Raw genomic sequence first — 72,089 nt, forward strand, 5'->3', positions numbered from 1 at the left:
AGGCTTAATTCCTAAGTACTCCAGCCATCTTTACAAGGTCATGCTTATAATATAATTGCACTGTGAATGAAAACTATACAGATTGCGTTTATATAGATCAATATAAGACGGCCTAGACACAGTTCATCTAGCTAGTTTACGTTCAAGAAAGGATTATGGACACATGCATGGGAGTTATGAAATAAACAGAACTCAAATGTCTGTCACTGTTATGAAGTTTCACGCATATGCTGTAATATTGCAGCATGCGCAAGGTATATATGATAGTTTGGGTAAATTATTACATGAGAATTTTAAAGCAATGAAAATGACATGATTAGTTTTTACCATAACTTCGTATGATTTGTTCTCATTCACCGTACGCAGCCAATGAAGTATAAAATATTCTAGTGTTGATATGTTCATAAAATAAGAGTATGTTAGTCTTCCTTACACATTTTCCTCAGTAATTGACTTAACAAGCAGGAATCCAGATGCAGGTTATAAATGTCCATGCAGTATAGGCTGCTGGAACTAGACACTGAGAAAGAAAGACTAGGGATGAACACAGTTGCAGAGAGAGAGAGAGAGAGAGAGATCTGAAACACCTCTCCCTCGATCGAAGTACAAAAGCGTTTTTCCATTTGCAAGTGTGAATAAGGGAATGTCTCATTTGCCATCTTTTCTTGTCTCATTTGCCAATTGGGTTTAGGGTGGAAGAAATAGAAAACTACAGCAGCACCTATTATAGGATCCAGGATTACTCTTGAACCAAAAAAACATTCTTCAGATTTCTTCAAAGGAATGCAAGAGATGTAGAATCGAAAGTCTTCAACAGCAATCTCGAGACATTTGTAATCAATGCACATGATCTTCTTATTACGGGATTTTCTTGTAGAAGATGTTTTAAGGCAATTTGAATTTCGGATTGTTCCAACAACTAACCTCACAACGGCCAACCATAGTGAGGTATTCTTAGGTATTTTGTAAATAGTAGTGCAAAAATAATGATAAATATTGAATATAAATGAAAAGTATGAAAAATAATAATAAAATAATAAATAATAATGAAATATTCCAAGAATACCCGAGTACCCAAACTAAAATTCACAAAACCAACCATTTTAACTGGAAAAATGAATTTTACTCTTCATAAAATTTGCATGTAAAAACCTCTACAAGGAATATTTTTTTAAAAAAATTACAGGACATTTGAACATTTTCAAATCATATTCATGTGTGCATGTTATATAATATGCATTCTATGCCCGAACTCAAGACAACCAAAGTAAATTGAAATGATTCATATTTAGCACGAAGTGTATGCATATGCAATCTGATTGGATCTACTCAAAATTAATTTTGAAACTGAAATTTCATAAGAGAAATAATTCATGATATTTTAGAGATTTGTGCTTTACAAATCTAGAATTAAAACTAAGTATAATCTTGGATCTTGCACACTTACTTTAAGAACAAGTAAAGCTTTCTATACTACCAAATATAATCTTTTGATAAGGGATTGGAGGCTGTTCAAAATTGTTAAATATACTATCCTACAGTTGGGAAAAAACTTGTCTAAGATTAGCAATTTTATAGAAGGCACAACTAAGGGCCAAAAATTTTTGGATGAGGGAAAAGAAAACTATTCTATATAGCAACTTTATTGCATGGGATACAAGACAAGACCTTCTTCTCCTTCATCCGCTCAAAAAGGATGAAAAGGGGAGATTTCCTCTAGGGAGTACAACACCACCAAGAAAAGGGGCCCCTTTTTCCCAAGAATAAATTAATGATATGCCAGTAAAATTAGTCTCCGAAACCAAATGGTGATTTTCTCCTACTTCCACCTTCTCCATACTGTTCATTCCATTTCCTCAGCTCATTCATGCTTGCAGCATCATACGCAACCGATGGCCCGACCTATATAGCAGAATGAGACAATCACTTTATTGTTTATGCAATGTAACTGCCCTTTACAGCAAACAAGCTGGGGATGAAATGAATTGTACAAATACATATAAAGAATGAGGAAATTGATTGTTCGAATATTTCGTAAGATGGCTTAGTTGGTCATTTTCAGAATATTTTTTTTATATAAGTATCATTTTCAGAATATTCATGGACAAAGAGTAATTAAGAAAACATTTGATCCAAACAACAGCAAATACTTGTTAGTAAAGCTCCCCCACCTTGGCTTTTGACTGAATAAAATCATCCAAGCTAAGTGGTCTTAAGACCGGATCTGCAACATTTCTGCACTCCTGTAAAACAAAATAATGATATAATGAGCAAAGATTTGAAACATGTTGGAAGTAATGCAGAAAATAAGTAGCATAAGGTAACCAACACTGTTTCTACGTGTGAATTGTTTGATTGTGGCTTCTCAATTGCCTAAATGGTAGTTTAGGCTTTACATTCAGGAGTTAAAAGAACCTTTTGTCAGAACAAGACCAAAACACGTGTGATAAGGAACAGCAAAGAACCATCTCACTCCAATTCAATGGAGGCACAAATAGTGACCACAAGTGAGGCTTATCAGAAACAGATAATTAAATGATAAGCGCATTATGGTGAAAATCGAAGTGTCTTAATTGCTTGTGAAGACAGAAAACAAGCTACATAAATTTGAGTAACAATACATAAAGTATACATTCATGACTGACGCATTTCTAATTGCAAGGCTCATACCTGCATACGCTGTTGAGGTGTGCCTTGTGCCACACACTGGTGGAAATGGGATCTTAGATTGAATCTAAAAAACTTACTCAAGATAATGTCTAAAGGCACCTTACCTCTTTTTCTTCCTCTAAAAGTTCTTGGACAGGTCTATATGCTGCAGCAATACAAAGATTCTGCACCAAAAAACAGACAAACAAACAAATAAAAAGCACGTATGAGAGATTCCATATTCCCAAATTCCTTGAAGAAATTTTAACGTCACTCTTACCTTCAAATCACTACCAGAGTATCCATCAGTTGCATAAGCAAGTTTGTCAAACTGAAATTCAGATTCTAGATGCTCTTGCGAAAGAAATATTTTCAAAATCTTCATACGATTTTCAGCATCTGGTAGGTCTACATATATCCTAAATTGCACCAAACATAACTCCATTAGCTACAGTGTTAATTCTGTTTTGCTGCTTATTACTGTAAACTATAACCAAGCAAATAAAGCATGTATGGCTCAAATGCAGAATGTGGGAAGATTTTGACCAATAAATGACAAAACAACCAGCAAAATATAGCCTTCAATCCCAAGAGGATTTCTTACAAATCAAATTTACCTTCTTGGTAAGCGACGTATAACAGCATCATCAAGGTCAAAAGGTCGATTTGTGGCGCCCAGAATGAGGATTCTTTGGCTGTCTTTGGACCTCAATCCATCCCAAGCCGCCATGAACTCATTTCTCATTCTTCTAGTTGCCTCGTGCTCAGAGGCACCACCACGAGCACCAAGCAGACTGTCAACCTATAAAAGAAAACCCAATGTCTAAACAACCAGAGACAAACTATAAAATATTACACAAGGAGTCAATTTGTGAGACTAAGTCAGCGATGCATCACAACAAAACAAAAAAAGTCCATTTATATTTTGTGACCGCACCCTTTTAGCCCAAAACGGACCCCAAATCATAAATAAAAATATTAATGGATTATTGATGAGTAATTATCCCTAAAACTCATCACAGAACCTAAAAAGAATACTAAAACAGATTCAAGAATTTCTCATGTAATTCTTTCACCACTTGTCGTCACAGTTTAGCGAAATCAAAACTAAAAATAAATTGGAAAAACTTCCAGAAAGCATTTTATAGGGTACGTCCACCACAAGTAGTTAGAGAGGGTGGTTCAACATTCTTTTCTTCACTTGTTTCATGGAATATTCCTCCTTCAACACCACGTTGTTTATTAATGATAATAACTAATATCCTAACTTTCTCAAATATATAATAACTAATTTTACTTACAGAAATGTAGAATTAACAAATTTTGAAACTTCCATATCTTCTTAAACTTTTCCCGGCATTTTAGCTAATTAACTTGTCGCAAAATTACCAATACCTCTTTTAAACAAGTGTATGTATAGCTAATTAGCTGCTTAATCAAAACATCTGTAATTTGAAATGTGCAGTGTGACATGAAGATAACACAGAGAATATAAAATGACACATTAAAGACACCAAACAGTGTTTCTACAGAAAAATATAGTCAAAAAGTTAAGTTGCTTGGAAGCCAGTCAGACCCTGCCACCATAGTTTTTGTTGAGGAATAACAAACTTGAAAATCCAAAGCGATATGGAAGTTTACCAGCCCATCTAAACATAGTTTTAATTGTGAGAGCTAGCGTATAATTGGCCACAGGTGCATTCACATAAAATCTCTCTAAAATTATTCTTAGATATGTAACAAAATAAACACTTTTTTTTTTCTGCATCTTTTCACCACAGAAACCAACCTCATCATTTACTGCATGTTTTTCATAACGGAAACTCACCTCATCAACAAATATAATGACAGGAGCAAGCTTGCTGGCAAAGGAGAAGAGAGCCTTGGTAAGCTTTTCAGCATCTCCGAACCACTGTATTGGTAAAGAGAATAATGTTAGAATATTTTTTGCACCTAATAGAAAAATCAAACCCTTGAAAGAAACCCCATTTTGTTACTGGATTCGTATCAAACACCTGTGGGGTTAGAATCTGCAGCCTCTCACCCACCACCCCATACTTGCTAGAGTGCAGGTGCCATATGGGCTACAGCCCATTGGCAAAACCCGTTTGACTCAGTCATAAAACTAAATACTTCTGAAATATGAATAATACTACAAACTACCTATCAAAAAAATGCATAATACTACAAACTAATCGATTCAAGAATAAACATCGGCTTCGAAGAGCAAGTGCACAGGTCTGAGTTTTGAGAGCAGCCACTTTCTTCAAAAATAGCTGATAGGTACCATTTCCAATCACTGTTCCCATGGCCCCACTTTAATTGGGACAAACATTCGTTAATGACAAGTAGGGGTGTAATTGGTTCGATTCGATCCGTTTTGGACATATTTTGAAACCAAACCGGTCTAAGTTGTATTGGAATTCTGAGAACCGATACAGATTGATTCATCCAGGAAACTGGAACTTTTGGTGTTTACGATTTCGGTCTGTTCCAATTCGATTTTACAAGTGTGATTCGGTTTTGAGCTTTTTTGTTGGGCTAGTTGGTTTTTCTGACCCAAATGAAAAACATTTTACCCCAAATATGATACAAGTCCCAAACATTATTCTAAAAAACACCATATATATAACCACAAATATTATTTTTAAAAACACCATGGTGTGGATCTCAGAGAAGGTAAAAGGCTTTTACAGCTTTGTGGGCCTCTCTAGTAAGGGTTTTGAAAAACTAAGGGCGTTTACTTCCATCAATGCTTGCCATCACCATCAATCATTCATGATCACAAGGGAGGTAATTCTATCAGAGGCAAAGGCAGGGGGCCATCAATGCTTGCCATCACCATCAATCATGATCACAAGGGAGGTAATTCTATCAGAGGCAAAGGCAGGGGGAGGGCAGCAATACTTTGTCAATGAAGCCAAAAATTCGTCTTCAAATGTGAGAAGGTTAAACAAGAGTAAATGATTGCAGGTCAAGAATCTAATCAGGAATGGAAGGCAGTTATGTTTTGATTGCAAGAGACTAGTTGGTTGTTCTGTATAGGGCTCTCGTGTGCAGTTTGTGGGGCAGCCAACATGTGGATTGGTTCTATCTTGGCTTAAATGGGGTTTCCGGTTGGATTTTGCTCATGTGGAGTAGGAGGGTGGTAGAAAAAACTGATGAATGTGTGGCAGATTCTCCATCATGCATGTTCAAAAGTATCGATGACAATTTTGAGTGGACCTTTGCAGAAGTTTGTGGATCTAATGATGATGATACTAAGCGTCTTCTTTGGGATGAATTGGCGGGTTTAAGTAGTTGGTTGAATATTCCATGGTGTATCGGGGGAGACTAATGTCATTTGCTATCCAAGTGAGAGATGAGGCAAGATCACTATTCCCAGGCGATGGTCGAGCTCTACAGAATTCATTATTGAACAAGGCCCAATAGATATCTCTCTCGTGGAAAGGAAGTTTACTTGCTTAGTAACTGCAATTTGCAACCATGTTCTTGAATTGACTGGTTTCTTCTTTCTCCAAAATGGGAAGCTAAAATCCCCTACAGTTTCTCACAGAAGGCTCCCCAGATTTATCAGACCATTTTCCTTTGATGCTAGTTTATGATGATAAGGTGCAGAATAGAGAGTATTCAAGTTTGAGAATATGTGGCTGAAAACAAGTGATTTGTGGACAAGATGAAATTGTTGCAGAGGTCTTACTATTTGCAAGGTTCTCCTAGTTATGTTCTCCAAATCATACCGAAATATGCATGCAAAACTGCATTTCAAATTACTCAGGAGTTAAAGAAATAAATCATTGTCTACGATTCTTGTATGGATCTCTAATCTGAATTTATAGCTAGCATGAGGTCAAGGACTGCGTGCATTTATACATTCCACTGACCCCGAAATAGCCAAAACAGCTAAGACAAAAGGAATAGAGGATTAAGTTCTTGACTCAAAATGCCTTAGTGAGTTAGACAAGTTCTTGACTCGGTTCTTATTGCTAATGGGAGCCTGGATATTAGACTTAGATCTAGAGTGCCTGGGGTGCTATACAAAGTAGATCTCGAGAAAGCATATGATCATATAAATTGGGATTTCCCATTATATTTTATTGTTTTTTATAAGTAAGAATCTTTATTGAATGGAATGAAGGATTTCCCATTATATCTATTACGGAGATGTGGATTTGGGGAAAAATGGCAAGCTTATATAGCACAAGTATTTCTACTGTGCGTTTCTTTGTATTAATAAATGGTACCCCTTTTGGTTTCTTTACCACTTCTCAAGGCCTGCAGCAGGAAGATCCCTTGTCATCATTGCAATTTATCATTTTCATGGAAACTTTGAGCAAAATGTTAAAGGCGTTGGTTTAAGGGAGTTTTATTTCATGTTTCTCTGTGGGGGCTAGAAACACTAATGTAACCAATGTATCCCATCGTTTTATGTAGATGATACTTTTTTTTTTGACAAGTAATCAAAGATATATTAATAAAGATAGGCAAAGCCCAAGTACACAAGATGGTATACAAGAGATAAGACCTATCTAGGTCGAAGTAAGAGAAACTAGAAAGTCATGAAAAGTCAGGCCATTAAAATCTAAAGCAATGGCCCATAGAAATAAAGTACGGAAAAAAAACGTTCTAAGTTCCTCTGAAGACCGCTCTTTGTTTTCGAAAGTTCGATCATTGCGCTCTTGCCATATACACCACATAATACAGATCGGGATCATATTCCACACCGCCTTGATTTGTTGAGCTCCTCTCGGAAGTGTCCAGCTGGCCAATAGATCTACCATCGTTGCAGGCATAACAACGGCTAACTCTATCCGGCTAAATACTTCAACCCACAAGGCTCTAATAGTCTCACAGTGTAGCAAAGGTGATCCATTGTCTCGCCAGCTCTCTTGCACATGCAACACCAGTCTAGAATGACTAAACGGCGCTTCCTCAGATTGTCGGTAGTCAGAATCTTCCTTAACGCTGCTGTCCAAGTAAAGAAGATCGCTTTCGGAGGCACCTTATTTCTCCAGATTCTCCTCCATGGGAACCGGGCATTGGCAATAAAAGGATCGAACTGAAAAAATGCCCTTACCCGTAGGCGTCCACCACAGCCTATCGACTTGCTGTCCATTTGGCTTCATGGAATAAAGTAAGCTGAAAAACGCCTCAAAGGTGTCCACTTCCCAGTTTTGCGCTGCTCTACTAAATGTGACGTTCCACTGAACTTGGTCCCCTGTTAGAAGCATAAGGTCCTCTATTGAAGCTTCCTGGTTGCATGCCAATTGAAAAATAGCTGGAAATGTATCCTATAGGGCCTCATTCCCACACTATATGTCCTTCCAAAACTTAATGCGAGAACCCCTCCCCAACATAAATTTAGAAAGGCTACTAAAATCCCCCCACCCCTTCCTAATGTGTTTCCAAACTCCCACACCTCTAGGCCCGTACACCTCTTCAATACACCATCCCCCCCACATGCTTCCATATTTATAGTCAATCACCAGCTTCCATAAGGCTTCTGTCTCGTTATTATACCTCCATAACCACTTCCCAAGCAGGGCCCGATTGAAAATTCTCAGGTTTTTGATACCCAAACCACCAGACGAGATTGGTGTACACACCTTATCCCAGCTGACTAGGTGAAATTTGAATTCATCCCCTAGCCCAAACAAAGATAAAAAGTATGTAGGTAGGTTAGAAAGGATAATCTTGATAAGAGTCAAACGGCCACCTTTCGACAAGTACAATCTTTTCCACCCTGCCAATTTCCGTCCTATCTTCTCTATGACTGAATCCCATATGGATGAGACCCTTGCTGCAGCCCCCAACGGCAATCCTAGATAGGTAATCGGAAGAGAGGCTACCTTGCACCCAAGAATAATAGCTAGCTGCCTAGTGTTACTCACGTTCCCCACTGGCACTACCTCTGACTTGTCAAAGTTCACCTTCAAGCCTAACGCTGCTTCAAAGCATAGTAACAAAGCCTTCAAAGCCCTCAACTGGTTTTGATCCGCCTCACAGAATATGAGTGTATCATCTGCAAAAAGTAAATGAGACAAAGTAATAATACCCCTACTGGGATCACCAATCGTAAATCCGGTCACAAACCCGTGCATCACCGCCGCCGATGTCATCCTACTCAAGGCCTCCATAATAATAACAAAGAGAAGTGGGGACAAAGGATCTCCTTACCTTAGACCTCGAGAGCTACGAAAGAAACCGGTAGGGCAGCCATTAATCAATACTGAGTATCTGGCTGTGGATATGCACCACCTAATCCAATTACGCCACCTAGGCCCGAAGCCACACCTCCCCAACATATACAAGAGAATGACCTGTAGATGATACTCTATTGTTCAGTGAGAATGACCTGAATCATCTTCAGTATGTGCGAGCTCTAATTTTATGCTTTGAAGTAGTCCCCAGATTGAAGATTAATTCAGTTAAGTTGGAACTAGTTCTAGTGGGTCAGGTTGCCAATGTAGACAGCTTGGAGGGAAAATTTGATTTGCAAGGTGTCACCCTTCTGTGGAAGTCCGTTATATATGCACAAGTTGGGGAGGCTTGGGGTGGATGGTGCTCAAATGAGGTACGCGGTCCATATGGGGTACGTTTGTGGAAATAGAAAAGGTTGGGAGACTTTCTGGAGACATGCACATATTGTAATGGATGACGACACTTGTTTCAGATTTTGGTATAACAAATGGTGTGGTGAATGAAGCCTCCAAGACACTTTCCCTGCCATATTTGAGCTTGCACGAGCAAAGGATGCAACGACAGCGGACCTCTTGGACTTTTCTAGTGGCTCCCCTCAATGGAATGTTGATTTACTAGGGCAGCCCAAGACTGGGAGTTGGAGGCTATCACAAAGTTCTATGCAATATTGTATTCCATAAGCATGACTGACGGTACCATAGATAAGATGATATGGAGCCCTTCCAAGAAAGGTAAATTCACTGTCAGATCATTTCACAAAGTTTTAACGAGCCCAGGCATGCCCATATTCCCATGGAAGAGTATTTGGCAAACAAAAGCTCCTACAAAAGCAGTTCTTTTTTTTTTTTTTTGACAGCAACATTGGACAAAATTCTCACCATAGATAATTTAAGGAAACGTCGGGTAATGGTGTTGGATTGTTGTTGCATGTATAAGAAGAATGGTGAATCAGTAGATCATTTGCTTCTACATTGCGAGGTGGTTAGGACCATGTGGGATGATTTTTTTGCAAGAATTGGATTATCATGGGTCATGCCTCTTAGAATGGTGGATTTTCTAGCAAGCTGGAGAGGCCTCCAAGGTAATTCACAAGTTGCAACAATTTGGAAAATGGTTCCTATATGTATGTGTTGGTGTATTTGGAGGGAGCGAAATGATAGAATCTTCGAAAACCACGAGAGAACAATGGAGGAGCTGAAAGTTTTCTTCTTTAAAACATTGTTCTTATAGGTGGGGGCCATTGTTTGTAACAAACTAAATGTCCATGACTTTTTACTGTCAGTTGTAAACTCTAGTTAGGTACTTCTCCTGTATACTCCCTGTGTACTTGGACTTTGCCTATTTTTATGAATAAAACTTCTTGATTACCGATCGAAAAAAAAAAAGGTGTCATCCTTACCAATGAAGTATATGGTCTTCCATTAGGAGCCACCTTTACGACAAAAGCAGTTTGGGATGAGATTATTGAAAAGATTAAGAGGTGGTTGGCCAGATGAAAAGGGGATGCATTTATCCCAATTCCCAAGGGGGTACGATCACTTTGAATAAGAGCACTCTTTCTAACCTACCCACATATTTCATGTCACTTTTTCTGCTTCATTCTATCCTTGCTTTGCGCACTGAGAAGATACAAAGAGATTTCCTCTGGGGTAATTTAGCAGAAGAGGTGAGATTTCATTTCGTAAGTTGGGACAAGATTTGTCCTCCAATTTCTGAGGGAAGGTTGGGGATCCGTAATCTGCAATTATTCAACGAGGAAACTTTTGGGAAGTGGCTTTGACATTATCAAAATAAAATAGGAGACTCTGTGGAGAGTAGTAGTAGATTCCAATTACGAATGCTTGTAGGGTAGGTGGACTCCGAAAGAATGTTCCTCTGGATCAAGATCTAGATATCCGGAGAAGCCTGGATCCAGGAATATATCCAGATGCAGATATCCAGCTCCAGGTATAAATCCAGATTCGGAAATGTATTTAGATCCGGGCGGATTTGTGGATATCCACCCAGATACCCGGGTTTTTATTTCTGAAAAAATACCGGTTTTTTAAAAATTTGAAAAACAAAAATAGAAATGCAAACATAAACTATAATATCAGAAAAAATTAAATGTAAACAGAATTGTCTCTAGCTCAATCATTATCACTTAGCTTTACTCTCCCAGATCTTCAACCTTTGTCAAAATGTTCACAAATATGCTGCTTGTTTATATTACAGCTTATGAATCTTTCCTAATTTTCTTAATAATCAACTTGCACAGATGAATTCATTCATCCATTCAGTTTACACTTCACTACAGAATTCCCATTTCCGTTTCTCTCTGTTTTTCTCACTTCCCAAACAACAATCAAGAATCTTGATTTCTTCAGTATAATCAGACACAAACCTGAGCATTCACAATGATTATCTTTTCAATTGGTAGTGCAGCTCAGGTACTTGCAAGAAGATCCATTGGCTGCTTAATTATGGCTATGACAGTATTGCTTAGGATGGAAGGATAGAGAACTACAGATAATACAACTACCAGCATGCATTTTCATATAATTCGCCTTTCACTCTTGTAAATGTTAAACCTCAAGGGTCATCTTCAATTAATACAGATTTATTAATTAATTATTTTTAAATTTTGTATTTTCTTAAAAAGACGACAGGTAATATTTTTAAAGAAATGGATAGCGGGTATTACCCGCTATCCGTTGACGGATCCGCTATCAGCCCGGGTGTAGGGCAGAAATCTGGATACACCCGGATGGATACCGGATCCGGTTTTCCGTTTCTAGAAAGCGGGCCGGAGACCTGGCCTGGACATCCAAATTTCCAGGTTTCCGGTCTGCATGCACACCACTAAGGTGGAGTACAAATGAAGTCCATTGACTGGATTGCTGGATTGGGGTAGGCCTATGGAAGAAGAGTTTTTCTACTCATCACCCTACACCACACACCTGCTAAGGGAAAAAATATAAAAAGATAAAAAAATAAAAGTAGGTGTGTGGTGTGTGGTGTATGGTGTATGGATGATGAGTAGAGTTTTTCATGGAAGAATATTAGAAGAGGTTGTGGGAAGTTTCCTAACCATATCAAATGTGAGGTGGGAGATGGATCCAGAATTAGATTCTAGTTTGATCTACGGTGTGGAGATAGGATTCTTAAAGAAATCTTCCTGGTGATGTATGGTGTTGCTAGTGTTAAGAATGCTTTGATGACAGACAACTTGGAGATGCTGAGTAATGTCATTCAGTGGAATAATAGCTTCATCAAAGTGGCACAAAACTGGGAGGTTGATGCCTTAAGTGAGTTCTTTAATATGCTATACTCCAGTAGGCTTAGTGGAGGAGAAGAAGATGATAAGACTTTTTGGGCTCTGTCCAAGAGAGGGCTTTTCAGTGTCTGTTCTTTATATAATGTATAATCGGCCCTAATGTCAACAATCAACTAACATGGAATAGCATTTAGCGGACTAAGGTTCCATTAAGAGCAGCTGTTTTTACTTGGACAGAAACGCATGGGAAGATTCTCACAACAAACATAATAAAGAAAGATATGCGGTTGTAATTGACTAGTGTTGCATGTGTAAGGGTAGTGGTGAGTCCGTTGACCATCTCTTGCTTCATTGCAATGTTGCAAGAGCACTATGAAATGACTTCTTCAGGCAGGTCAGATTGGTTTAAGTCATGCCTAGAAGTATTGATGAGCTTTTCTATTCTTGGATAAGACTAGGTGGCCGCCCAAAAATAGTAGCAATATGAAAGATGGTCCCTATTTGCTTCATTTGGCGTGTTTGGAATGGGAGAAATAATAGGACCTTCGAGGAATATGATCGGCCGATAGAGGAACTCAAGATAGGTGTCTCTTGTATATCTCCTGTGTCCTAGAGTTGCGCCTCTTGTGCTTATCAATAAAGAATTATTACTTAAAAAATAAAATAGGAATAGTGCATCCAAGGATGGAAGAGTGATGAAGTGGAAACTAGAATACTGTAAGATCATAATAAACACAGCTAGTGGTTTGATCCTAAAACAGTGAGTATAATAGAATCAGCAACTCCTTTTCTGTGTACCTTCGAAGTAAGTGTTGAACCAGTTATACTGATGAAGTTGGCCCCTGCTTCTGTGGCAAGAGCCTTGGCGAGAAGGGTTTTCCCAGTTCCAGGAGGCCCAAAAAGCAATATTCCTTTGCAAGGCTGACAAAAGCGTCCACAAATCAGACAATGAGAATGCAAACCACAAACCCAAACTAACCTTGACCAAAATGCATTACAAATGACGAAGTCATAAAAATAATACCCTCAACAGGTTTCCTTGAGAGAAAAGCTCTGGTCTCCTCATTGGAAGAATGACAAGTTCCTTCAGTGCCTTCTTTACATCTTCTAGAGCACCTATATCATCAAATTTGACACCAATTTCACCAGGTGGAACCACTGCAGAAATAAAGTTGCTTTCGTATTCATCCTTCACAATGTTCTGTTATAATTTGAGCGTTAGAGGTGTACATGATATACAAAGGCTTTAATATTTCAACTTCCATATTCAATGTAAATGATAAAACATGCCTTCAAACTTTGCAAGGGCTTTCGAGACAATTCTTCTTGCTCCTTCAACCTCAAAATTGCCATTTCAAGGCTTCACACACAAAAACAGCAATCAACTTCAAGGTTTTGTAAGAACTTATATTATCTTTAGCAATGAAAAGAAAGTCACCTTTCACGTGGAAGATGCAACCTTCCGCCTTTTACTGATGGAAGCTGACAGTGAGACAAGTAATGATTTTTAGCCCAGCCAACAACTTTCTCTGCTTCTGCAAGCAAAATCGATAATGATGATATTCAGATAAAACTACTCCTTGACAGCAATGACCATCCAGTATGTAAAATAAGCAAGCCTACATTCCCTACTTTTTGCTAGATAGAAATACACAAGACATAAAGATCTATTCTTTAAATTCCTTGTTTTATGCTTTTGAGGGCAAAGAGGGAGAGAATTGAAGGCCATCTCAAGTACTAATTTCATAAGATCTTGCATCCCAACTACTATTTCTTTCTTAGCGCATCCTAACAACTTGGAATCAGCTAATAGATCTTTCTCCCCAATTAACTCTACCAATGATGAGGACCACCTTCCTTCATTACACATGAGCAAGCCATTTTTTGACAACTTTTCCTCGCTGTAATTAAGATGGTGCTGCATCTAATTTTCATACTTACATTTATCTCTTAAATTATATTTTACTGTATTAGCACCAATACATCTAATAGTTTTACTTGAAGATTCTCATGAATTTTGAGAAAACTTTACTATTTGGCATCAACAATATGATATTTGCACAGGGAATATAACAATGAAAGTTTTTAACAAAGAAAAATTACAAATCGTTGTCATTCTAGTTTCTTACTTCTTTTTGTCAACATCACGCCATCTATATTTACATTCAATAGATCCATGCATGACAGCTCATGGTCCTCAAGAACCTACATTCACAACTTCAGCAGTCAGTCCCATTGGTCAAATAGGTTCAGTGACATAAAAAACTGTAGGCACTAAAAATTTAAACAACTCAGAATAGAAGATGTCATTGTCATAGTATATGTCCGTATACTTGGGCATTTTTGTCTCTCTTTTGATTAATAAAAATTTGTTTACGAATAAAAAAAAAAAGATGTCATTGTCATAGCAAGTACATATTTATCGGAAATACCAACTTTTGCTCAAAACAACTTTAGCTAGCCCCATACCCCATGCAACTCATTCAAACTGCTCCGTGTTATCACAATCCTCCTGTCTTCTTCAACCTGTTTATTGAATGTTCTAAGATTATCTTCCTCCTACAAAAATCAAGGATGATAATAATTATGAAAATCGCCAAAACTAATTTGTGGCTTGCAAGAACCAATTAGAATAAAAAGTTACAGCAATAAATGAATATATATCAAAGCACAAAAGAACCCAAATGGTGTGCTAAACAAACCCCTGCTCTCCTTCCCGGTAGACACTCAATGGACAAGCAATCCCAAAAGTTTGACTCTACTAAGAGGAAGCTCAACTCCATCAAGTGTCCCCCTACTCCTTACACATCAACAGTAACATAATGCAAAGAAAGACCAAAAAAAGCAAGCTACGAGTAACAAAACATCATTATAATACTTCACAAGCATATTACACTGGCTATTTCATTCTCTGGTATGTTCAAGAATAAGTCAAACATTTACCTTGGGCGGATATATGCAGAAAACATTATTGAAGAGCTTATATATTTCGTTCTCATCAGATCTCTTCGTTGCCTTAAGACCCTCAGTAAGATGCTTTAAAGGGAGAGGCTGGAAAGTAAAGGTAAGTCAAATTCAATATTACAACAATAATATGACAGGTACACATAACAACCACAAGAGTAATCAATAGTACCAATGATATAAGTGGTTCACAGAACATAATCAGAATTTCTAACATGTATTTTAAGAAGAAAGTGGTGTAAATAAGCCATCTATATAAAAGAAACATGGGTGTCAGTACACTGGAAAGTTACAAGTCAAACAGTTATAAGCTTTTTGTTACGTCAACATAATCTGCAGCCAACCAAGTACTCCACTTAATTCAGAACATACAGGCCAAGAGAATACGAGATCCTAAACCTGTCTCTCAGAATAAATGTCTATATGTAGTAGTGTACTCTTTGTTTTCCAAAACATTATCTTTTTCCCCTCCTCAACTAACACCCCATTTGCTATGTGTGCCACGAACTACCAATTTTAAGATTCTCAAACTGCCAAAAAATCACAACATACCAAAACTTTGCAACGTATGCCCTCTTTGAAATTTGATCAAGATAGTGGAAAAATAGGTGAAATGGAAACAATCTTGAAGGACGGATCTTATCAGGAGGGTGCCACTATTGGTAGTGTGGGATGACCCTTACCAAAAAAATATATATTTATAGGTTAGGAGTACAGTGTGTAATTTCACCTTTTTCAAACAACTGCCTATGCCTAACAAATAGTAACATATTTGGTCACATTTGGAGACAGGCTTTATCTTGGCAACCACCTACATTGCAAAGGCTCCCTCGTAATCTGTTCCATGTGTTTGAGTAAACCCTAAGCCACTATCCTGACCTTTTCCTCCTTTCTCCTATAAAGCTTGCCAGAAATGGGCAAAGAAAAGGAGCATGGACAATATAAAAAAAAAAAAAAAAAAAAACTGATCTGTATGAAGTAAGATTAGTTTTATTATAACTTCCAAAGAGACTGCTGAAAGGTAATAGCTTTCACTAGAATATATGCGCCACAAAGCATTTCATGCAATATGCCCACAAAGCATATCCCGACAGATGCCCAGGAGTGCACTTCCTAGTACTATCGAAACCATTGAACTTTTTAATAGAAGTGTAAAGCAAATACCACTGTAAGGTTAAAGACACATTCTTCAAATGTATTCTATATGGAAATTTGAGAAGCCTGCATGTGCACAAATTATTACAACAATTGAACCATTTAATGAACACTATAAAAGGGTCAGAAATCTGTGATAGTACAAGAAAAGTCGACAATCTATCTCTTTAAATAGTATGTATCCATTGCAAAGCCTTCTTAAGGATAGCAAGCATTACCAACTTAGCAAGGCGCCCAAGATTTGGGAGTATCATCGTCTGTCAAGAATCATGTAAAGAAAAAAATAAGAAAACATCGCCAACAAGTTATGAACAGGTTTAAAAAGACAAATAATGCCCTCAATATGCGCATTTGTAGATATATATATATATATATAAGTTGACAATTAACATTAAACTCATGAAGCTTACAAATTTATCCTTCTCCTTCAATCCCGATTCAACTATGTTCTGCCCACAGATCAGAACAACTGGACCTGATAATGAGTCAAACATTCCCTGCACCTTATGGACAAACTCCTTACGATTTGACTTGGGAACTGCTCTAGACAACCATTCAGAAGAGTCTGGAATATAGACAATGAGGGGTTGCATGGATCTCAAAACCTAAAAACAAATCAAAAGTGAACATCTGTTGTTTAGGAGGCATTGCCTGAAGCATCTTCACATTTGATAGAGTTTTTTGTTGTTTTATTGTTATTCACAACACATTAGAGATGTCCAGCATATATTGACAGTATACCTCGCACAAAGCCTCTATTGCGACAAAGCAATCTTCTATCTGCATGTCAAGATCATGCTCTATCTCCTTAACTGTTAGGTGAAAAAAATTCACTTCTTTAGGATGAAATGAGCATATACACAGGCTAAGATTGACACACATATCAGAAGGTTATCATCAACAAGGCATTGCAGCTGCTAAAACTTTTAAGAAAAAATTAAGCCAGTATTAGAAACCTCATTTTTGGGCCAATTAGTTCAACATTTTTTATATGAAGATAAAACTGAAAAAAAAGGTGCACTATCCAAGTACACATTGAGTATACATCAATCAAGGATTGGTGTTTATCTGCAATAGTTAATAAATCAATTGAGATCATATACGAAATAAAATTATAGCCAATTCTGTAACCTAATGTCATAATTAAAGCACCGTTGCAGTATAGATGTCAATCCCCATTACTGTTACATAATTATTATTGTTGTCGTTAATGTTGTTTTATGTTTATAGTATGACTAGAATCGAGCTGTAACCTATCGAGGATATCTAGATTGCCCACGAATTCACACTTATCAATACAAAGTAGCTAGGTCTACCATTCTGTCAAGCAATGGAGTGGTTAACCTCAAAACTTCACCCAAAAATATCTTTTTCGCCCCTGCTGGTTCGAAAAGCTCCAACTAGTGGGAAAAAAAGGGGTTAAAAAAAAGCCTGGCAGCTAAAGCTGAAGGAACATAAATAAGCAGCCATCCAATAGTACAACTTAATGAAAAAGAAAGCTTTCAGTTGCTCCATTGGACTGGTGTTGTCTACAAAGCTCCAATTGTTTCCCCTTCCATAACTACATTAAATAGATAGGGACAATTCTCCACAAGATCCAGCTGCAAAAAATATCATATTTTCCATTTCTGCATGCTAATTAACCTGCCACCTGCCTAGGCATCACCCAGTCTAGTCTAGCCCAAAGAGACCAAGAACTGAATACCACATAGTTCTAGCTATCACAACAGATGGTGTGATACCCCATATGATATGGATAAGAGTAGGTGGTGTATGGGATCCCACATTGCTTGGGAATGAGAAGTTCTTGCTCTTTATAAGGTTCCAATGGGGCTCCAATTGTATCATTGACTAGTCTTTTCAGAGTATAGGTCATGTGGTTTGGGCCTTTCATTGGGGCGTTACAAATAGTATCAGAGACAGGTTCAACCAGAAATGTGAGACTTGAGTCATGCCACTTACAATAGATAGGCCAGACAGTCGGGAATTTAAGGGGGGTAGATTGTGATATCCCATATGATATGGATAAGGGTAGGTGGTGTATGGGATCCCACATTGCTTGGAAATGAGAAGTTATTGCTCTTTATAAGGTTCTAATGGGACTCCAATTGTATCAATGACTAGTCCTTTTAGAGTATAGGTCATGTGGTTTGGGCCTTCCATTGGGGCGTTACAGATAGGGAAGACAACATGCGCAGGGCCATGTCCAAGAGGGGTGTTTGAAGTCAAGTTGTTCTATTGTGCATTGATCCCTTGTGATAGTACTGCCTTTCCATGGAAGCCCATCTGGCCGAGTGAAGCCCCTCAAAAGTGACTTTCCGCATTTGGATGATTGCACTAGGGAAGACCCTTACATTGAAAAACCTACGGAGGATATATGTCATGCTAATGAAGTGGAGTTGTGTAGAGGGATGGGTAGACTATGAATTACTTGTTACTATAAATCATATACATCTTGTGTACCTAGGCTATGCCTCATTTACAAATGAATAAAGGTTTTTTATTACCTATAAAAAAAAGCAATAAATCAAGCATAAAATTAGTTAAAGAGATTCAACTCCCAATTATGTGCCACTCTGATAAAGTAAACTTCCCATTAAGAGGATCGACTTCAAAATTTTGAATCTGTAAATGATCAAGTGTGGATGCATCCTTGGCCCGAGCAATGCAGAATACATTCAAAAATTCCCTTTAAGAGGCTACTCTATACACAACACATCATGCCAAAACTTTATCTTGGACCAATTGCCCACCACATATCTGGTATATCGTGAGAACTCCCCCAACCCCTTTTGATGTTGTTCCATAATCCAATTCCATAACACCCAATCCCACTTTGTGAAAAGGAATGACACACATATAGTGGATAAGTTATAAAGGAAGTCATGGGAGGTACGTCTCACATTCACAACTTACTAGGTGAAACTGGGCTTTATAAGTGAGGTCATGGAAGGTCCAAATTGATTAGTCTTTTTGGGATACGGTATCAAAACCACCTAATAAGGGCAGCCATTGGATACTAGAGGCTAGAGCACCATATATATGGCCTTGACAAGGGTGTCAAGAATTTGAGAGGGGGCATTTAGGGTTATCCAATGATATGGTCCCAACCAGACAGGCCAGTTCTTAACAGGCTCAATTTGGTTCTTTATCCTATTTTTTTCAAAATTGACTAGACCAGTTCAGTCCTCAGTGCACTGAGACCGAACAGAATTGATCCTAAGGCAAAAGCCCAGCCCCACGTCTAGAAAGTATCAACCCATCCTAGGTATATAGTGCAACCCTCCTGTTATGAAATATAGGCTCATCCTAGATATGTGTGATTATATAAGCTCCAAGCCCATAAAAATCTTTGTTTAGCCCAGGGCCACCATATCCACATAAATAAATAATAAAATAATAATAGTAATAATTCCTGTCATTAAAAGATGGGATTGTCGTTGACTGTTTGTTCCAAAGAAGGGATAAACTCCATCCACATTGAACTGAGATAAATTCCAGCCAGAGAGAAATAATTTTTTTTTACAAGTAATCAGGAAAGGTACCATCTATCCAATAAATCGAAGGTTTTGAAGGCTCTTCTTTGAGTTTCTCCTCCTCTTCATTAGAGTTCTTTTCACAAATATCCAAAACGACAGCAACGCGATCACCATTCACCTCATATACCTCCCCACGTTGACCATTTGATAAAGGCCTGCAATCATGCCAGACTTTGATTAGTGACTGTAAGATAGTACTATTATGAATGTACAAAAATAACGCAACCACAATCTAACTTCAAGTATTTATCTGTTATGCTGATTTGCAAATCTTCAGGTTCCAACTAGTAACATTTTTTTGTTTTGATAAGTAACCAATTCTATTAATAAGAATAGGCACAGCCCAAGTACAAGATGGTATATAAGAGGTAACACCTATCTAGGAGGAAGAAATTGAAACAAGAAAATCATGAAAATCAAGGCCCTTGAAATCAACAACTTTGGCCCACAAAAACAAAGTTCTAACGAAAAATAATCTAAGCTCCTCTAATGAGTGCTCATCGTCCTCAAATGTCCATTCATTACACTTTTGCCATACGCACCACAGAATACAAATAGGTACCATCTTCCACATAGCTGTAACTTGTGGAATACCGCCTAGATTTGTCGAACTAGCCAAAAGCTCAACCACTGTGGTAGGCATAACCCCGGCTAGCTCTAACCGTCTAAATACATCTTCCTATAATGCTCTATCAACCTCGCAATGCGGTAGAAGATGAACCACAGTCTCGCCATTGTTTTGCACATATAGCATCAATCCACTATAATCAGCCTGCATTTCTGTAAGTTATCCATCGTCAAAATCTTACCCAAAGAAGCTGTCGAGCAAAGAATGCTGCTTTGGGAGGCACTTTTTTCTCCAAATCCTTCTCCATGGAAAGTGATTGTTCGGCAATTGTGTGAGAGACTTATAGAAAGAGCGAACCAAGAATATACCTTTACATGCAGGTACCCACCACAATGTGTCAGATCTTTGAGGGCTCAGTTTTATGGAGTACAAGAGTCTAAAGAAATCCTCAAAGTTGTCAACTTCCCAATCTTGGACCGCCCTAGTAAAGCTCACGTTCCATTGGACTAGGTCACAAGATAACTCCATGAGTTCACCCACTGAAGCTTCTTTCTCACCTACAATCCTGAAGACTGAATGAAATGAGTCCTTGAGGGTTTTATCTCCACACCATAAGTCATACCAGAATTTTATTATTGAGCCACCTTCCAGCACAAGTCTAGTGTGACAAGCAAAAACCCCCCACCCTCGTCTAATATGCCTCCAAACTCCCACTCCATACGCCCCTTGTACCTCCCTAGTGCTCCACCTCCCCCGCATACCTCCATACTTGCAGTCAATCACCGACTTCCATAAAACTTCTGGTTCCTTATTGTATCACCACAACCATTTCCCAAGAAGGGCCCGATTAAAAACCCTCAGGTTTCTAATACCCAACCCACCAGAAGAGATTGGGGAGTATCCTACTTAACTAGGTGGAATTTGAATTCATCCCCTAGACCACTTCAAAAGAAATTATGATGAAGTTTCTCAATACAGGTCACCACACTTGTTGGAATTGGGAATAAAGATAAAAAAAATAAAGTTGGTAAATTTCACAGGGTGCTCTTGATTAAGGTGGTCCTGCCACCTTTCTACAAGTACAATCTCTTCCAAACCTTACATTCAAGAGTGTTAGCCAGCTACTAGATGTTGTGAACGTTACCAACTAGAACCAATTCTGACTTGGCTACATTCACTTTCAACCCGGATACAGCCTCAAAACAAAGTAGAAGCCCCCTCAATGCCCAAATCTAGCTTTGTTCTACCTCACAAAATATTAGAGTATCATCTACAAACAATAAGTGAGAAATGTTAAGAGTATCACCGACCAAAAAACCAGCCACAAAACCATTGCTAACCAAGGCTGAGATCATTCTACTAAGTGCCTCCATGACAATGACAAACAAGAGTGGGGACAAAGGATCCCCTTGTCTAAAACCACGAGAGCTATTGAAAAAACCCACCAAATCGTCATTCACCAAAATTGAGAACTTCGTCGTTGATATGCACCACCTGATCCATGAGCACCATATCTCCCCAAAGTCACACCTCTCAAGCAAGTAAAGTAGGAAATCCCAATTGGCATGATCATAGGCCTTCTCCATATCCAACTTACATAAGATACCCCAGTTGCCAGATTTTAATCTACTATCTAGGCATTCGTTGGTGATGAGAATTGAGTCCAAAATTTGTCTACCCCTTACAAATACATTTTAGGGTTTCCTAATGATCCGCCCCAAAACCTCCCCAAGGTGATTTGCAAGTACCTTGGAAATAATCATGTACACTCCATTCACAAGACTAATGGGCATATAGTCCTTCACCTCCAATGCCCCAATCTTCTTGGGAATAAGCGCAATAAAAGTGGCGTTGAGGCTTTTCTCAAATTTTTCAACTGAATAAAATTCATGGAACACCTTTATTAGGTCCTCCTTCACCACATCCCAACATGATAGAAAAAATCCCATAGAAAATCCATCTAGATAAATGCTTTGTCTTTGATCATCCTCCTCACAACACCATGAACCTTTGTCTCCTCGAGGGGCCTCTCTACCCAAGAAACATGTTGCTGCTCGATGGACTCAAACGCTAGTCCATCAAGCTTGGGCCTCCACCCCACCTGTTCGGTAAGCAAATGTTCAAAGAAACAGCAATATGCTCTTGAATCAGACGGGCCTTCGTGCGAATAGCGCCATCTATGTTTAGCATCTCAATGGTATTAGTTCTCCTATGGGAATTGGTCACTCTGAAAAAACTTTGTGCTTCTATCTCCTTCTTTTAACGACAATACTCGTATTCTTGGCGCCAAGAGACCTCCTCCAATAAGGTAACCCTCTCTAATTCTGAAATTAACTCAATCTTCCGAGAGAATTCTTCCATAGAAAGAACCCAACCCTTCTGTACCCTCTCTAACTCTTGTAGCTCCGCCAACACGGACTTCTTAAGTTCGCCTATATCACTAAAAGATTGGGCATTCCAAAGCTTTCAGTTTGCCCGCAAAAATGAAACTAGGGGTGCCATGAATCTGGTATGAGGACCACCATTGCCTGACCCTCTTGACAAAACCTTATGTTTTTAGCCACAAATTTTCAAATTTAAAATACTGAGCCCCTCCTTGAATACCACCACAATCCAACAAGATAGGGAAATGATCAGAACAGAGGCGAGAAAGTTTGTTTTGACATAGCTCCGGATAGTGCATTTCCCACTCCAAGGAGACTAAGAATTTGTCCAATCGAGACCGCGTTTGGTTGTTAGACCATGTGTATGTTCCACCCATAAGAGGAATATCCACCAATACCAAATCAAAAATACACTCCGAAAATTCCATCATTGTTGGCCGCAACCTACTTTCTCTCAATCGTTCACTTGCGAATCTTATAACATTAAAGTTGCCACCACTACACCATGGTAGGTCCCACCAACTATGAACTCCAGCTAAAACATCCCATAACAATCTTCTATCGCTGTCCAAGTTCAGCCCATAGATACCAGCAACAGCCCACATGAAATTATCTTCTACACTCTTAAAGGAGCATGCCACTATGTACTCCCTGAGGTACTCCTCCATTTTCTCTACCACCCTTTTGTCCCACATAACGAATACTCCTCCTAAAGCCCCAACTGATGCAAGGAAAGCCCAATCCACATATAAACAGCTCCATAAGCTTCGAACAATACTTCTTGAAATGACTTTCAACTTAGTTTCCTACAAGCACACAAAGCAAGCTTTTTATCCGAAGTTGCTTATTACTTATTAGCCCCATTAATCCCTTGGACATTCCAAGATACAATCTTGGGCTTCATAAAGAAAGTAACGGCCCCCTCCCTTTGGATCTCTCTGCTTGAGCTGCCCTCGTAGTTAATAAACCATGTTAATCTCTTTAACTCCCCCTGTTTTTTATCCTGATTTATTAATCTAATCGCGTCCAACTTCGATGGCAATAAGCAAAGCGATAAATTGCTCCTCAAAACACTCATATTCAAGCCCCACACAGTGTTGGATTTCTAACAACTTATGTAAAACCCAATCAGAAGCACTAGGCTGACCCGGTAACAGATAGTTTAGGGGGTATGGGCTCCCCAACCATGTCAATCTTGCCCTTACTTGCCCACTACGACTCCACTGGCACCCTCATCTCCTCCTCAGCAAAGAGAGACATGCAATCCTCCTAAAAGAAGCCTTGCGTAGGCACTAGCATCTATGGAGGCCCTACATCAACACCCCCATCACTCCCAGCATCTATACACAGCACTCGGGCCCCATCCTCCTACTAAAAACCCTTCATCGGCGAGGATGTCACCTGAAAACCATTCATCGGCATTGTCTATCCATGTTGTGCAGGAGATCTGACACTCGGCGGTGAGGGAACGTCGGAAACCATTTCTAGTTCAGTTGTCGTTGCCTCCTCCACCATCTGCTTCACCATCGGAGCCTCTGTCAAGCGTTCCTCGGCCAATCGCAAGTCTATCGGAGCCTTCTCCGGCGAGGTTGCCTAGTTCCCGCCGGTGGAAGGCCCTACATCACCACCCCCTTTGCTTCTCCACAAGGGATGGGTCCCGATCTATTCCTTGCCTCTGTTTTGCTCCATGGGCTAAGGCCCAAGGGAGCGGCCCATTCTTTGCCAAGCCTTCAACTGTCCGTCAGCTTTCAAAGGCCCTAATGAGCCACTTGCCTCCAAGCCCATTTGATTAACACTTGACTGATTAGGACCATTTGCCTCCAAGCCCAGGCCCATGCCATAATTTCCCTCAACGCACCGTATTAATGAGTCCACTTTCTCCTGCAGTGCCATCAGATGTGATTTCACAACCAAGAGTGTTATGTGCACACCATCCTCTGCTAGACCGACATTGAACCTGCCACCACCTCCTTTCCACAGAGTACTTGTTATACCAGCTATGAGGAAGTTTTCTAGTCCCATAGTCATTGTTGTGTCTTACAGTGCCTCCTCTCTAAGCTGCCACAACACCCATTTATCCACCCTTGTTCCACTCATGAGACTGCACCGGCACCATTGTCTACACCAAGGCCTCCCTGTATGATCAAGTTTGTTGTTGATTCACCACCTCCAACAGCCTAAAAAATAGCCCACCTTTGTGCCGACTCCTATTTCCTCCCTCTTCTGCAAACTCCCACAGCTCCTCTGTGTGGCGCCCCCAATCCCCCTTATAAAAATACACAGGGATCGAGACGCCAGGATGGTGACAACACGGTCACACATCCCAACGAAGTGCCAGTGTGTGTAAATGCAACAGTGTTCAAATAAAATAACGCAGCGGATAGTCAACTAAGTACCAGAATTTAATTACAATCAAACATCAGTAAAGATTTAAATAGCAGTTATACAGTCATCCCTGAAAATATTTTACATTAGTTCTAAATGTACAAACGAGTGATCCTAGATCACTCCTCAGGCGGAGCCGTCTCCTCCGGCTCGCCCTCCTCCTCCTCAGCATCAAAATCTGCGACACCACAAAATGGTCTCGCAGGTAAGTATAACCCAAACAACAATATAATACAAAATGTATTAAATGCAACTAACATGCATGCACATGAAAACATGCATTTTCCACAAAACATCATTTTCCCGAAAATGATAAATTTCCAACACATACCAAAATCCCATTTTGGTCCAAATTATCCGTAAATCATTTTCCCAGAAAATGATTTACCCAAAAATCAACTCGCACTATTTTCCCAGAAAATAGTGCATTAATCCCAAATGCACCATGCATTATTTCCATATGCACCATGGTCTCCCCTATGGACCATCCGCACGTCCTGGCTTCGCAGCGGTGCTCAGTTCCGCGCTCAGCGCGTACGTGGCCAAGCACTCACACTACGCAACGAGCGATGCCCAGTTCCGCGCCCAGCGCGTACGTGGCCAGACATCCTCTAGTCCCCGCCAGCAGAAGGACCACGGAGTCGGCACGAGACCATCTCGTCCGATCCCATTGTCGCCCGGCGACAACCCAGGGGACGTTACTCAGTATATTCCGCTCCCGAGTAACCAGAGGAGCTCCACCGAGTTAATGCCCCATCTCGGCTTGGGGTCGTGATACACACGCACCAAAAATATTATCACATAAAATCATAGCTTTTCAAATCACATGAACATGAATGCAATACACGAAAACCCAGTTTTCTTTTACAAACATGATCATGCATGAAATAATGAAATGAACATGTACCAACACAATATCTAACATCCATCAATGAACAATACCAACAAATCCAACCAACCCATCAACAACCAATATCCAATTCAACCAAACAACTCCAATCACAAATCCATCCGACCCCCGAACTCCTCGGACTCAGTCCGGCATGCCAAAAATACAGTGAAATGGGTTAGTGCAAAAATACATTTAAATTACGAAAGTTCTTTGGAGAAATACTTACAGTGCAATATAATAATTTTCCGAGAATTGCGAAGTTGAAAAAAGCGACGTTTGAGCAACACCACAGTGTAAAATACACTGTGGCCGTGGGTCACAATTACCAACTTTCCAACGAGGACAAACGAAGACCCAAGATTGATAGGGTAGGGCCTAGGGAGGTCGGTGAAGCTAGTGGTGGTGGTGGTTTGCCGTGGGTGGCGGCGCAAGGGGCGGTTTTAAGCCCGAAAAGTGCAAATCGGAGATGGACTTGGTGGGGCTTCACCGGTGACGGATCGGAGCTGGGGTTGGGTCCAATGGGTTGCCAAGAGGCCGGGGATGAAGTGGTAGGAAGATGGTGGCCGGAGGTGGCGCGACGGCGGCGCAATGGAGGAAAACGTGCCGCGGCGTCGTGGGTTTCGTGGGCTTCGTGGAGGCTAACGGCGGCACGAACGGCGGTGATACTGGTGGGGTAGGACGGCCGGCGGCTGGGGAGTCTAATGGGCTGGGCGGTGACGACCACCGCCGGCGGACGGCGGCGCTGGGAGTAGACAAGGGAAACGGGCGGAGGAGAGGGGAGGAGAGAGAGGAATCGCGCGGGAGAGGAAGGAATAAGGAGAAAAGAAAAAAAGAAAAAAAAGAGGAAAAGAAAAAGGAGAGGAAAGAAAAAGAGGGAAAAAGAAATGAGGTCCAATCCTCATAACTTGGGTCACAAAAATGATCCAACGGAAACGATTTTAAAACCACAAGTTAAATAAAATAATTTAAACGTAATGGTAAAGTCAAATTGAAATAATTAAATCCCACGGTAATTAATTTAAATATTAAAAGCAATTTAAATGCACAACAATAAATAAATATTAAGAAAGCACATAAAAATTAATTTTCACCAAATAAAAATCATAGAAATAAACTCACAAAAATCCAACCAATTTAAAATAAGAGAAATTATTTTAATTACATAAAAATAATTCCTTCAGTAAAAATACACTAAAATACGGGGTGTTACATCCTCCCCCCTTAAAAAAAAATTTCGTCCACGAAATTGGCAAGGTCCACATTAAGACTAAGACAGGAATAAGATTCAACTAAGAGCAGACTAAGAACATACCGCCAAAATAGTCCGGCAAGGCCACTCTATAAGCAACAAGCGCAACCTTCTCTACGATCAGAAAATGGCCAACACATCTTGGACATCAACAATCGCCCAAATTGAGTTCTTCCCACTAGGAGTCCTCGGCAACCCTACCACAAAATCCATAGAAATATCATCCCACTTCCACTCTGGAATAGGGAGAGGTTGAAGTCTACCTTGATGCTCAACCTTAACTAGACGGCACGTGGCACATTCCTCAATGAGCATGGCACTATCCATCATACTCATTTTAGTCCCCCAATGACACATCACGACCAGTATTCCTAGAGTGACTGCTATCCAAAAATCTCATTTCCTCGAGAACCTTAATACAACATCCAATAAATTCCAATGATCAAAAGCCCTTACAATAATATGTGCCAACTGCAATCAACTCCTATGCTCCAACTTCTAAACCTTTATTGAATTCTACTATTGGAAACCTAATAGCCACTTCCAATGTTAACCATCAATAACAAATTGCACAACCAAATGATTAATCTCCAATTACAAATATCTTCTCAAAATTCAAGTCACCGTTAATTCTTCAAATCAGCACAACTTGAATTCCTGACTACAACAAAAATACCACGCTTCTGCTGCGCACTCTGATTCGCCACATGCATAAAACATTACGTTCTCATGAAACTAACACCATCGAGTACAAGGTGGCTCCACCCTACTAACCAAAACCCTTATCACAATTTGGTAGAAAAACACTCTCTCTCCCAAAACCACGAGTTATAACTCAAATTCCTCAATTAACTTCTGCTGCCTTGATCAAAATCGAATTCAAAAAAAAAAAAAAATACAACCATGATCAAAGACAGAAACCCAATATCAAATAACCTCAGCATCCCAAATTGAAAATAACCAACCTCAACCCAAAATACACTCATCTCTTCTAAGATAAGAAACATACTTTAAAAGACTCAATTCCAACCTAGCGAATCAAAAAGAGTGCCTAGAGACTTCTACCTAACAACCTAAACCCGAAAGCTCACCAACTACATTCTAAACATCCTCTAATCTAACGGTGACTAAACTCACAGCGAACCACCATTGACTTCACCAAAACATTAACAAAACTTCCTTGGTAACTCGCCCACCTATTTCTACTCCAATAAGCTAGTATTAACACAACTAGTTCCTTCAATAGCACATCACTATTAAACCTCAGGGCAAACCATACTGATCAAATCTCCAATCTACCCAAAGCCATTGCAAAGCACCCAAGGACCCTAATGCTTTATTACCCCCACATACTTGATCATATTATCCACTGTTGATGCCTAAGCTTCAAATATCTTTTCATATACCATACGTGACATCCCATCAATCTCACTTCAAGTTAAATAACAATGTCCTTCATTCAACCAACTAGATGCTCAAACTCCAAAAGAAAGTATAACCTTAAAATTTAAATTCCTAGGTAACCTCGAGTCACAATTAATTCCTGAAGATAATCACAACAACTATTCCCAACCATGATTCAGTGAGTAACCCACTTCAATTGCACACTTCGATCAACTCCCCAAAAACTCCAAGCCAAAGTCTCTTGAATTACTACTATTGGGTTGACTCCTCTTCCTCACCAACCAAAACCACTTCTTTCAAACCAAATGAGACTAGGACCTATACTCTCCGAAATCCATAACCACTCACCACTACTATACATCAATCTTACGCACCCTTAGCCAAAACCAATAATCCTCCAAACGTGCAGGTGGTCATCATTACCATTTCCATCACTGAACCTATATCCTCGAAATCAATAAGAATCATTTCTTTAATCGTCACCATCTATTATCCTTAAAATTGATATGGATTAAATCCTCAACCTGACACTGTAACCTCAAGCTAAAAACAATTATTAACTGAACTAGATCAACATCCTCCATTTCCAAAGAAATTTTCCCCAAAAAAAAAAAATTTTCATATCAATAACTCAACTCAGATCCATCCTATTTTAATTCAGCCATTCAACTCTGCAATTCTAAAACCTTAACCCAAATATAAATCATTTCCTGAAATCCTCAAGATCGATGAACTCAAATCTAAAACATTCGCCTTATAAAACTTGTAAATTCTAAAAACCCCAAATGTTATCAAATTGCTTATCGAGGTCGGCAAGATCAAAAACTTCTAGTCTAAGTAATCTCTTAATTGCTTGTTGAACCTACCAGCTTAAATCCCATTAACTTATTTTCTAAAAAAAAAAACTATGGGGCCACAAACCTTAGATGAACATCTCATAAATCTAACATTGACATTCGTTGAACTTACAACCCCCTACCTCAAAGACTCATTACCTAAATTCTACGGAACCTAAATCCTCAATTATCCTAAGCAATTAAAAACTATTCCCCTCCTTAGCAACAACTTGAATACCTAATCCAAAGAGTTCTCCCAGATCCTGATATTCGAGCCTGGATATTAAAACAACCAATCACCAAGAGTTCAGGCCTACTATACCAATGTTTAAGCCTAACAATGGCCTTCTCAGTCGTACCATCTTCCTGTCATAACATAACCCTTAACCCACCTTTCAATTTCGAACAAAACAAAATAAAATAAAATTCCATAAATAAAATAACGTACGACAAAATGCATAAAACCAATGAAGTAGTTCACCATAAAATAAATATAACAATAAAATAATCCGCCATAAAATAAAACAATTAAATTAAAATGACATACAAATAAATAAATAAATAACAAAATTATTATACAATAAAATAAATAAACACCAAAATTATTATACATTAAAATAAATAAACAACAGAATTATTATACAATAAAATAAATAAAGCCGATAAAACCATACTCAACCAAAGGTAAACACTAATTAAAACAATAAAATCAAATAACGTCAATTAACATCAATTAACATAAAATAAAATAGTAATAAACTCATAATATAAAATAAATAACTTAACTTGCACCACTTAAACAAAAATTTTATTATTTTAAAATAATAAAAATAATTTTCTGGTACTATCCTAAGGGACATGTGGTTTTACCCAGAGCCGAACTGCTCTGATACCACCTGTGGCGCCCCCAATCCCCCTTATAAAAATACACAGGGATCGAGACGCCAGGATGGTGACAACACGGTCACACATCCCAACGAAGTGCCAGTGTGTGTAAATGCAACAGTGTTCAAATAAAATAACGCAGCGGATAGTCAACTAAGTACCAGAATTTAATTACAATCAAACATCAGTAAAGATTTAAATAGCAGTTATACAGTCATCCCTGAAAATATTTTACATTAGTTCTAAATGTACAAACGAGTGATCCTAGATCACTCCTCAGGCGGAGCCGTCTCCTCCGGCTCGCCCTCCTCCTCCTCAGCATCAAAATCTGCGACACCACAAAATGGTCTCGCAGGTAAGTATAACCCAAACAACAATATAATACAAAATGTATTAAATGCAACTAACATGCATGCACATGAAAACATGCATTTTCCACAAAACATCATTTTCCCGAAAATGATAAATTTCCAACACACACCAAAATCCCATTTTGGTCCAAATTATCCGTAAATCATTTTCCCAGAAAATGATTTACCCAAAAATCAACTCGCACTATTTTCCCAGAAAATAGTGCATTAATCCCAAATGCACCATGCATTATTTCCATATGCACCATGGTCTCCCCTATGGACCATCCGCACGTCCTGGCTTCGCAGCGGTGCTCAGTTCCGCGCCCAGCGCGTACGTGGCCAAGCACTCACACTACGCAACGAGCGATGCCCAGTTCCGCGCCCAGCGCGTACGTGGCCAGACATCCTCTAGTCCCCGCCAGCAGAAGGACCACGGAGTCGGCACGAGACCATCTCGTCCGATCCCATTGTCGCCCGGCGACAACCCAGGGGACGTTACTCAGTATATTCCGCTCCCGAGTAACCAGAGGAGCTCCACCGAGTTAATGCCCCATCTCGGCTTGGGGTCGTGATACACACGCACCAAAAATATTATCACATAAAATCATAGCTTTTCAAATCACATGAACATGAATGCAATACACGAAAACCCAGTTTTCTTTTACAAACATGATCATGCATGAAATAATGAAATGAACATGTACCAACACAATATCTAACATCCATCAATGAACAATACCAACAAATCCAACCAACCCATCAACAACCAATATCCAATTCAACCAAATCAACCAAACAACTCCAATCACAAATCCATCCGACCCCCGAACTCCTCGGACTCAGTCCGGCATGCCAAAAATACAGTGAAATGGGTTAGTGCAAAAATACATTTAAATTACGAAAGTTCTTTGGAGAAATACTTACAGTGCAATATAATAATTTTCCGAGAATTGCGAAGTTGAAAAAAGCGACGTTTGAGCAACACCACAGTGTAAAATACACTGTGGCCGTGGGTCACAATTACCAACTTTCCAACGAGGACAAACGAAGACCCAAGATTGATAGGGTAGGGCCTAGGGAGGTCGGTGAAGCTAGTGGTGGTGGTGGTTTGCCGTGGGTGGCGGCGCAAGGGGCGGTTTTAAGCCCGAAAAGTGCAAATCGGAGATGGACTTGGTGGGGCTTCACCGGTGACGGATCGGAGCTGGGGTTGGGTCCAATGGGTTGCCAAGAGGCCGGGGATGAAGTGGTAGGAAGATGGTGGCCGGAGGTGGCGCGACGGCGGCGCAATGGAGGAAAACGTGCCGCGGCGTCGTGGGTTTCGTGGGCTTCGTGGAGGCTAACGGCGGCACGAACGGCGGTGATACTGGTGGGGTAGGACGGCCGGCGGCTGGGGAGTCTAATGGGCTGGGCGGTGACGACCACCGCCGGCGGACGGCGGCGCTGGGAGTAGACAAGGGAAACGGGCGGAGGAGAGGGGAGGAGAGAGAGGAATCGCGCGGGAGAGGAAGGAATAAGGAGAAAAGAAAAAAAGAAAAAAAAGAGGAAAAGAAAAAGGAGAGGAAAGAAAAAGAGGGAAAAAGAAATGAGGTCCAATCCTCATAACTTGGGTCACAAAAATGATCCAACGGAAACGATTTTAAAACCACAAGTTAAATAAAATAATTTAAACGTAATGGTAAAGTCAAATTGAAATAATTAAATCCCACGGTAATTAATTTAAATATTAAAAGCAATTTAAATGCACAACAATAAATAAATATTAAGAAAGCACATAAAAATTAATTTTCACCAAATAAAAATCATAGAAATAAACTCACAAAAATCCAACCAATTTAAAATAAGAGAAATTATTTTAATTACATAAAAATAATTCCTTCAGTAAAAATACACTAAAATACGGGGTGTTACACTCTGTCATCCTCCTCCATCCCTAACCCTCCATCTCTTCTAGTATAAACATAAAACTACGTCTACCACCACCATTGTACTCCACTAAAGCCATGTAGTGACCGCGAGCATTTGAACACCTCTGCACAATGAAGCTTCTGTTCCCTTCCCTTGTTATGGTGTAAAAATCCTTTTTTCGCCCTTCAGGCAATTCTCCAGCATTTTGGCAAACCGTTGCACCATGGACATCCCCAGCCTCATCTCTTTCACTACCTTCCAGCTCCTCTCAATGATAAACATGGAGCTTCCATCCTTCGACAATGCAAACACTTTTGATTCTATCACTAAGGCTGCATTTGGATGTTGAGGTGATCTCAAATGATCTGAGTTGATCTGTGGATAGTGGGGATTTGTGGTCCCATTGAGATATGTTTGAATGTAAATAGGTTGAAATATGTGTTTGAATATATGAAGTAGGTTGAGATGAGTGTAACTTTTTTATGGAAGTTGAAAAAGTAGTGGGTCCCATTAATGATTAGTTTGAGTGGGTTGAGCTCACTTTGGCAACCAAACACAGCCTCAATGTTTTGGGAATCCCATAATCACTCTAATCTCACCCAAAACTCAACACTCAAGCCTTAATCTCGCCGTTAAAACCCACCATCCATCATTGAAATCTTGGTTGTACCCAACTAGTTACATGCTAACGAATAATCAACTACATGATTCAAGAAGCACCATAAAGATGATTCAGTGGGAAAATAAAAATGGTAAGATCTCTCAATTCACAAATCACTCATATCTCCTATGTATTATGACATATGTAGGATCGCCTCATTATCATCCGGCAACATGCATGAAAAGTCTATTGTTGCACATCAACAACTCCATGAGAATCATCCCCAATAAAAGCAATGCTAAATGCCGAGGATATACCTTCCCTTAACATGGTGCCATAATATTGAAGAGGCAGCCAGTGTAATAATGTGGTAACTAACATCCACTCCTTTTTCTAGGTTTTATGTATCCACAAACCCATAAATGAGTAGAATTTCTACAAAGCAATCAATATCAGATTCTGCTTCTCATAATATTAATTAGATTCTTAAAACAGAAATATGCAGTTTAGCTCTATGTTGGTTTCTATAATGGACTACAGAAATCTTAATGGACTACAGAAATCTTAAGAAAGTTTCTAGCTGCAACTTCAAGAATGCTTAGTTTGCTCACTTCTATTTTATTGGTGTTATTGCCCTGAAATTCAGCTAGCAAAACAGCTATTGCCAAAACCATTTACATGATTATACAATACAAACTGATTGAAGAGACTGAATAAATTAAGAACCCCTTTTTTTTCTCTTTGATAAGTTGAAAATAAGTTAGAGAAACTATAAGACCAATCTGAGATTAAAATCAGCAATAGAGGGAAGGGAAAAAAAAAGGAATTACTATGACTATTTTCGTCAGTAAAGTTTTTGACAATTAGTCGATGCGTTTTTTTATTAGTAGTTGATGAATTTTGGGCTCCAAGGAAGGCACTTCACTGAAAATAACCAAATCACAAGAACATATAACCATTCAATACCTTTTGTACACACATAGGATGAAAGTTAAAGCTTCTAGTACAATTGTAGCAAAATTCAACCTCAGTGGAACCACTGAACTTTTAATACATCTGTAACCGACAGAATTTCCACATCATGGGCTAAAGACCTTGGAAGAGACAAGGAACCAGCTTAGATCCTCAAAGATAAAAACCAACCATAGCAGTTTCAAGAAAATGCCAAGAAGAGGGGGGCATCCATGATTTTTTCTTCTATATATATAGAAAACTTACCAACCCACCTGCCACGAATACTTGTATAAGCATTTTTTGGACCATCAGAAGTTGGTATCTTCCCCAATATTATCCTGTGATGCATTATACACATAGATGTCAAGCGAGGGTGAAGTTAGAGTTCAGGGTGAAGAGATCATGCCAAAGGGTATCAAAAGATAGATCACGGATACAATCCTCCTACAAGCATGCTTATCATTTGTCACAATATTCAAGTCCGACCAATTAGTAAATAGCACTCTCTTATCTCCACATGTTTTGCAAAATTTCCTAAGATCTATGTGCAGCCAATTACATGTACCCCGAAAACAATTCTAAGCATCAAGAATATACTAACTGAGAAGTTTTTTCTCTTTCTGAATAGGTGTCCCTCTAGTATCCATCCTGAGTACTAGGATTGTGCATTTTTGGCAATAAAGCTTTACTAATTATAGAAAAAATTATTTCAGAACAAATAGAACAGCAGATAAACAGCCCAGACTAAATCATGAAAAACCCTTATAAAAGTTTTTAATAATGCACATAATGGCATTTAAATCAAGAAATATACAGCAGACAAGCTCAAAACTTTGTGGACTCACACAAGACTTGAGGCAATAAACTTTTGCAATAACATACAATATTCAACTATTTTTACATGATCAATAGGTTTCAGAAAGCAAACATGAAGTGTACTTCAGTGACAAAATAACTTATCTGTACAATATATAGAAGACACACCTAGTGTATTCTAAAGTGAAAGCTCACAATTTTAAGTTAGCATATTAAACCTTTTTTTTTTTCATAAGTAAGTTAGCATATTAAACCTTAAATGCACATAATGGAGAAAACACGGACAAGAATCAATTTATGACCTGTTATCCGATTCAATGCGTACAGAAGGCCCAGTGTATTTTACCCGATCACCTGGGAAAAGATGGAGGAACAAGAAAATGATTAGAACCAATTCTGAGAAGAGACCACATATTTCAAAAAATAAGTACAATTTTTTTATAGTTAATCAAGAAGTTCTATTTATAATAAAAGGCATAGCAAAGTACACAAGACGTACACGAGTCAAACCTAACTAGTTGAGGTCCCATTGTTACTCTCATTAATTTTATGTGTATTGGCAGATTTATCTAGAGGCTGTCCAGCTTGTTTTATGGTACATTTTTTTTTTTTTGATAAGTAAGAGATAAACTTTATTGATGTGAATGAAATAGGCATGTACCAAGTACACAGGAAGTATACAAAAGAACACCTAAATACATTCTAAGAACGATGAATTAAGGACAAGAATTCATGAATATCATCCCCGTTTAATACAATAGCGGAAAACCAAAGCAATAAAGAATGTAGAAAAAAATTCTTCAGCTCCACCATTGTTCGTTCCTTGTCTTCAAAACAGTGCACATTCCTTTCCGTCCAAATACACCACATGATACACGACGGAATCATCCTCCAAACTGCTGCCACTTGATGACTGCCTTGCGATTTTCTCTAACAACCCATCAAATCCACCACCCTCATAGGCATTACCCAAGCAACACCAACCCTTCAAAAGATCTCATCCCACAACCCCCTTGCTACGTCACAATGTAGTAAAAGATGATCTACCGATTCTCCATTCTTTTTACACATGTAACACCAATCCAACACTACACATCCTATCTTCCTCAAGTTGTCCGCAGTCAAGAATTTTATGGTACATTAGTGGGTTTTAGTCTTTTTTTATTGCTAAACAAGATTTTATTGATCAAAAGAATAAGCAAAAGCCCAAGTATACGGGACATATACAAGAGCAATGCCTAAGCTTGCTTAGTTTATAGATACAAGGAATTCATGAAACGAGAAGGCATGAAAATCAATTACAATCAACCAATGGAGCAAAGTATTGAAAAATAGATTTCTAAGCCCATCCATTAACCACACTTGATCTTCAAAACTTCTTTCATTCCTCTCCCCCCAAATACACCACCATAAACATATTGAAACCATCTTCCAAATTAAGGCGATCTGAGAGTTACCCTGAATGGCTTTCCAAGAAGCTAGGAGGTCCACTACCTGTCTCGGCATCACCCACGCTAATCCCACCCGAGCAAAATCTTCATTCCACAATGTCCAAGCAATCTCACAATGAAGTAGTAGACGGTCAACCGACTATCACTCTTTTTGCACATACAACACCAATCCATGACTTGAAGTAGTGTTTGGAGGTCGGGCATGTCAACCCAAATCTACTCAACCCCATGTTGGAGCACCATGTTTGCATATGTATAAGAAGATACCATATGACATGGCAAAGAGCTACAATGTGTCATACTAGATACAATTTAGCCGAATAAATTAATTAATTTGGACCTTAAAGAAAATTAAAAGTTATACGTCAATTGTCTGTTCTCCACTCATTGAAAAATAAAATCTTCTTTTTTTATTAGCTCTGGGTGCCCAAAACAAAGTCTCTACTAACCCCGGGGGTGCACAAGCCCCCGACAGGAATTTCTCGCAAGTGCACCTCGGGTAATCCAAGTAAAAATTCCCCCAGTTTGATGGCCCCTAGAAATTATTTGCACCCAAGGGTTTGAACCTTAAAACCTAGAAGAAGCATGCCTGCAAGACCAAGTCTCTTACCACTTGAGCCAACCCTAGGGACTATTGAAGATTTGGGTATGTTTGGGGCATGGGATGAGACATAATTCTCATCTCATCTCATCATTATAATTTTCCCAAACTCCCACACAAAATATAATAAACAATTCAACTTTTTCAAATCTCAATTCAACTTTTTCAAATCTCAAAACAATAATAATATTTTAAAATAATATTTTAAACTTTCATCTAAAACCAAAAATTCTCAACTCACTCCCCAAACCTACCCAAAATCTTATCCAAACTAAGCCTAGTACTCTCCCTCTTTCCTTATAATTAATTTCCCTCTTTTCTTTTTTCTGAGCGGGTATTTACAAGTGGATGGAATAAGAGCAACAACAGCATATTAGATTTCAGCAGGTCAAGCCTAGGATACAAAAGGTTCCACTTTAAAGAGAGTTAAATTACCATGCTAGATGACAATTATAACAACCTGGCTTCATTTGGGTCTTAGTACCAAATCCCACATCCATGCTCAAAATGATGATTTGCACTCTCACAACACTCACCTTTAACATATCTCTGAATATATATTTATTATGTGTTAAATAACATAGAATTACCAACCACATATGTAACAAGCTATTAAAGAAAACCATACCCTCCATGTAAGAGGTAAAACACAAAGCAACACAGCAGTTTTTTATATAGGATAAAAAATATTAAGCCCAAAAAAGGTGTTCCCCCAGTACAAATAAAGTATACAAGAGATTCGCTTAACTTTTTTTTATTTTTTGACAAGTATAAGAGATTCACCAACTATGAAAAGAAAACATTTCTAGCATGAAGATCTTAGGTAGTTGAAATATATTACCTTTCTTTAGTGGGCGCCTAGATTTATCAGAACATTCAACAGTCTCGGACTTTGTGGACTCTGAGCAACTCTCAGATTCTCCAGAGACCCTCTGCCACAAATGTAATTCCAAAATGACAAGTAGATCATGGTATGTGGTCCATATAAATTAAAGTAAGACTCCATACATACTAGTACAAGTATTTCAAGACCACGAAAAAGAACACAAAAATGCTACCACTTGTAACAAAACAACATTTTTTATCGCTAAACAAAACTATATTGATTATAAGAACACGTAAGAGCCTTAGTAAACAACATAGAAAAGAATATATAAGATCATTGCCTTGAACTAACTGGCTGAGGCATTAACAGCGCACATGAAATGTCTATTTGCACTAAAGATATATCATAGCAATATCATGCCATTAATCCTTCTTCTTAGTTTACACAGCATCACAAATTTCTTCTTTTTTTTTTTTTATAAGTACAAATTTCTTCATTTTATCACTTCTTTTTTAAAGGATAAAAAAGGCAAACCAAATAGTTATGAATCAAACATTCACTACAAACTTGACTCGTGATCCTTTTTTCTTCTAAAAACAACGAATTGCTGCCGACACTCAAAATCAGCTCACCAAATCCACCACTTACAAAATCTTCCATTCTCTTTTCAGCTCTTAAAACCTTAGAAAGGGAAAGATTTTTACGGAAAACACCTAGATAAAGACACATTGTGAAATGATGCGATTCACTCAAATTTTAAACCATCGTGTAATATTACAGTTTCAGCTACACCAAATATTTTTTTGACAAGTAAAAAAATCAGTGCAGCTGAAACTGTAGCCACTAGTCAATATCAAATCCCAATACCCCAAAAAGGCAATACCTTTTCAAATTCTTCAAGGCTGTATGGAATAAGCTTCTTTAAAGCTGCTTCAGCAGTTGCTTGTACATCAACTTCCTCATTATCACTACCATCTGCATTTGCCTCACCACTGCTAGACCACGCTTCTTCATTGCTCATATCATTTTCATCCTCAGCTTCTGATTCTGAAGTACACTCTTCCCCAGATTCTGCATCATTATCTGATTCACACTCAGACGCAGAATCATCACCAAAATCCTGAGCCAGTATCAAACAGAGAAATGATATTTAAATCCTACCTTAATCTATGATAAAACAAAGAGTTCAAAATTGAATAGAAAAAATTATCAAAACTGTCACCATCTTACATAAGGAGCAAGAACATTGCTGTCAAGGACCAGTAGGGGAATTTGCAGATCCCGAGCAAGTGATCTCACTAGTCTCTCTCGGTAAAGTTCAGTGCCTGTGGAAATATTAGTTCTTCCCTTCTATTAAGAAAAAGTTAACATAGTTGTCTTGAAAATTTGGACAGGGTCAATGACCAACCTGGAATGCTCTGAAGCAATATTCTCCCACTTGAAGAAGTTAACCGAGCACCATAAGAAGCAGCAAGCTTCTTATGTTTTAAATGAGAGGCAGCACATTCCACCAAAAGATTTTTGTTGTCTTCACTATAAAAGAGGAAATATTAAACAAAACTTCAAATTACTGAAACATATCATAAACTAGTGATTCTATGTGATCATTATTAGAGATATGAGCAAATAGTAAATACTTAAGGTAATAAGGAAATGTCTCCCAAGATACTGATATCTTCTCCCATGGAACAATCCTCCACAAAAACTCATTTTTGAACTTCTCACGTCTGGTCAAAAAAGGTGATTCCTTCTTCTTAATCTCAATAGCAAGCTTCTCATTGGCAAGCCATTCTTGTTGATCTTGTTCCCCAAGCTGAGCATGTGCATCAGAACGCCTCACAACTTCGCTAGATTTTTCTCGCCGTATCTTTCCCTTATCAATGTTATTTCCATCTTTGATGGGGATATGTTTCTCCTCGCTCGCATTCCTTCCATCACCTTCAGAACTATAGACACGTAGCTGACAACTCTTTATACACATCCAAAGCCTCCCATGCAAACCACTGTAAATACCACCAGCAGCAAAACCTCTGGATGTTACAGAATCTAAAAAATGTCTTTTGATCAAACTATTATGTGAAGAGTAGCTTCTTGTCAAAGATGTATGACTCAAAGAGTGAGTATAAGCATGTTCCCTGCAGTTGGCCCAATTCCAATCTTTGGGTGGCCGAAACACAAACCCCCATCTTTGGTGCCTACACTTTATTCTCCTTGCATACATTGCGGCCTCTTCTTTCCAACTAACTGCACCACACTGTATACTTCAATTAGTTTACTGTTAATTCATGAAGTTATGATTAAAATGCAAAAAATCACCCCCATTAACCTGGTGGATTCAAGTAAAAAAGGGGTTGTTCATATCTGATTGGCTCAACTCCGTTATTCACAATGTGCGTGTATCAAAAAAACAAATGAAATTTCCTCACATGAAGCAAGAAATATGCCACAAGAAAGACCACAAGAGCTATATGGCCAGCTATTTTCAGCGATGGCATGGATCCCACAAAGGGAGTTCACTTTAGCCCACCCAAAAGAGAAACTCAGAGCAAACATTAGCAGCATCAAGAGGTTTATCTTTCAATTTATTTGTTGGAAAAAATTAAGAGTATTTCAACCCCCCTTTTTTATCCAATGCTGAATTGCTAACATGCATTTAATGGACGTTTTGTTTTCTGTTTCTCGTGGAAAATCCGTTTTCTAAATTTGTACATCACTTACCTTTCTTAATCACAGAACCGACCATGTGTTTTCTCGTTTACTTCTTCCTCTTTTTAATGTTCTATGATGAAGGACACAAAGACAAATGTTGCACACACAAACACTAATCAACAAGTTTTATAAGAATTCTATAAATTTCCAATATTGTTCCCAAGAGCTACTTTCTGCGTAATCAGTTTGAAAACAACATTACCAAAAACATTTTGAATCTTTAAATACTTTTCCTCGTTCCTCGGCTTTCTCATCCTCAATACACAAAAGCTTAAAACTTTCCGCCTCTTTCTTTGCTTACATCACTTTTTGAGTAATAACGAAAGTGAAAAGAAACAAAAGCATACGAACTCAATCCGTTTTCGGATAAATCACCGCCCAATGGGAGAGAGAGAGAGAGAGAGAGAGAGAGAGAGAGAGAGAGGACGGACATACCTCGTTTGCAGGGCTCTGTGAAATCCTAGATTGGGTCCGTGGCCATAAGAGAGAAATAGAGCGCTAAAATCGGAAGGCGGGGTATAAAGAAGGTGCGGGAGGACCGTTTAGTAAGGATTAAGGAAGAGAGAAGGTGTGGGATTCTTGAGAGTGTAAGCGTCTGGAAGGGTGAATGCCAGAATGGCTACTCGACATTATGCGTAGTGCAGGTTTGACATGTCGTGGGTTTACACTTCAGGATGGATGGGTCCGCTTCAAGGCCCAAAGGAAAATTATAGTTGGCCCGGCCTTACTTTGCCATATGATTGATCTCCTTTTCGCAGTTTTGGGCCTTTTCATATGAAAAATGCTTTTCTTGTTTTTTTTCCAGTAATTTCAACTTCATTAAATAAGATTTCGTTTGAAATCTTCTCTCATTTCAATTCATTTCAATTTATCATTATAATTTTTTTAAATTTTAATACAAAATATAATAAACAACTCAATTTTTTCAAATCCTAAAATAATAATAATATTAAAAAATAATATTTTAATAATATTTTATCATATCAACTCAACTCAACTCAGTTTAACATTCAAACGCAGTCTAAATATCTCAAATCAAATCAAATTTTACTATTTAAATTATATGAATGGTTTGTCTACACAATAGTTTATAAATATAATAACTATAAACTTTTAAAATAATATTACTTAATCATCTAAAACTTACCGCTTAGATAAACTTCTTGACGTACCATCACCAAAGAGGGCCACGTGAAATGATAAGGAGGCCAGCTACTCAAACTTTTTGTATTAAAAACACAAAAACAAAAAGTACCAGAGGACTTGGGATTTCAGTTTAACTCTTTTTGTATTTTCATAATCCTCTTATTTTGAATATATATTATTTTTAATAAATAAAGTAGCATCACATTGTGGTGCCTTATCAAGAGTGCCACATGAACAATAAGGAGGCCAGCTCCTCAAACTTTTATCATGGTCCACACACATACTACGTGTAATACTTCACAGATCTCATTATACAATAGGAGTTGTGAACTTGGGTATAAGATTTTGCAACAATGACTAACGTTTGGATGGTAAAAATATCTGAGAAGTATTGAGAATGTTTATAAATAGTTATGAATAGATATTGGAGTGGATTTGTGGGTCTCATTGAAAGTATTTTGAGTTGTTTGGATGTATGAAATATGTTGAGTTGTTGACTTTTGGATAGGTTGTTGAAAAAGGTATGGGTCCCATCAATGATTATTTTTTTTAATGATGATGAAATGTTGATTTTATTTATATATAATAGTTATAAATATTTTAGTGATTTTATTTTTTTTTATATATAATAGTGATAAATATTATAGTGATTTTATTTTTTATTTATATATAATAGTGATAAATATTATAGTGATTTTATTTTTTTTTCTTTTCTCACTCTCTCTCTCTCCCCTCTGGCCCGATTCTTCCCCACGCTCGATTCTCCTTCAGCCCAGCCTGGCGTCTCCGTGCGCCGCCCAACCTCATCGCCACCACCGGCGACTCCCTCTCATGCCGACAACTAAGTCAGCCACCACCGATCTCCCCCATGCATAGCTCTCTCTCTCTCCTGCAGTAACTCAACTGAAATGGGTTTCACCCATTTCTGTCCACTTGCGCTATCGTACGCAGCCTCACCGCCACCACTGGCGACTCCCCCTCACACCGACGACCAAGCCAGCCACCACCGATCTCCCCCACGCCAACTCTCTCTCCCCTGCAGTAATCCAACCGAAATGGGTTTCACCCATTTATGTCCACTTACGCCACCGTACGTGGTCACCTAGGCCACCGCACCTCCACCACCTCACACCAACGACCACCTCTCGCAAACTCAGCTACCGCAAGCCTCCCTCTCCCTCTTCGTCACACACTGGCATTCGCACACGAGCAATGAACTCTCAGCTCATAGTGAAACACAGTGGCAAGAGACTTTTGAAAACTACTTCAAACTTTCAAATTATGTTTGGCATGTGGAGTCTCCTCTTCCGTACGAAAATATTTGGAAAGTGTTGGGAAGTGTTCGTTACCCAAACACGGCCGATCTTGCTTTATTTATCGATCATAGTGATTTAAATTATATTCCCCATTTGGGTTCTAAGTTCACTTGGTATATCAATAAAAGGGTAAAAAATGATAGGCACCAAAATGAATCTAATTTTAAAAATCATTTGCAAGTTCCAGATGGGTCAATTACAAGGTCAAGAGCCAAGAAGATAAAGGAGACAATGCAAGGATTAGTGCAATCCACTTGGGACAAGTCTAGCAAGAGCCCAACATTCGAGATGGGCTTGAAAGATGAAGATTCAGTTTTGATTCATTTGATACAGGCTATGGAAGAGGGCAATAACATGACTTAAAGGTTTTGGGCATTTGAAGGATTTCAACTTGTTTAATATATTTAAATAACTTATTTTATTAGTTTAGAATAATTGGGTTTATTATGAGAATGACTTAAAGGGGCGCCTATTCAATGGAATGTTATGAAAGTTATTATTATGTTGAACTAGGATTTCAAGAAGTTACTGTAGCCTAGTACTGTAGCCGTACTGTAGACGCGATACTATTCACTTAGGGGCATTTTTTGAAGGTGAAGATTTATTTTGACTAGGGTTTTAATTAGGTTTTATTTTAAATACTCTTTGTAGTCTCATTTTAATCAGTTTATGAAATTTAATGAATTTATTCATTATGAGTTGAGTTTATCTCTTCTTATTCTTGAACTTTTGAATTTATCAAAGGTAAATCACAACTTTTGGGGTGTTCTTTCTTATAATTTAGATTCTTGAGATAAGTTCTTCAACGGATCTAGATTTTCATATAATCTAGGTTCCTGAAATGAGTTCCTCAGCGGATCTAAATTTTCCATTGGCTTGATCATGACTTTCTTGGGTGAGTTTTCAAATTGATTATGGGTTCAATGAATTCCACTCCCACGGGTTCATATCATTTGGTATCAGAGCAAGGTTTCCAATCAGGTCTAATTCTATCTTTTAATTATTGCATCTTTAATTTTGATTCTAGGACTTCATTGTTGTAGGGTTGCCAAAGAAAAAAAAAAGGTAAGCTACCGAAATTCTTAGGGTTTTTGGTTTGGTTGAAATTTGCATATTCAAAGGTTGCCAAAGAAAATAAAAAGTAGCATATTCAAAGGTTGTTGCATAGTTATAACAAAGAGAAAGAAAGACATTTGTTGATTGAGTTTTATCATCAACTGAATACATCTTTCTAGTTGGTATTTTGTTTTATAATTATTATTTCCCTCGTATAAATTACTTGAGTCTCATGTCATTGTATTTATTCCTTGTTTCTTGTTCTTGTTTCTTGGATCTATATTACTGATTGGAATAATATAAGTTTGTATTGTCTTCATTTAGTTCAACTAGCTCTTAAAGAACTTGAGTGGAAAAACTATTGAGGTAAAAGGCAAGAGAGTGTAACACTATTATCGGAAAAAAGCCAACTAAGAGTGAAGTGTCATTATTAAAGTGTAAACACGTAAGGGAGTATGTGAAGTTTTCAACTAACATTCTTTTTATGCAGCGCAATACGATGTCTCACAAGAGTGACTCATCACCAAAGGGGGATAACAAATAACTCATTCTTTTTGTTGCATGTCATGCAACAACAATTTGAACGGTTAAATTTGGTGTTGGGGGAAGTGAGGGATATAATAAATCAACGAGATGCAGTGTGTAGAAAATTGCAAGGTGGGAGAGATATGAGGAGACGTGAGCCTAGAATTGAACATAAGTGTAAGAATGAAGAGTATGATGAGTCTCTTGTTGCCAGACGTCCTCTCAATACACAAATTAAGATGGATGATACAGAGTAGCAGAGCAATAACATTTTTCATACTAGATGTCACATCAACAACAATGTATGTAATACGATCATTGATGGGAGGAGTTGTATTAATTTGGCCAGCACTACTTTAGTTGTGAAATTGAATTTACATACCTTGAAACACCTTAGACCATACAAGTTTCAGTGGTTGAGTGATTGTGGAGAGGTTAGGGTAAATAAGCAAGTGCTAGTTTCTCTTTCAATTAGGAAATATCAGGATGTGGTGTTTTGTGATGTAGTAACTATGCATGCTAGCCATATTTTGTTGGAGAAGCCGTGATAGTATGATAGGAAGGTGATCCATGATGGGTTAAGGAACATGTACAATTTTGAAAAGTATGAAAAAACAATCAAACTTGCTTCTTTAACTTCAACACATGTTCATGAGAACCAACTGAAACTGAAAAGTGAGGTTGCTCAAAAAGGAAAAAGTGAAAATGAGAGTGATCAAAAAAGAAAAAGTGAGAGTGAGGGTGAGAGTGATCAAAAAAGAAAAAGTGAAAATGAGATTGAGCTAAAAAAAAAAAGAGTAAAAGTGATATTGAGCTAAACCATAAAAGTGAATATGAGATTGAGAAAAAAAGAAATAGTGAGGCCGAAAAAGAGAGAGAAAAAAAACAAATGAAACTAAGGCTGAGACCTCAAGAAAAAGAGAGAATGAGTTGAAAAATAATTGTGAGGTCGAGAATTAAAAAAAAAATGAGTGTGAAAGGAAAAAAAAAAGTTAAAAGGAAAAATAGAATGAGAGGAAAAAAGAGAATGAGGCCGAAACATCAAGAGAAAGAGAGAGTGAAAAAGAAAATAGAAAGGTGACTAAGAGTCAAGAAAAAAGAGTGGAGCCATGAGAGGAAAAATAAAGAGAGATTGCAAAGAGAAACAAAAAAATAAAAGTGAGTTTTTATGCTAAAGCAAGCTTTTATACTAACGAATTTAACGACTCTTTGCCTAATATTGTTGTTTCTTTGTTGTAAGGATATGAAGTCATGATTCCTAGGTGTGTTTAGTGGATTGCCACATATTAGAGAGATAGAGCATTACATTGATTTTATGCCAGGTGCGACAATCCCTACCCAACCTTTCTTTGAAGAATATGCATCATTGACGCACTTGAAGTGACAAGGTAAGTTGAATAGGATGCATGTCAAGTGGGTGTAATTCATTGAGACATTTCCTCATGTAATCAAGTACACACAAGGTAAAGAAAATTTTTTGGTTGATGCTTTAGCAAGAAGGTATGTCCTTGTCTTCATTTTAGATACAAAGTTATTAAGACTTGAATATGAAAAGAAATTATATGTTAATGATAATGACTTGGCTAGTATGTATGGAGTACGTGAGAAAACATATTTTGGTCAGTTCTATAGACTAGACTGGTATTTGTTTAAAGAGAATAGACTTTATGAGCCTACTAGTCTTATGCGTAGTTGTTTGTGCGTGGATTTGGTTTGATTGATCATTTTGGTGTAAAGAAGATTTTAGACGTGTTACATGAACGTTTGTGTGAATATCATTTGTCATTCATTGATTTGTTACATGAAGGTTTGCGGGAGTATCATTTGTCTTTCATTGAGTTTGCATATAATTGGAGTGATCATTTTGGTGTAAGAAAGACTTTATATGTATTTCATGAACATTTGTAGGAGTATTGTTTGTCATTCATTGAATTTACATATAACTGGAGTATTCATGCTATTACTAAATTTTTACATTTTGAAATTGTTTATAGACTTAATCAATTTACTGCTTTAGATTTAATACATTTACCTGTTCATGACAAGAGTAGCTTGGATGAACTTTTCTAAATTCTTGAAGAAATTAATGATAATGCATATCAAATGAATCTTCTATGTAAGTATCATGTTTCTACTATTTTCAAATTTACTAACATTTTTCCCTTTGATGCAGGTGGAGATTCGAGGTCGGATCCTTTTGAGGAGAGGGGGAATGATGGGCACCAAGATGAAACTAGTCTTAAAGATTCTTTGCAAGTTCCAGATGAGCCAATTACAAGGTCAGTAGCCAAAAAGATCAAGGAGGCAATGCAAGGATTGGTACAATCTACATGATACGAGTCTAGCAAGAGCCCAACATTCAAGATGGGCTTAAAGGATGAAGACCCAGTTTTGATTTATTTAATACAAGTTATGAAAGAGAGCAACAACATGACTTAAAAGTTTTGGGTACTTGAAGGATTTCAACTTGTTTAATTCATTTAAATAACTTATTTTATTAGTTTAGAATAATTAGATTTATTATGAGAATGATTTAAGGAGGCGTCTATTCAAGAGAATGTTATGAAAGTTATTATTATGTTGAACTAAGATTTCAAGAAGTAATTGTAGCCGAATACTGTAGTCGTACTGTAGACATGACACTATTCACTCAGGGGCATTTTTGGAAGCTGAAGGTTTATTTTGATTAGAGTTTTAATTAGGTTTTGCTTTAAATACTCTTTGTAGTCTCATTTTAATCAATTTATAAAATTTGATGAATTTATTAATTGTGAGTTGAGTTTATCTCATTTTATTCTTGAATGAATTTTTGAATTTATCAAAGGTAAATCACAACTTCTGTGACGTTCTTTCTTATAATTTAGGTTCTTGAGACAGATTTTTCAACGGGTTTAGATTTTTATATAATCTAGGTTCTTGAAACGAGTTCCTCAACGGGTCTAAATTTTTCATTGGCTTGATCTTGATTTTCTTAGGTGAGTTTTCAAATTGATTGTGGGTTCAAAAGATTCCATTCCCACGAGTTCATAGCAGAAGAACTTGAGAAATGTTAGATGGAGCCCTTGGTTATAGGAGATGTGGTTATTGGATTCCATCAAACATACTTAATATGCTAGAGAGAACTTGTTCAATCACTCTCTAGCATAGTTTGGTTAAATAAAACTAAATTATCTCATCTCATCCCATCCCATCTCATATAATCATTACAATTTTTTCAAACTCCCACACAAAATATTATAAACAATTCAAATTTTTCAAATTTCAAGACAAAAATATATTAAAAAATTATATTATAATAATATTTTATTCAATTTTCAATAAAACATCTCATCTCATCTCATCTGAACTGCGTAACTAAACGAGACCTAGTAATCAATGAGGCTATTTTAGCAACAAGGGTGTTCTAAGCTCATTTTCACTAGACATGGCAAAAGCGTTTGGTTGAATTAACTGTGTGTATCTTTCTCAAGTACTATCCTCATTTAGATTTTCACCTCAGTAGATTTGATTCATTAAACAATGCTTCTTGGCACCTAAGTTTTGCATTTGTTTAATTGGTACACACAAAGGTTTCTTTGCATCTAAAAGTGATATCAATTAAATATATAAGGGAGATCCGCTCTCTCCCCTCTTATATATCCTTGGGGAAAAACTATTGAGTCGATGGCTTGAAAATTTCCTAAGAGGTGTTATCAAGCCCTATCAAGTGCCAAGGTGCTATCATTCCCTGTCCCATCTCTTACTTTGTAGAAAACTAATAAGAAGTTAATGGGATGGAAATGAAAGCTACTTTTAACCGAAGGCAAGCTAATTCTAAAACATATTCTATCATTTATGTCTATACACATGCTTTCTTGCATAAATGTACGTCATTTTTGTTTTTGTTACTAGCTCCAACAAGTTTTCCCTAGTTTCAATTGGGGAGAGTATGAGGACCATGGGAAGATAAAAACGGATAGCTTTAAAGTTTTGAATTTTATTTTGATAACCGTTTCAGCTTAGATACTGAAATTGAGTATTTCAATACTAGCACAAATTACTAACCAGTATACAGTTTTGGAATTACTAATATATATATACATATAACATATTTCTACTTCATAAAATAGAAATAAAATTTTGTTATCATCTAGCAACTTAAAAAGGATTTACCATTATTACTCGACCTAAAAATATAATAATGGATCATTAAATAAATAGAAAAAATTCCTACTTCATAAAATCCCATTTGCAACATAATTGAAACACAAATAAAGAACATTTATGAGTCTTATATGATGAGTCTTAAATATTTTGTAAAAATCATAAGAAATTAAAAGATTTTCTTGGAAATTAAGAACTAAATATTAATAAAAGCAATGAGAGAGATCATGACAAAAATGATAAATTTAATAATGGACGTGAGAATGAAATTATAAACTTAAAATTGTTATTAGTATTTGGAATTGTTGCCTTGGTGAACTCATGCAAATTAATTAATTGAATATCTAATATCTTTTATATTTTATATCTAGCCTTGGCTAAAACACAATAATGAAAAGTCATAAAATACCAAGGATGCCCTTAATGTGTGCCTTTGTTGCCATTCATTATTCCCTAAACATTTTAAAAACAAAAAGATTTAAATCTTTTCTTTTACACTTTAGAAATATTTACTCATTGGTAGGTTTATTCTACCAGCCCCGCCTATGCTTACGGGCTCTTTTGGAAAGTGAGATAAGATGATAATTCTGTAAATAGTAGTGAAATAGTTTATTAATAGTAGTAAAATAGTTTGAATTAGGATGTTTCAGTTCTTCTATGGACAGGGAAGTTAGCGTAGGGATTGCGCACGAATGAGTTATTATGCCACGTCAAGTACAACTAAAGAGAAAAAAAAAATAGATGACAATTACCCGCAAACTGAACTGGGAAGGTGAAACTCATTTCTAGGCCATACTTATTTTCAAAACCACACTTCCTCTTTTGAACTTGTGATTTTATTTTTAGGCCCTTGGAGATGGTTTGATGACTCTGTGCTTGATTGCTGCCAGCCTTTGGAAAAGATCAAAAGTAGAGAATACAAACTGAACTTCATCCCCAAAAATCAGCCCACATAAGAGATGGCAGTACAAAGACTGGTGGAAATTAGGACCAAATATTACTTCATCTGGGCAGCAAGATTGGGATTGAATTGCCTTCATAGTCTCTTTGAACTATGAATTTATGTAGACATTAGCAATTCCAGCTGCCAGACCCCCTTACCATTTCCAATAGGAAACTCTATGCAGAATGAGGGAAATGATTCAATGTCAACAGAAAAAAAAGGTACATCAAATCCAAACACTTTTTATTGAATTAAGAGTTCCATTTTACCTATTTCTAAAAGCAAAAGATGTTCGATATATCTGCATGGTAGATTCCATCAAAAGAGTTCCACTTTTTATTGAACAATTCTCAAAACCCATATAAACTATCTGCAGCACAAAATTCAAAATTCAAGTAAAATCCATAAAATAGCATTAAAGAAAGTCAAATAAGAACCTTAATGAGATGATTGTGATTGGTTTTATGATGAGAATAGGAGAAGGATCGTCATCTGCAATTCTGTGTATATACAACTCCAATTCCTTGTGAGTAACAAGGGGGACACAAGTCTTGAAGCTTTCAAGATCAATTCTTCCATTAAGACCAAGACTCTGTAAGTACTCGGTCAATCCATTCTCCTCCAGAATTTCCTTGAGAGTTTCTCTCTGAACATTCCCTGCGTCTTGGGTTTGAATGGAGGAGAGACAGTGAGAATGAAGAAGAACTGATGGAGCAGAGTGAGATGGATTTGAATGGAGGAGGGAGATGGAGTAGAAAAGCTGAATGGACGTGCAAAACGTACCATTTCATTTTCCATGTAGATGTTCCTACGTGATCCCTGCTCAAAGTCTCTTACGGATATCATTTTCCAAGATGTTTTATTGGATTTTGGAAAATGAGAGAGAAAAAGTCAAATAAAAATATTATAAAGTTAAAATATTATTAGAATTTAAATTTTTAATATTATTTTTATTTTAAAATTTGAAAAAGTAATATTATTTTTTGTGTTTTATTTAGAAGTTTAGAAAAATTGTAATGATTAAGTCATGATTAAATGAAAAAGCTAAAAAATTGAAATTAAAAATTATTTATATTTATATATTTGTGTGATATTTGAAATGGACATTATAAAACATTTGAAATGAGATCACTTCCCAAATAAGCCCTAAATGCTCGGTGTGAATTACGAAAGAAAGTTATGATGGGACACTCATTTTGCTATGCGCTATTTGGATTTAAGACCCTATAATCTTTTTAAAAAATTTTACTTATCATCCTCAAATCATACACCACACATAATATTTTTAATTTTTTTCTCTTACCAAATATGTATATGTGGTGTATGGATGATAAGTAGAAGAATTCAATTAGTTTATAAAGAATAAAACCAAAATAAAAATTAAAAATAAAATTAAATGTGGTGTGCAGTGTGTAAGAATGATGAGCAGCAAAACTCAATTTTTCTTTAAGCAATAGCTATCTTGTGGTTTAGATTTTTTGACAATTGCTCATTTTGTTACAATATCGGTCAATCCCAGTTAAAAAGGCTAGACTTCCAATCAAAGACATGTCAATTGTGATGTATCAAATGATTTTTTTCTTAAAATTTAACTAAACATATTTTAAAATTAAAAAATATATATTTTTTAATAAAATTATTTTTTATATTGAGAAAACATAAAAAATAAAAATAAAAATAAATAACCAACTGTTATAGATGTGCAAACACCACGGGTGGCCATGTTCTATCCACTAAAGGGTGTGTCAAAACCCCAAGGCGGGAGGCCACAGGCCAAGTCTTGACAAGCACCCTGTCATGCGCAGACATCCCATCGGGGGCTCTGTTGGCATGGCTTGATTGTCCACTGACCAAGCTCTTGGAGAATGCTAGGCCACAGTCACCCTCAAGCAGGCAGCGCACAATCAGCGTGCGCTCGAGCGAGGTTGTTAGACCTTGCTCAGCGCGCGGCCAGACTGCACGCACGTCTAGTGCCCACGCGTAGCGCGCACATGCATGGCCTATGCATGAGCACAACGCGCATGCATGGCTTGGGCGCTAGCGCAACGCGCGCATACACATCCAATGTGGAATTGCCGGCGCGGCTACCCAGTAGGCCTACGCAGACTCGCATGCCGCTCAACGCCCTGACCGTGGTCAGGGCCATGCCGCTCAATGCCCTGGCCTTGGCCAGGGCCATGCCGACCAACACCGAGGCCATACGGCCTGGGCCATGCTGTTCAACGCCCAAGCACCATTAGCCTAGGCCATGCAGACCAACACTCAGACCACTCTGGCCTGGGCCATGCAGCAACCTGCCATGCTCAAGTCCACCACGGTTCAACCCAGCATCACATCAACAATGCCCAACCCGCACAACCTGGGCCACACATGCAGGGACTAAGGATCAGCCAGGACCAACCCAGTAGGCCAACCTGAAGACCCACACACACCAGCAAGCAGCCCATGTCGTGGGCTCATCCAGGCCACCCATGGCTCACCAACGACATGAGGCCTCAACCAAGAGGTGTGGAACCAGCAACTGTTATCTTCTTTGTAATTATTATTATTATTTGAATGCTAGTATAAGTAAGGCACTAGGCCATTGCATTTCTTTATCTTTGAACATTTGGACAATTTGACTTCTTAGCCTTAAAGGCACTCATGTGCTCTGACACTTAGGCTCCATTGGGTGCAATATGTGAATCCTAAAGGAGAAGATTAACCCTGTGCAATTCGTGAATCAGGGTAACCCATTACTATCTTTGTTTTCTCTCTACTAATGCAATTCTAAGGTATTTCAGTATCATGGATTGTTGTCTAATGCATTGAAATTTCCTTTATTTGCTGATCATTTTGCATTACTCAAGTGGGGCAACACGTAAGGCAACCACAAATTGCCATTGAAGGGTACTTAGCCTGCACCAGGCCACCATAGTCGAGTTGGAGCAAGGACAGGGACAAGCACAACAGTTATTGCTAACTGCCCAAGCCACACGCCCAGATTGAGACACTTGTCCAACCATGATCACCCTCTACTCTATAGGAAGTAACCGCAAGCATCAGAAACTGTCTTAACCAACAAACCACTTAGCCAACCACCCACTTAACCGCTTAAAATTGCCCAACTACTCTGCACATGCATGCAAGCATGCACGCCCACAAACATCTCGCCCAGAAACATCCATTGAACACCCATTTGAGTTAATCCAACACCATCCATAACCATCACCGTCAAGCAAGTGGTAGATCGTCTTGGTCATCATGGCACAAGGAGGGGCGCAGCAGCTTGGTGTCTAGGGTCTTGACCGAGGTCCCTATCACCAAATTGGTGCTTTCATTGAGAGGAGCCATGTTGCGTGAAGATTCAAGAGAGGTTCTCACTTCTCTAAGAGGTAGGCAGCCCATCACTCATTCTTTGTGAGTTTGGTTGGGGGATCCACGAAGGATTCCGACATTGCTGCATTTTTTATTTGTTGTTGCTATTGAATTGTGAAGTTTGGGGGTTAATGAAGAGGTCGGAGTAGATAGGTTTGGAGCGGTTGCCACGCAAGAATGTGAGCAACCCAAGGTCGGACTCATAGGTTGTGGTTGGGGTCGATCACCCTCGAAGGTGAAGGATCCAAGGTTGGAACTTCGATCTCCACCAACAACCCACTGTTCCCATTTGAGACTGACAATTTCCAAGCCTAAACCAACAGTTGCAAGCGTGAGTTAACATGCAAGGGAATCAGTCTATAGAAGAGACTACGGGCACTTCTTATAGAGCCCAACTAAAAGTTCTTGAGGATCACACCAACAAGATCACTTCAATTCTTGAGGGTGTCACCCACAATATAGCAGAACTACGTGTGGCCATGGAGAGTTCTAATAAGGATAACGAAAGGGTCATGGATGCTATAAGGAGAGAGGCAAACACCACATTGGAGCGGATAGATAGGAGATTGGCTGAAAATTGCCATGGGGCATCACACTAAGGGGAAGGTGCATACGTTGATGGACTGGAAACCAGTGTGACCAAGTCAATACATGCAGTCCCAAGGCAAGATTTGAGACATGATGGTCGTATAGAGAACCGCCAAGGGTATGCAGAGAGGTGGATCTCGAATCAAGCTTTTCGCGGAAGAGGACCCAATGGCTAACTTTTATCATGAACACGAGCAAGGCTTTGAAGAGCCCTACCAACGTGAACAGCCTAGGGCATGGAGAAGACAACCAAGCCGTGGGTATTATGGACCACATTATGAAAGAGACAACTATGAAGACCGAAGGGGAAACCGGACTCAAGACCGGGGACCCAAGCAGCCTAAGGTCGACTTTCCGAAGTATAGTGGCGGTGATCCCTATGAGTGGTTGGACAAGGTCCACCACTATTTTCAAACATATGATATCCCACACCATGAGAATGTGTCAATAGCTTGCTTTTACCTTGAAGGCAGGGTTGAGAAATGGTGGCGTTGGATAAGGGACCAGTATGATAAGGATCACCTGAGGCTAGGGTGGACAGCCTTTGAAAAAGAGTTATTTAGTCAGTTCGGACCTTCACCGGTTGTCAATCACCATGGGCAACTGGCCAAGCTAAGGCAAGAGGGCAAGGTCCAGCACTACATAGAGGAGTTTAGACAACTACAGATTATGGTGAGGGGCTGGTCCGAAGAAGCTTTGATTGGCACTTTCATTGATGGTTTGAAACCTTGGCTTGCTAAGGAAATCAAACTTAGACAACCCACAAGACTTCAAGAAGTGATGAAAATGGCTGAAATTCTTGAGGAAAGTCGTGCTAGTGAGTGGTGCCCAACCAAAGACATGGGGAACAAGTCTTTCAATATTGTGCAAACCAAAGTCTTTTAGAAGGGAAAGGATACGACAGTCACCACCTCCAAGTCAAAACCTGAGATCAAGAAGTTGACTAGTGAAGAAGTGCATGAGCGCATCAAGAAGGGCTTGTATTTTAAGTGTGGAGACAAATGGGGCCCTGGTCACAAGTGCAAGGCAGCTCAGGTCTTGTTATGTTTGAAGATGAGCCAAGTAATGATGAATCGGAAGGCAGCAGTGAAGCATCTAGCCAGGAGGAAGAGGGCGAGGAAGCCAAATCTGGTGATATGCTAGAGGAGGCCGAGCTATCATTGAATGTCATGGCTGGCATTTCTAAACCCACGTCCATAAGGTTAATGGCATGGGTGGGCAAATATGAAGTGACATTGCTGGTGGACAGTGGTTCCACCAACAACTTCATTAATTCCAACATCGTTCGTTAGCAACGTTGGTCTTAAGCCCAACCTTATTCCACCATTTGAAGTGAAGGTTGCAAGTGGGGACAAGCTCCAGTGTGAGGCCCTCATTCGTGAAGTTAAGATGAATGTGCAGGGAGTACGAATTGTAGCAGACTTGCATGTGTTGCCCTTGGTTGGCCTTGACCTAGTCTTGGAGAATGCTTGGCTTAAGAGCCTTCGCAAGGTCATCCATGATTATCATAACATGACAATGAAGTTAGCTTGGCTCCAAGAAGCAGCTCTGGACAGCCATTCCTAGTAAGGAAATAAAATCTTGCGAGACTTTAATGTTTGAGAAGTTATGCAAAGGTAGGGCACATTGCTTCGCTATAGTAATGGCCAAAGAGGATGCTCTGAGGCAAGTCGAGAACAAGGGACAGGAGAACACTCACGGGGAATTAGAGCTACTACCTGTGGAAGTCAGGCCAGTGTTAGAAGCCCATTAGGGGGTACTTGATGTGCCCACCACACTCCTAGCTCCTAGGGAGTTTGACCACCACATTCGGCTAGTAGATGAAGCAAAGCCAATTAATGTGCCACCTTATAGATATGCCCACTTTCAGAAGGGAGAAATTGAGAGGTAGGTGGATGAGATTTTGAAGAGTGACCTTATCCGCCCTAGCACCAGTCCCTTCTCTTCACCAGTGCTGTTGGTAAGGAAGAAGGATGACACATGGAGGTTCTGTACTGATTATAAGGCCTTGAATGAAGCTACTGTTAAAGACAGATTTCCAATTCCCACAGTTGATGACATGTTAGATGAGCTACACGGGGCCACAGTGTTTTCCAAGTAGGATTTGAGGGCTGGCTACCATCAGATTCGAATGAATGAGGAGGACATCCATAAGACAGCCTTTAGGACTCACTTAGGTCATTATGAATACCTAGTGATGCATTTTGGTTTGTGCAATGCGCCCTCAGCCTTTCAAGCAATAATGAATAGCATCTTCAAGCCATTACTTCGGAAGTTTGTGCTTGTCTTCTTTGATGACATCTTGGTTTACTCCAAGACCATTGAAGAACGTAAGCAACACTTGGAAAATGTGCTAACAATTCTGGAGGAGCATCATTTCTTCATTAAGGCCACCAAGTGTGCCTTCATGGAAAATGAGTTTGAGTACTTGGGCCACTTCATTTCAGGAGATGGTGTCAAAGTTGATCAAAGAAAGATCGAGGCAATGGTGGATTGGCCTCTACCCAAGGACATCTCGGCTTTGAGGGGATTCTTGGGGCTCACGGGGTATTACAGACGATTTGTCAAAGACTATGGTCTCATAGCCAAGCCACTCACATCAATGCTCAAGAATGACAATTTTGAGTGGACAACCAAGGGTAGGGAAGCCTTTGAAGAATTAAAGCGGGCCATGACCAAGACACCTGTGTTGGCGCTGCCCAACTTTGAGAGGCCATTTGAAGTTTACATAAATGCAAGTAGTGAGGGCATCGGGGCTGTGTTGGTGCAAGACCGAAGGCCTTTAGCCTTCATCTCCAAGGCACTCGGGCCTATGAAGAGAGCATGGAGTACTTATGCTAGGGAACTGTTGGCAGTTGTGCATGCTGTCAAGGTATGGCGGCCATACCTCTTGGGGCGCAAATTCACCATCATCACAGACCAGCAAGCATTAAGACATTTACTCCAGCAGAAAATAGTCATCCCTGAGCAATAGACGTTCCTTGTCAAGTTGCTAGGATTTGAGTACGACATAGTTTATCAACTGGGTAGGGAAAACAAGGTGGTTGATGCCTTAAGCCGAAGGGAAGGCAACCAACTACTTGAGACAGTTGGGGATAATGGAGAGTCATCAAGTTTGGCACTGAGCAGGGCTGAATGGAGAGTATGGGACAAGATCAGATAGGCTACTCGATTGGATGCAAGAGCGCTTGAGATAGTTGAGCTCTTGGATGCCCAAGGGCAAGGGGTTGTAGGCTTCAGTATTAGAGATGGTCTCATCTTTTACAAGAATTATGTGTATGTGTCAAATGCTCCCAATCTCAGAAGAGAGATTGTTGATCACTTCCATAACAGCAAGGAAGGTGGCCACTCAGGGTGGTTGAGAACTTATATCCGACTGAAGCATTTTTTTTATTGGGAGGGGATCAAGAGTGATGTCAAGGGACTAGTGGCCGGGCATGACATCTGTCAAAAGGCCAAGTATGACTCAAGGCCAACAGCCGGACTTCTCCAACCATTGCCAATTCCAAACAGGATTTGGAAGGACTTGGCAATGGACTTTATAGAAGGCCTACCCATTAGTGGAGGGCATGAAGTGATTCTGGTGGTAGTAGACCGGCTAAGCAAGTATGCCCACTTCATCTCCTACATCACCCTTACACAGCCTAGTCAGTAGCCAAAGCATTTATCCATAACATTGTCAAGTTGCACGGGTTTCCAAGGTTTGTTTTGGAAGCAACTTTTTGAGTTACAACGCAGCAAACTCAAGACGAGTTCCTCGTATCACCCACAAATAGATGGCCAGTCCGAAATGGTCATCAGGACATTGGAACAGTATTTAAGATGTTTCTATTTTGAGGAGCAACGGAGATGGGCAGATTATCTTCCATGGGCTGAGTTCTGGTATAACACCACTTACCATTCCTCCATTGATAAAAGTCCTTTTGAAGTGGTCTATGGCAGGCCACCACCACTCTTGGTTAGTTATGAGAAGGGCTCAACCAAGAACAATGAAGTGGAGTAGGAATTAATCGATAGGGACAAAGTACTTTTCAAAGTTAAACGACAGCTCAAGAAGGCCCAAAGTCAGATGAAGAAGTACCATGATAAGGGAAGGCGTGCCGTGACCTTCCAAGTGGGCGACTATGTTTACTTGAAGCTTAGACAATTTGGGTAGAAATCGATGAGGAAGACCACAAGTGCAAAGCTGAACCAGAAGTTCAATGGGCCATATAGAGTGTTGGAGAAACTTGGCAGTGTGGCATACAAGCTTAAGCTTCCACCAAATTCACAGTTACATCTGGTATTCCATGTTTCCCTACTCAAGAAGAAGGTAGGTGACCCGAGTCTCAAGGGGGAGGAGTTACCCACAGTGGATCAAGAAGGAAGGATCCTCATGAAGCCCAAAGAGGTACTCGGGTACAGGCTGCATCGAAGGGGCAGGGGTAGATCCAGGGTGTGGCAAGCATTGATCCTATGGGAATGAACATCAAGGGACGAGGCAATGTGGGAGGGTTATGATGAGCTTGAGAAGAAGTATCCTCACTTGATCCTTGAAGGCAAGGATGTACTAAAAGAGAGGGAAAATGTCAAAACCCCAAGGCGGGAGGCCACGGGCCATGCCTTGACAAGCACCCTGTCATGCCCATACAGCCCATCGGGGGCTCTATTGGCATGGTTTGATTGTCCACTGACCGAGCTCTTGGAGAATGCTAGGCCATGGTCACCCTCAAGTAGGCAACGCACAATCAGCCCTTGGAGAATGCTAGGCCACGGTCAACCTTAAGCAGGTAGCACACAATCAGCGCGCGCACAAGATTGTGCGCAACTTGTGCGCTCGCGTGAGCGAGGTTGTCAGACCTTGCTCAGCACGCGGCCAGACTGCACGCACGCCCAGCGCGCACGCATGGGCTACGCGCACACATCGGGCGCATGCATGGCCTAGGCACCAGCGCAGCGCGCGCATGCACATCCAATGTGGAATTGATAGCGCGGCTACCCAGCAGGCCTACGTAGGCTGGCATGCCGCTCAACGCCCTGGCCTTGGCCAGGGCCATGCTGACCAACGCCTAGGCCACACGGCCTGGGCCATGCTGTTCAACGCCCAAACACCATTAGCTTGGGCCATGCAGACCAATGCTCAGGCCACTCTGGCCTGGGCCATGTAGCAGCCTGCCATGCTCAAGTCCACCACAGTTCAACCCAGCATCACACCAACAATGCCCAACCCGCCCAACCTGGGCCACACATGCAGGGACCAAGGACCAGCCAGGACCAACCTAGCAGGCCAACTTGAAGACCCACGCACACCAGCAAGTAGCTCATCCAGGTCACCCATGGCTCACCAATGGCATGAGGCCTCAACCAAGAGGCGTGGAACCAACAACTGTTATCTTCTTTGTAATTATTATTATTATTTGAATGCTAGTATAAGTAAGGCACTAGGCCATTGCATTTCTTTATCTTTGAACATTTGGACAATTTGACTTCTTAGCCTTGAAGGCACTCATGTACTCTGACACTTAGGCTCCATTAGGTGCAATACATGAACCCCAAAGGAGAAGGTTAACCCTGTGCAATTCGTGAATCAAGGTAACCCATTACTATCTTTGTTTTCCCTCTATTAATGCAATTCTGAGGTATTTCAGTATCATGGATTGTTGTCTATTGCATTGAAATTTCCTTTATTTGTTGATCATTTTGCATTACTCAAGTGGAGTAACACGTAAGGCAGCCACAAATACCATTGAAGGGCACTTAGCCTGCACCAGGCCACCATAGTCGAGTTGGAGCAAGGACAGGGACAAGCACGACAATTATTGCTAACTGCCCAAGCCACACGCCCAGATTGAAACACTTGTCCAACCATGATCGCCCCCTACTCTGTAGGAAGTAACCGCAAACATCAGAAACTGCCTTAACCAACCAACCACTTAGCCAACCACCCACTTAACCACTTAAAACTGCCCAATTGCTCTGCACATGCATGCAAGCATGCACGCCCACAAGCATCTCGCCTAGAATCATCCCTTGAACACCCATTCGAGTTAATCCAACACCATCCATAACCATCACCGTCAAGCAAGTGGCAGATCGTCTCGGTCATCATGGCACAAGGAGAAGCGTGGCAGCTTGGTATATAAGGTCTTGACCAAGGTCCCTATTAGGGTGTTTAATGGTTGGATCGGTTGGCAGTTTAGGCCTAGTTTGGATACAGAGTTGAGATAAAACCATCTCTTCTCTGATCGTACAACAGTTGCTTTTGTATCCAAACGATCATTTTAATATTATTGACATAATTTTAAATTATGTTTCACCAAAGTACTGTCAATGTATTTATACTTTGTAAAAAATTTGGAGAAAACGGAGTTAGCTTTTTCAAGCATTGTAGAAAACCATCTCCTCGTATTTGACTTTTTTAGTTTTTCTTTTCAACATCTTCCCCTCACTCCACCTCGTTCGCAAACCTCACGGCATCCTTGCATCCCTCAAATATTTTTTATAATATTTTATTTAGTTAAACTTTAAATAAAAAATATTTTTATAAGATATTTCTTAAAATTAATTTAATTTATAAAAATATTGTCATCTTATAATATTATTACAAAATATATTATAAAAATGAAATTTTGGATAGGCAATTTATTAATTACTATTATTTTATTTATAAATATATTTATAAATAACATAAAATCATTACAAATACTATTCAATGATTGATGAGACGCACATCTATCAAATCTCTAAAAAGTTTAAACCATCTTATCTCACTTCCAAATCCAAACACAAAATATTTAAAAACCATTTTATATCAACTCAACTCAACAATCTTACTACAATTCACAAATCACAGGAAAACTATTGAAAAATGAAAAAGGGTCCTAAATCCAAATAATGCATAGCATTAGCACAAAGGGTGTCCCATCAAAAGGTCTGTTACAAAATAACTTTTCTAATTGAAAAAACAACAATACGATGACCATGAACCCATCTTATAAAATCATGACTTTAATTTGTAATATTTATTTTTACACAAAATATTTAGTTTTGGAAAATATTTTAATGTTAAATTTGAAATTTCCCAGTCTGACATATGAATCATGTAGAGAATTTGCAAATAGAATTTTTCATATCTTCATTAGTTGTAAAGTACTAATGCCAACATCATAAAACATTACATTGATCTTGATAGTTATCACGGACAACATGTGTGTCTTGGAGGGTTTCCATAAGGATCCTAAAATAGAATACCGACACATAACAATTAGTATTAAAGACAGAGAAATGAACAAGAAAAGTTCATGTTGTTAGGCATGCAGTGGAGCCACTAAAGCAAGAAGAACCATTAGCCAATACACAGCCACATATATTGCATAAAGGAGATAGATAGAAACACAACAATCATGGGAAGGCACAAATATATTCAGTGCAGTCATGGTAGATATCCAAAGGGTACCATAAATGAACCAACATTGTAAGAACAAGGTCTAAGTGACACCCCAGTCCCACCATGTTAGCGGTGTCCCGTGGCACCGAGGATTTGCTTGTCTTGCACACTCATTCGCGACTCCACATAAATCATCTGTGTGGAAGATTGGTCAAAACTTGAAGCTGACCAACCATACAGGAGAGATTCACATAACTAAATTGCCATAAAGACAACCAGAGAGTAGACAATTCAACATTTAGCAAGACTAAAACCCCGAAAACACACCAAAGTTTCAACAGCATTGAACCAATCCAAAGCATAAAGAGAGTTTTTTTCCCCCCAAGACAAAGAGAGAGACAATTATTCACATGAATTTGATACTAGCCTTCTTCCTCCCACCTTCCTCTTATCTCCCAATCTTCAATATCCTTTCTAAGGCTTCCTGAGAATTGTGGTTTCAGCAATCATGGAAGTGACAATATATGGATCCATGTTAGATGCTGGCCTCCGGTCCTCAAAGTAACCTACCAATTGCGATAAAGATTATTATGAACGTAAGTCAGTGGTAGTACGAAATGATTTTCTTTTAATTTAATTCTATGAACCCATCTCTGGAAAGGCCTCAGCTTCCTTCAATCACACACTAGAAAGATATGCCAAAATGATAATACCAATAGAATCCTATCAAGAAAAATAATTCATTTCTGTTTATTGAGGTTGCCACAGATTGGTAGCAGTCATATCTATGATACAACAAGGAAAAGACTCACAAAACAAATATGCATGAAGTGCACAAAGGCATCCAGTCTAAAAATGGAAGCCCAATTACCACGCAGAGGATGCAGAGGGTAAATGACATTTTAAGAGAAAAGAAATCCTCAGGGGGTAGGGGACCCAATAGCCATCTTGAGCTACCGTCCTTCAGTTCTATATGGAAGGATTCTTCTCATATTATTAACAAAGATGGCGGAGAATTGAACTATTCCTAAATAAGAACTACAATGACATCTGCAACATAGTGTAAAATAGAGCTTTTGCAAAAGTTTTCACTCAATAACCGCCATCCCTGTTGGGAAAGGAGATATAACTCTGGTACTTTTGAGTGTTAGGAAAGGTAAGGGGCCTAAACAACTTGTTGGAGACCATTTGAAGCCAGCAAGACAACAAATCAAGTTGAGTACTGTTCTTTGGGTCAATCCAGACAACTTGAAAGAGCATATCATTAAACACCTCTATAATTATTATCCAAGCAAGAACCTTGAAAATGAGGCTCATCTCTATAGCAGGCCACACGTGGTGGATGAGGTAGTTCATGCATGTTGTGGGTCCTTTGTTCAACGATAGTTACTATTTGATAATGGATAGTTTATGATGAATGGATTGTTTTTATTGATAATGGTAGTTGATAATTGGTGCTAATATAGGAGCATTTCTGGTAAACGGTCTCAATAGATTGGAGGTGTGAAGAAAATTGGGGAAGAAGAGACAACTAGTTTGTACTGTAGTGTTTCCAGTCCTATGAGGAAATCTGTGGTGCGTTCCAACTCTAAGCAGAACCTTCCTTATTGCAAATTCGTCAATTCTTAATCTTTTTTATTGGGGTTTCTCATCATGGAAAAGAAACATGCTTAGAGAAATGGAGTTGTAAGAAACTCAAACAAATGCAAACCTTTTCCATCTTTTTCAGTGTCACGACCAACACGGACAGACGCACCCCTGTTTGCAACACCCTGTGTTTTGGATTAAACAAGGTTTAGTCAAACAATGACATAGTATATATGAATTATCTAAACAAGCAAAGAACAAAAAACTACATGCAAACACACAAAGATACAAATATATAAATGTTGAACTTACCCAAGAGAAAGTGTTGATGTCGGCAGTCTCATGGTGGCCTGTCAATCTCCTCTCATTGCCTTCTCCATAGGCAGCAATGTGGTCCTTGTGCCGCGCACCCAACTTTTCAATAGCTTTTTTTATCACCTCAAAGCCACCTTCGTTTCTCATTGACTTGGTGCTAAGAGTAGAAAGCAAACCAAAAGATCAGAACTTGCTCTACAATAATATTGACTTGTACTAAATGGCCACATTGCAGAAGCAAGGAATTCAAAACGGAATTTGTATAAGCATCCACCTGTAGTTAGTATGAGCACCAGCACCGTTCCAGTCACCCTGATATTGTCAGGAAAAAAAAAAAAAAAAAAAAAACCAAAAGGAACTTGCATTAGGCAAGCACCACAAAACAGGATGATGTTTTCATGAAATCATAAGCCAACTTCAGTGCAAATGTTGGCTCATTAGAATTATGAATCTAAGGAGAATTGAGAGTGTTCAGCACAGAATAAATTTGGACACTATGAAATTGTTTGATGGGGTTTCAAATTGCAATATTCCAAGAACTCTGAATCACACAAAAGCAATCTACGATAAGAACATCAATAATTAAATTTTACTTATAAAAAAAAAAACATCAATAATTAAATTTCAAGCTGAAGCGACCAATATAAAGAAACAAAAAGGTTCATTGACCAAGAAGAAGTCACCACAATGTGGCAAAACAAACCTGGATTGGTTTTGGGTCAAACGAAAGAACAACCCCTGCAATTTCTGTGATCCTCTGTTTCATCAAGAGGACTGAAAGATTAGAAAGAGAGAAACACATACAGCAGCGTTCAAACATATGCCAACTATACATGAGCTAGTCTTTTGGACGAACCTCAAGAATGTATCGAGCAACCCACAACTGATCACCAGCAGAAATGCCAACAGAAGGGCCAACTTGAAACTCCCACTGTTTCACACCAGCACATAACAATCATTTACCAAAAAGAGGTTGTGAAGATCAAATCTTTTAAAGTAGGTTGTGAACATCACAATCACAACAAAACAAATAACAAATTGTGATCTGTTGACAATGGAATTGGAAAAAAAGAAAAGAAAGAAAGGAAAAGAATATAAAACCTTTTAAGGTTTTATACTGAGCTCACCTGACCAGGCATAACTTCCCCATTGATTCCACTGATGTTAATTCCAGCATAGAGGCATGCCTTATAGTGCGAGTCCACTATATCACGACCTAATGCCTTGTCTGCCCCTACACCACAATAGTAGGGACCCTACAAAAAAAAAAAAAAAAACTGAATTAAACTGCTTGATTCATAGGATCTTATGAAATGCTAATGAACATAAGGATTCTTTTTTTATTCCTGAAAAAAAGTACTAATAGCAATGATAAATGGTAGTAACAACAGGTACCTGAGGGCCGGGGTAGCCACCAACTGGCCATCCAAGAGGCCATTTAACATCCTTCTGAAGAAGAGTGTACTCTTGCTCAATGCCATACCTAATTACATAATTGAGGAGCTCTTAAGTACAAAATCAGTAAAAACAAAGTTGTAGTAATTAAATAGAAAGGAATAAATGCACTCATAAAGCAATATGCAACTAAATACACTTTGTATCTTTAAATTGTCGGTTTTATACTTTGCAACCTAAACTGCTAAAATTGACCCATCTAATAGCACCCTCATCTAATCTCAACCATTGAATGGATGTAAAATAGGCGATATTGTTATTAGAATACAACCTTTTGTACTTTGAATATATCATGTATCATTTTTTTCCTATAATTTGAGATGCAAAATGCAAACTCTTAATAGCATGAGAGTGCAACATATACCTATCACTGGTTAATAATACCAATCCCTTTGCTTTCTTGGGCCAAGTATAAAAATAGTTTCTGTGGTTTGTTTCAAAGTTGAATTACTCCTTGTGTTTTTTAATTAAACTTTTTACTTTCTGTAATTTTAAGAAATATCAAATTAGTACTTCTGTTAAAATTTTATTAATAAATCATTAATTTCCCTACATCAGTAGCAATGAAAGTTTGACACGTATTATTTGACAGACAACGTGAATGCCAAGTGTATTAAGCATTAAAAACTTTTCAAAATATCATTAATAAAATCAAAAAAAATATTTAAGATTAAATTAATCTTAAACCCTCTTTTCTTTGCTAGACCTTCATGAACAGATGATAGGTTTAGACATAATTCAGAAGTAAATTAATAGACAACACTAGTTAAAATATACTCCCTTATAAGTTGACCAAACAATATAACTCCTAATATTCAAACATGAAATAGAAGCTTCTACAATTTTCTTTCTCTTTTTTATTTTTAAAGAAGAGGACAACTCCCCAGTTAAGCTCTTACATATCATCATCATTAAATTCCACTAGACTAGTAATTTCCACTTCTTGTTTGTCTGCAAACCTTAAATGAGTAGGTCTGACTCCAATATTTCTAAACATTTTTGCCAAATTATTTATCATAAGGTGTTAGGTAGAGAATGGCCCCAGAAAATGTCATGCAAGACAAATGGGATCTTACAATCACACGGAGACCCACCAACCCACCCTCTCACCTAACTCACTCAATTACTTTAATCAAGTAGCCCCATATATCATCTTAATTTATAGTCATATGACGTATAAAATATCTCATTCCACTTGAAGCTGATGTAAAGGAATCATCCCATTGGCCAAAGTTTAAAGATTCAGCAAGGCATGAGATTTGGATCTATGCCTAGAAAACACATTAAAAAGAATTTTGAAAGATTCAAATACCATTTTTTTACTCAAAAAGCTTGACTTTTACCTAAAGTGAGCCCACCAATTTTCTACCACAACCAAACACCATACATCCATCCCCTCCGATCATTCCGCTTGGTAGCTGAACCTTCATCATAGCCATTAACTGTTTTTTATAGTTAACGAGACTGACTACTCAGTATTTACTTAAAACAAAAGATGACCACTTTGTATTTTTCATTTTGGACTAAAAATGAAAAATACAAAGTTATATTTTTCATCATAGCCTTCATCATAGCTGAACCTTCATCATAGCCTTTATTATTTTCATAGCAGTACTGTTATATTTTTCGATAATTCCAATACATTGATTAAGATCTCTATAATTTTTTAATAAAGTTATTATTCATCTTAAATTTTATCATCTCAGTTATATATCAATTAGCATATCACACGTTATGCGATAGCATAAGCCAACCACTTAAATACTTTCTATTTAAAATGTGACAAATCAGTCCATATGATATGTTCCCTCCAGATCTAAAATTCAAATCCTCTTGGGTGCAAATAATTTTTAGGGGTCATCAGATTGGGAGAACTTCCCATTGAATTACCCAATGTGTACTTGCGAAAAACTCCTTACTAAGAGTCTACGGACCCTGGATTAGTTGAGACTTTGTTCTCAGTCACCCAGTGCCAATAAAAAAAATCTAAATTTTAATAATTTTTTATCTGAATAAGTTTAAATAATTTGAAAGGGATGAATCTTGGCATTGACATTATAAAATAAAATGTTGCAGAATTCTGTCTCTCTCCGAGTCGCTGTGGATTATAAAATCCCGATTCCACTGAACATAACATTTAATAGCATAAAATATATATATATATATAATATATATATTGTGTGTGTATATATATATATATATTGTATAGAGTACCAGGGTTCCTCGGCGACAACGTCAGGGTGGCTAAAAATCTTGGAAGCATTGAACCTTTTGTTGGTGGGGATTGGTTCGCCAGCTGGTGTGTATGCATCGCACATCACCTATTTTTATTTTCGTGACAAAAAAAGAAAAAGAAAAAGAAAATATTGATAAATAGTAATACCAGCCTGGAATTCAAAAGTGGGACACATTCACATGTAAAAATAAATAAATAAATAGCAGTAATACCAGGATGTTGTTTCCTCGTCTGAAGGGATCCTTGAATATAGCCTGAGGACTGGATGGATCCAGATGGCAGATTCCAGAGTCAAACAAAAGAAATTTCCAACCCAACCCCCACCACCAAAAAAATAGTAATAATAATTTAAAATACGTATAGATACATGGAATATTCTCTTAAAGGAAATAAATAAATAAAAGATTCTTAGGAGAAAAGAGATTCAAGACAATCTAGTAGATCACGAGATTCACGACCGTCGATTCATCAAAGATTCTAACTTTAATTAAGATCAAATACATGGGGGGCTGATCAAGATCAATTAAGGTTGCTGGGTTTGGGGGAGGGAGGTGAATGCATACTAGATGATGACTTCGCTGTCGTCTCCGGGGGCTTGGCCTGTGCTCGAACCGTCGTAGTTCCACTTTGGGAGTTTGGCTGGGTCTGTCACTGGTCCAGGCAGAGTCTAAACGACACGTAGTACCCAGATATTGGAATATACAGTCAAGTCAACCAAAAAAAAAAAGAGAAACAACAGTGGCAGTAGTAAAAAAAGAAGCTGAAAGAAGAAGAAAAGCTCTCTCACCCTAGCTTTGCTTCTCAAGTCCAAGCCAGATCCACCAATCCTATAAAAAAAAAAACCATTGAAAATTTGCGCTTATTAGATTAATATCATCATGGGAGTGTGCTACAAGAGAAAAAAGAGAGAGAAACAAGAAAAAAGGGGTACCATATGTACTCAGCAATGATCTTGGAAGTGGTCTCCGTGAGGTCGAGGTTGATGAGATCGGAGAGAAGAGACATGGCTGCCGACTTTTGACAACAAGGGAGGGAGGAGACAGGCTGCTTTGCTGAGAGATTATAGGGGGGAGAGAGAGACTTTTGGGGGGGTGAAGAAGTTATTGGTTGGGTCCCTTAAATAGAGGTGAAGAAGTCTACCCGCCAGTTGCGACCTTTGTTCCTGTACAAAATGAAACGTTTTGAGGAAAAATAAGAGCCGATATGGACCGTGAGAGAAGATGATTTTAGAATAATTAAATAAAATATTATTTTTTAATATTATTATTATTTAAAAATTTATAAAATTGTTTATTATATTTTATATAAAAATTTAAAAAAATTATAATAATAAAATAAAATAAATTGAGAGTATTTCGCTATCAAATACCTAAATCTTGAAATTTGGATCGGATGGACTGGGATCTAAGAGCATCGGTAATGGACTAGTCAAATGTCAATGTAAGTCCAAATTTTAGCTAGATGTGAGAAAAAGCCTCCACATTGGACTAGTCAATGGTCCAAAGCTTAAGACTTGAGTTATAGTAAATCTTAAGTCATCTCCAAATATAACTAGCTACTATTCACAATGGAAAGTAATATTTTATTATTTCATCACTTCTCTCTTTATTTGAATGGTAAAACATGCATGGCATGCACATTATTTCTACTTATTGCGAATATTGATAGAGTAGACACATTATTTCTACAAAGCATGAAGATTTAGAAAATATATGAATTGTATTTGTAAAAATAAAAAATAAAAAAAAATTATATTATATTATTATTTTAACTTTAAGATCGCTAATCTAATGTAAACTCATTTAGTCAAAAATTGATACTATAGCTAAAAGTTAAGATTCTAGCCAAATTTTAGACTTGGCAGCTAGGCCATTGCCAATGCTCTAACACAATTCAAATTGATCTAATTACCCAATTTCTCTAAAAAAAAAAAAAACCAATTGGAAAAAATTTAATTGTAAGTGATTATGCGTACTAATACGCGCACTCATTCAATATAATTGGTTAGAAAGTAGATTTTATTAAAAATAATACTAATTTAAATTTAGAATATAAATGCAACAGTATTAGAATGCAAATTTGTACGGAAACTTGAAAACTCTTTGAATTTGGATTAGGCTCTGTTCTGTGGTCCTGTGGATGGATGGCTGGCTACTGCTCTTCACGTATGCACAATTGAATTCCTAAAGGAAATTGTTATATAAAAATAGCAATCCGACGAAAAAGAAAACTTATATACCAAAAGCAAAAAAATAAAGATTCCAACAAATAAACAAAAAAAAAGAAAGGGGGGGGGGGGGGGGGGGGGGACTATGTAACAAAAACAATGATTCAAACATAGTGTTCTCCCTCAGTAAGCAATTGCTTATATATTGGCTTAGAAGAAACCCCCCACAATGCACAAAGACAAAAGACTACTGGATATATATTGTTGTGCGCTTGTCATCTTGTGATTATTTTAAAGCCAACTTGGGTATAAATGAATATCAATATAATTTTATTGCTATTCTTCTACTATGACTCAGGTATAGGATACTCAGACCTTGTAATCTGCTCACATTTCTCTCTTCTATTCATTGTCTTCGTTCCAACGTATATTGTAAAAAGTTATTTTATTTGTAAGTCGGTATGTAGAACGTACTATCTAAATGATTTAAATTTATCTTTCAAATCAAATAATATCATACAGAGGTGGAACTAAGATTTGGTGCGTGGGGGCAATTAGCAAAGTGTATTATATGTAAGGTGAATGGTAACCAACATTAAATGTAGCAAAGTATATTATTAACATTTAACATTAATCATATGAGGTAGTTATTTAGGAACAACTAAATTATTCAAGCTGTCAATCTGAACCTCTTACTCGAGCTTTATCGAACTTAAGTGAACGATAAAAATTAAGATAGAAATAGTTATGTGCTTTTATCTTTACTTTCACTCCTAATTGTTAATTCAATGGTAGTATATATGTACTTACTAACAAAATTAATCCAAATTAATAAATTAGTAAGTGGAAAACTTGAAAACAAAAATGTAAATAAATAAGAAAAATAAGGTTATAAATTTACCAAATAGGTTATAAAAAAAGACCAAGATATTTTCTTTTCTCTTATGAGATGTGAAAAAAAATGAGAATGTGAGATTTTATTAATGACAAAAAATAGGTGTGAGTATGAAAAATTGTTGAAAAACTAAAAGAAACCTAGACAATTATGTACTAAGTAAAATTTTTGAAAATGTTTTGGGGGGGCAAATTATATTTATATTAAGACATCTTTAAAAAACTATATACTAAAACAAGTTTTTAAAAATTTTATTGCCCCCAAGCATCAATGTGGGTGGGGGCAAACATCAATGTAGGTCCGCCTCTGATATGATGTAAATGTTTTATTAAGTGTGTTATCTACACCGACTTGTAATTGAATTTTTCTATTACAAATAGAGATTTATTAGATTAAAGTTCTTACTTTTCTTATGCTAACAATTGCAAATACATACTTAGGCAACCACAAAATATCCAACCAAGAGAAAGTGAAACATGAAAAGACCTAAAAAAATAAATATACATAAAAGATAGTAATTAATTACCTTCAACCGTTAAGGTTTCAAGACTAATTGAATTTGTCCATCACGTAATATTATATAGATAATGATATATTTACACATTTTTTACTATTGTTTTACTATCTAGATATTTTTTTTGCACTTTTTTCTATTTGGATTTGGATTAAAAATTTCAGAACATGATCTTCTTGTATAATCTAAAAGAAAATAAATTCAATCATTCAACATAATCATGTAATTTAACAAAAAATAAATTCAATTTTATAAAAATTGACAAAAAAAGCACAAGAAAGTCAATTTTTATAAAATTGAATTTATTTTTAGTTAAATTACATGATTATGTTGAATGATTAAATTTATTTTCTTTTAGATTATACAAGAAGATAATTTCTTAATATTTTCAATCCAAATTTAAAGAGAAAAAAGGAAAAAAAAATTAATTGAATAGTAAAATAATCGTAATAGAAATGTAAGGGTATCATTACCCATATTATATTAAATAAATATGTATACCATACCATAAATAGATCACATTAATCACATAATATTATAAAGAGTAACACTACAACTACCGTTGGGAGCTTCCGCTAATGTATTTTATGTGTTTTTTTTTTTTTTTTGCTCTTTTTTTACATACATTTTTTAACACTTTTAAATATTTTTAAAAAATAAAAAAAATACAACATTATTAAAAAATATTTCTTTAATCACAAAGTAAAAATAAATAAATAAATCCCAGCTGGAGGAAGACTAGTATTGTTCTATTATAAAATATGGATCTTATATTCTCTCACCTAGCTAGCCTTATTTTAGTAAATTTCTTCCTCATAGAAAATATAAAATGTATTATGGCCATAATTCTACCCATTTTACCTGGCGGTAATATTCTTATATATACATATAGATGGCATTTCCTTCCATTTACTGTAGTGAATGATAACAGTTTTAAGTAATTTTATTAGCAATCAGTTATTTATAAACAGAATAAAAAATTTTATGTACAGTCATTTTTGTATACTTTTTTTTGCACTCTACTAATGAGATTGGTTGTGTTATTTTTTTAATATAAAATAATTATTTTGACCAATTACATCAGTAAAGCACACAAAAAGTACACAAAAGTGATTGTATGTAGTAAAACTCATATTCCATTAACGCATTTTTAAGGATATTGATTTTATTAAATTTCATCCCCTCTAAAAATGGATGTTAATATTTTAAATATAAGATACACTTATTTTTATTTATCCTTTCAAAACCTTCAAGCTTTAGGAGATTGTAAAATTACATCTAAAACATCATATGAAATTAAATTTAATTTTATAAAATTTCTTTTTATGTTTATTTTTTTCCTCTCTTTCTATATATATTTACAGCCTATCTTAGCATATATTTCCTGCACGTGATGACTTCAACATTGTACAGAATCTACTGCAATTGTCTTGTAGAGCATAAATTCAACCACAACAGCTATGGATATACCGGCAAGCCTGCCAAGAGTGTACAGCCCACTCTTGATTGTTAGCTTACAAATACTCCCATCTTCCGCATGGCTTGACCCTGCGATGACCTACTCCAACCACGTGAATTTTTCCTTAAATTAAGGCCTCGTTTATTTTTAAGGAACATCACATCTCATCTCATCTTATCTCATCTCATCATTATAATTTTTTCAAATTCTCACACAAAATAAAATAAATAATTCAATTTTTTCAAATCTCAAAACAAAAATAATATTAAAAAATATATTTTAATAATATTTTATTCAACTTTTTAACTTTAATCTCAACTCATCTCATCTCATCTCTAAAAACAAACGAACCCTAAGCAGTTTGGTCAATATTTATTGTAAATACTGTTAAGTTGATTTTACTTTTTAGTCCTTACTAAATACTTTAGTTATTTTGTT

At 37.9% G+C, this 72,089-nt stretch overlaps 2 protein-coding genes across 3 annotated transcripts; both read right to left on the bottom strand.

The window, feature by feature from the left end:
* Nucleotides 1-1,471: 1,471 nt before the first annotated feature.
* LOC121256271 lies at nt 1,472-41,200 on the bottom strand. 2 transcript variants are annotated; one of them, XM_041157007.1, is made up of 25 exons: nt 41,019-41,200; nt 39,512-40,118; nt 39,283-39,407; nt 39,105-39,199; nt 38,758-38,994; nt 37,890-37,980; nt 35,299-35,350; nt 34,453-34,518; nt 19,771-19,919; nt 16,967-17,037; nt 16,636-16,830; nt 16,444-16,482; nt 15,050-15,157; nt 14,576-14,665; nt 14,236-14,311; nt 13,545-13,641; nt 13,397-13,466; nt 13,131-13,307; nt 12,905-13,027; nt 4,478-4,561; nt 3,267-3,451; nt 2,930-3,068; nt 2,775-2,834; nt 2,172-2,243; nt 1,472-1,902 (listed from the first exon to the last, which is right to left on the bottom strand). In XM_041157007.1, the coding sequence occupies exons 2-25, from the start codon at nt 40,093-40,095 to the stop codon at nt 1,789-1,791; spliced, it is 3,099 nt and encodes a 1,032-aa protein (XP_041012941.1). In that variant the 5' UTR covers nt 40,096-40,118; nt 41,019-41,200; the 3' UTR covers nt 1,472-1,788. The 2 variants fall into 2 exon arrangements, with proteins under 2 accessions (XP_041012941.1, XP_041012942.1); XM_041157008.1 differs by lacking the exon at nt 34,453-34,518.
* Nucleotides 41,201-61,269: 20,069 nt separating this feature from the next.
* On the bottom strand, nt 61,270-67,809 carry LOC121256273 (glutamine synthetase nodule isozyme-like). The gene is made up of 13 exons (XM_041157011.1): nt 67,548-67,809; nt 67,404-67,443; nt 67,180-67,283; nt 66,829-66,877; nt 66,595-66,701; nt 64,321-64,408; nt 64,053-64,181; nt 63,782-63,856; nt 63,629-63,682; nt 63,200-63,237; nt 62,923-63,082; nt 62,735-62,795; nt 61,270-61,589 (listed from the first exon to the last, which is right to left on the bottom strand). The coding sequence occupies exons 1-13, from the start codon at nt 67,619-67,621 to the stop codon at nt 61,498-61,500; spliced, it is 1,071 nt and encodes a 356-aa protein (XP_041012945.1). The 5' UTR covers nt 67,622-67,809; the 3' UTR covers nt 61,270-61,497.
* Nucleotides 67,810-72,089: the final 4,280 nt, after the last annotated feature.

The sequence above is a fragment of the Juglans microcarpa x Juglans regia genome, chromosome 3D (assembly GCF_004785595.1).
Source record: "Juglans microcarpa x Juglans regia isolate MS1-56 chromosome 3D, Jm3101_v1.0, whole genome shotgun sequence".
NCBI classification, from domain to species: domain Eukaryota; kingdom Viridiplantae; phylum Streptophyta; class Magnoliopsida; order Fagales; family Juglandaceae; genus Juglans; species Juglans microcarpa x Juglans regia.

Bases quoted from the DNA above. Each gene is read 5' to 3' on its own strand.
- LOC121256271 (XM_041157007.1), bottom strand. From the start codon at position 40,095: ATGTATGCAAGGAGAATAAAGTGTAGGCACCAAAGATGGGGGTTTGTG. The intron at 39,408-39,511 runs GTATTTACTATT...CCTCTTTTATAG, and splicing joins ACATTTCCTTATTACCTTAA to TGAAGACAACAAAAATCTTT. The intron at 2,244-2,774 runs GTAAGGTGCCTT...TTTGTTTTACAG, and splicing joins TTTTAGAGGAAGAAAAAGAG to GAGTGCAGAAATGTTGCAGA.
- LOC121256273 (XM_041157011.1), bottom strand. From the start codon at position 67,621: ATGTCTCTTCTCTCCGATCTCATCAACCTCGACCTCACGGAGACCACT. The intron at 67,284-67,403 runs GTGAGAGAGCTT...CGTGTCGTTTAG, and splicing joins ACTTGAGAAGCAAAGCTAGG to ACTCTGCCTGGACCAGTGAC. The intron at 62,796-62,922 runs GTAAGTTCAACA...TCCAAAACACAG, and splicing joins ACATCAACACTTTCTCTTGG to GGTGTTGCAAACAGGGGTGC.